This window comes from Haliotis rufescens, unplaced genomic scaffold (assembly GCF_023055435.1).
Source record: "Haliotis rufescens isolate VD_foot unplaced genomic scaffold, xgHalRufe1.0.p SCAF_196, whole genome shotgun sequence".
Classification (NCBI taxonomy): Eukaryota; Metazoa; Mollusca; class Gastropoda; order Lepetellida; family Haliotidae; genus Haliotis; species Haliotis rufescens.
Genome location: NW_025963886.1, coordinates 13,203 through 85,291, shown reverse-complemented (window position 1 = coordinate 85,291; position 72,089 = coordinate 13,203). Strand labels below are relative to the sequence as shown.

Genomic DNA, 72,089 nt, shown 5'->3' with positions numbered 1-72,089 from the left:
TTCAAATCGCTGCGAGAATTTTTAATTTTTGGTGTCATTGGAGTACTAGGTGTTAGACTTATAGTCTTTTTACAGCATTTTTGACCAAAAAGGTCATATCATGGTAGGAGTCTCAGACTTGGCTGGTCGACTCCTCAGGTCATTTGGGACATACTGAACTGAACATTTTTCACTTTGGAGCCAATGTTGAGATCGTCTTTGATCGCCCATAGCTCCACTCCCAGGGGTGAGCGGGGGTCAAGGACGGTGAAAACGTGACCTCCAGGTCAAGGTCTACCCGCATGCAAAGTTTCAAATCGCTGCGAGAATTTTTAATTTTTGGTGTCATTGGAGTACTAGGTGTTAGACTTATAGTCTTTTTACAGCATTTTTGACCAAAAAGGTCATATCATGGTAGGAGTCTCAGACTTGGCTGGTCGACTCCTCAGGTCATTTGGGACATACTGAACTGAACATTTTTCACTTTGGAGCCAATGTTGAGATCGTCTTTGATCGCCCATAGCTCCACTCCCAGGGGTGAGCGGGGGTCAAGGACGGTGAAAACGTGACCTCCAGGTCAAGGTCTACCCGCATGCAAAGTTTCAAATCGCTGCGAGAATTTTTAATTTTTGGTGTCATTGGAGTACTAGGTGTTAGACTTATAGTCTTTTTACAGCATTTTTGACCAAAAAGGTCATATCATGGTAGGAGTCTCAGACTTGGCTGGTCGACTCCTCAGGTCATTTGGGACATACTGAACTGAACATTTTTCACTTTGGAGCCAATGTTGAGATCGTCTTTGATCGCCCATAGCTCCACTCCCAGGGGTGAGCGGGGGTCAAGGACGGTGAAAACGTGACCTCCAGGTCAAGGTCTACCCGCATGCAAAGTTTCAAATCGCTGCGAGAATTTTTAATTTTTGGTGTCATTGGAGTACTAGGTGTTAGACTTATAGTCTTTTTACAGCATTTTTGACCAAAAAGGTCATATCATGGTAGGAGTCTCAGACTTGGCTGGTCGACTCCTCAGGTCATTTGGGACATACTGAACTGAACATTTTTCACTTTGGAGCCAATGTTGAGATCGTCTTTGATCGCCCATAGCTCCACTCCCAGGGGTGAGCGGGGGTCAAGGACGGTGAAAACGTGACCTCCAGGTCAAGGTCTACCCGCATGCAAAGTTTCAAATCGCTGCGAGAATTTTTAATTTTTGGTGTCATTGGAGTACTAGGTGTTAGACTTATAGTCTTTTTACAGCATTTTTGACCAAAAAGGTCATATCATGGTAGGAGTCTCAGACTTGGCTGGTCGACTCCTCAGGTCATTTGGGACATACTGAACTGAACATTTTTCACTTTGGAGCCAATGTTGAGATCGTCTTTGATCGCCCATAGCTCCACTCCCAGGGGTGAGCGGGGGTCAAGGACGGTGAAAACGTGACCTCCAGGTCAAGGTCTACCCGCATGCAAAGTTTCAAATCGCTGCGAGAATTTTTAATTTTTGGTGTCATTGGAGTACTAGGTGTTAGACTTATAGTCTTTTTACAGCATTTTTGACCAAAAAGGTCATATCATGGTAGGAGTCTCAGACTTGGCTGGTCGACTCCTCAGGTCATTTGGGACATACTGAACTGAACATTTTTCACTTTGGAGCCAATGTTGAGATCGTCTTTGATCGCCCATAGCTCCACTCCCAGGGGTGAGCGGGGGTCAAGGACGGTGAAAACGTGACCTCCAGGTCAAGGTCTACCCGCATGCAAAGTTTCAAATCGCTGCGAGAATTTTTAATTTTTGGTGTCATTGGAGTACTAGGTGTTAGACTTATAGTCTTTTTACAGCATTTTTGACCAAAAAGGTCATATCATGGTAGGAGTCTCAGACTTGGCTGGTCGACTCCTCAGGTCATTTGGGACATACTGAACTGAACATTTTTCACTTTGGAGCCAATGTTGAGATCGTCTTTGATCGCCCATAGCTCCACTCCCAGGGGTGAGCGGGGGTCAAGGACGGTGAAAACGTGACCTCCAGGTCAAGGTCTACCCGCATGCAAAGTTTCAAATCGCTGCGAGAATTTTTAATTTTTGGTGTCATTGGAGTACTAGGTGTTAGACTTATAGTCTTTTTACAGCATTTTTGACCAAAAAGGTCATATCATGGTAGGAGTCTCAGACTTGGCTGGTCGACTCCTCAGGTCATTTGGGACATACTGAACTGAACATTTTTCACTTTGGAGCCAATGTTGAGATCGTCTTTGATCGCCCATAGCTCCACTCCCAGGGGTGAGCGGGGGTCAAGGACGGTGAAAACGTGACCTCCAGGTCAAGGTCTACCCGCATGCAAAGTTTCAAATCGCTGCGAGAATTTTTAATTTTTGGTGTCATTGGAGTACTAGGTGTTAGACTTATAGTCTTTTTACAGCATTTTTGACCAAAAAGGTCATATCATGGTAGGAGTCTCAGACTTGGCTGGTCGACTCCTCAGGTCATTTGGGACATACTGAACTGAACATTTTTCACTTTGGAGCCAATGTTGAGATCGTCTTTGATCGCCCATAGCTCCACTCCCAGGGGTGAGCGGGGGTCAAGGACGGTGAAAACGTGACCTCCAGGTCAAGGTCTACCCGCATGCAAAGTTTCAAATCGCTGCGAGAATTTTTAATTTTTGGTGTCATTGGAGTACTAGGTGTTAGACTTATAGTCTTTTTACAGCATTTTTGACCAAAAAGGTCATATCATGGTAGGAGTCTCAGACTTGGCTGGTCGACTCCTCAGGTCATTTGGGACATACTGAACTGAACATTTTTCACTTTGGAGCCAATGTTGAGATCGTCTTTGATCGCCCATAGCTCCACTCCCAGGGGTGAGCGGGGGTCAAGGACGGTGAAAACGTGACCTCCAGGTCAAGGTCTACCCGCATGCAAAGTTTCAAATCGCTGCGAGAATTTTTAATTTTTGGTGTCATTGGAGTACTAGGTGTTAGACTTATAGTCTTTTTACAGCATTTTTGACCAAAAAGGTCATATCATGGTAGGAGTCTCAGACTTGGCTGGTCGACTCCTCAGGTCATTTGGGACATACTGAACTGAACATTTTTCACTTTGGAGCCAATGTTGAGATCGTCTTTGATCGCCCATAGCTCCACTCCCAGGGGTGAGCGGGGGTCAAGGACGGTGAAAACGTGACCTCCAGGTCAAGGTCTACCCGCATGCAAAGTTTCAAATCGCTGCGAGAATTTTTAATTTTTGGTGTCATTGGAGTACTAGGTGTTAGACTTATAGTCTTTTTACAGCATTTTTGACCAAAAAGGTCATATCATGGTAGGAGTCTCAGACTTGGCTGGTCGACTCCTCAGGTCATTTGGGACATACTGAACTGAACATTTTTCACTTTGGAGCCAATGTTGAGATCGTCTTTGATCGCCCATAGCTCCACTCCCAGGGGTGAGCGGGGGTCAAGGACGGTGAAAACGTGACCTCCAGGTCAAGGTCTACCCGCATGCAAAGTTTCAAATCGCTGCGAGAATTTTTAATTTTTGGTGTCATTGGAGTACTAGGTGTTAGACTTATAGTCTTTTTACAGCATTTTTGACCAAAAAGGTCATATCATGGTAGGAGTCTCAGACTTGGCTGGTCGACTCCTCAGGTCATTTGGGACATACTGAACTGAACATTTTTCACTTTGGAGCCAATGTTGAGATCGTCTTTGATCGCCCATAGCTCCACTCCCAGGGGTGAGCGGGGGTCAAGGACGGTGAAAACGTGACCTCCAGGTCAAGGTCTACCCGCATGCAAAGTTTCAAATCGCTGCGAGAATTTTTAATTTTTGGTGTCATTGGAGTACTAGGTGTTAGACTTATAGTCTTTTTACAGCATTTTTGACCAAAAAGGTCATATCATGGTAGGAGTCTCAGACTTGGCTGGTCGACTCCTCAGGTCATTTGGGACATACTGAACTGAACATTTTTCACTTTGGAGCCAATGTTGAGATCGTCTTTGATCGCCCATAGCTCCACTCCCAGGGGTGAGCGGGGGTCAAGGACGGTGAAAACGTGACCTCCAGGTCAAGGTCTACCCGCATGCAAAGTTTCAAATCGCTGCGAGAATTTTTAATTTTTGGTGTCATTGGAGTACTAGGTGTTAGACTTATAGTCTTTTTACAGCATTTTTGACCAAAAAGGTCATATCATGGTAGGAGTCTCAGACTTGGCTGGTCGACTCCTCAGGTCATTTGGGACATACTGAACTGAACATTTTTCACTTTGGAGCCAATGTTGAGATCGTCTTTGATCGCCCATAGCTCCACTCCCAGGGGTGAGCGGGGGTCAAGGACGGTGAAAACGTGACCTCCAGGTCAAGGTCTACCCGCATGCAAAGTTTCAAATCGCTGCGAGAATTTTTAATTTTTGGTGTCATTGGAGTACTAGGTGTTAGACTTATAGTCTTTTTACAGCATTTTTGACCAAAAAGGTCATATCATGGTAGGAGTCTCAGACTTGGCTGGTCGACTCCTCAGGTCATTTGGGACATACTGAACTGAACATTTTTCACTTTGGAGCCAATGTTGAGATCGTCTTTGATCGCCCATAGCTCCACTCCCAGGGGTGAGCGGGGGTCAAGGACGGTGAAAACGTGACCTCCAGGTCAAGGTCTACCCGCATGCAAAGTTTCAAATCGCTGCGAGAATTTTTAATTTTTGGTGTCATTGGAGTACTAGGTGTTAGACTTATAGTCTTTTTACAGCATTTTTGACCAAAAAGGTCATATCATGGTAGGAGTCTCAGACTTGGCTGGTCGACTCCTCAGGTCATTTGGGACATACTGAACTGAACATTTTTCACTTTGGAGCCAATGTTGAGATCGTCTTTGATCGCCCATAGCTCCACTCCCAGGGGTGAGCGGGGGTCAAGGACGGTGAAAACGTGACCTCCAGGTCAAGGTCTACCCGCATGCAAAGTTTCAAATCGCTGCGAGAATTTTTAATTTTTGGTGTCATTGGAGTACTAGGTGTTAGACTTATAGTCTTTTTACAGCATTTTTGACCAAAAAGGTCATATCATGGTAGGAGTCTCAGACTTGGCTGGTCGACTCCTCAGGTCATTTGGGACATACTGAACTGAACATTTTTCACTTTGGAGCCAATGTTGAGATCGTCTTTGATCGCCCATAGCTCCACTCCCAGGGGTGAGCGGGGGTCAAGGACGGTGAAAACGTGACCTCCAGGTCAAGGTCTACCCGCATGCAAAGTTTCAAATCGCTGCGAGAATTTTTAATTTTTGGTGTCATTGGAGTACTAGGTGTTAGACTTATAGTCTTTTTACAGCATTTTTGACCAAAAAGGTCATATCATGGTAGGAGTCTCAGACTTGGCTGGTCGACTCCTCAGGTCATTTGGGACATACTGAACTGAACATTTTTCACTTTGGAGCCAATGTTGAGATCGTCTTTGATCGCCCATAGCTCCACTCCCAGGGGTGAGCGGGGGTCAAGGACGGTGAAAACGTGACCTCCAGGTCAAGGTCTACCCGCATGCAAAGTTTCAAATCGCTGCGAGAATTTTTAATTTTTGGTGTCATTGGAGTACTAGGTGTTAGACTTATAGTCTTTTTACAGCATTTTTGACCAAAAAGGTCATATCATGGTAGGAGTCTCAGACTTGGCTGGTCGACTCCTCAGGTCATTTGGGACATACTGAACTGAACATTTTTCACTTTGGAGCCAATGTTGAGATCGTCTTTGATCGCCCATAGCTCCACTCCCAGGGGTGAGCGGGGGTCAAGGACGGTGAAAACGTGACCTCCAGGTCAAGGTCTACCCGCATGCAAAGTTTCAAATCGCTGCGAGAATTTTTAATTTTTGGTGTCATTGGAGTACTAGGTGTTAGACTTATAGTCTTTTTACAGCATTTTTGACCAAAAAGGTCATATCATGGTAGGAGTCTCAGACTTGGCTGGTCGACTCCTCAGGTCATTTGGGACATACTGAACTGAACATTTTTCACTTTGGAGCCAATGTTGAGATCGTCTTTGATCGCCCATAGCTCCACTCCCAGGGGTGAGCGGGGGTCAAGGACGGTGAGAAACGTGACCTCCAGGTCAAGGTCTACCCGCATGCAAAGTTTCAAATCGCTGCGAGAATTTTTAATTTTTGGTGTCATTGGAGTACTAGGTGTTAGACTTATAGTCTTTTTACAGCATTTTTGACCAAAAAGGTCATATCATGGTAGGAGTCTCAGACTTGGCTGGTCGACTCCTCAGGTCATTTGGGACATACTGAACTGAACATTTTTCACTTTGGAGCCAATGTTGAGATCGTCTTTGATCGCCCATAGCTCCACTCCCAGGGGTGAGCGGGGGTCAAGGACGGTGAAAACGTGACCTCCAGGTCAAGGTCTACCCGCATGCAAAGTTTCAAATCGCTGCGAGAATTTTTAATTTTTGGTGTCATTGGAGTACTAGGTGTTAGACTTATAGTCTTTTTACAGCATTTTTGACCAAAAAGGTCATATCATGGTAGGAGTCTCAGACTTGGCTGGTCGACTCCTCAGGTCATTTGGGACATACTGAACTGAACATTTTTCACTTTGGAGCCAATGTTGAGATCGTCTTTGATCGCCCATAGCTCCACTCCCAGGGGTGAGCGGGGGTCAAGGACGGTGAAAACGTGACCTCCAGGTCAAGGTCTACCCGCATGCAAAGTTTCAAATCGCTGCGAGAATTTTTAATTTTTGGTGTCATTGGAGTACTAGGTGTTAGACTTATAGTCTTTTTACAGCATTTTTGACCAAAAAGGTCATATCATGGTAGGAGTCTCAGACTTGGCTGGTCGACTCCTCAGGTCATTTGGGACATACTGAACTGAACATTTTTCACTTTGGAGCCAATGTTGAGATCGTCTTTGATCGCCCATAGCTCCACTCCCAGGGGTGAGCGGGGGTCAAGGACGGTGAAAACGTGACCTCCAGGTCAAGGTCTACCCGCATGCAAAGTTTCAAATCGCTGCGAGAATTTTTAATTTTTGGTGTCATTGGAGTACTAGGTGTTAGACTTATAGTCTTTTTACAGCATTTTTGACCAAAAAGGTCATATCATGGTAGGAGTCTCAGACTTGGCTGGTCGACTCCTCAGGTCATTTGGGACATACTGAACTGAACATTTTTCACTTTGGAGCCAATGTTGAGATCGTCTTTGATCGCCCATAGCTCCACTCCCAGGGGTGAGCGGGGGTCAAGGACGGTGAAAACGTGACCTCCAGGTCAAGGTCTACCCGCATGCAAAGTTTCAAATCGCTGCGAGAATTTTTAATTTTTGGTGTCATTGGAGTACTAGGTGTTAGACTTATAGTCTTTTTACAGCATTTTTGACCAAAAAGGTCATATCATGGTAGGAGTCTCAGACTTGGCTGGTCGACTCCTCAGGTCATTTGGGACATACTGAACTGAACATTTTTCACTTTGGAGCCAATGTTGAGATCGTCTTTGATCGCCCATAGCTCCACTCCCAGGGGTGAGCGGGGGTCAAGGACGGTGAAAACGTGACCTCCAGGTCAAGGTCTACCCGCATGCAAAGTTTCAAATCGCTGCGAGAATTTTTAATTTTTGGTGTCATTGGAGTACTAGGTGTTAGACTTATAGTCTTTTTACAGCATTTTTGACCAAAAAGGTCATATCATGGTAGGAGTCTCAGACTTGGCTGGTCGACTCCTCAGGTCATTTGGGACATACTGAACTGAACATTTTTCACTTTGGAGCCAATGTTGAGATCGTCTTTGATCGCCCATAGCTCCACTCCCAGGGGTGAGCGGGGGTCAAGGACGGTGAAAACGTGACCTCCAGGTCAAGGTCTACCCGCATGCAAAGTTTCAAATCGCTGCGAGAATTTTTAATTTTTGGTGTCATTGGAGTACTAGGTGTTAGACTTATAGTCTTTTTACAGCATTTTTGACCAAAAAGGTCATATCATGGTAGGAGTCTCAGACTTGGCTGGTCGACTCCTCAGGTCATTTGGGACATACTGAACTGAACATTTTTCACTTTGGAGCCAATGTTGAGATCGTCTTTGATCGCCCATAGCTCCACTCCCAGGGGTGAGCGGGGGTCAAGGACGGTGAAAACGTGACCTCCAGGTCAAGGTCTACCCGCATGCAAAGTTTCAAATCGCTGCGAGAATTTTTAATTTTTGGTGTCATTGGAGTACTAGGTGTTAGACTTATAGTCTTTTTACAGCATTTTTGACCAAAAAGGTCATATCATGGTAGGAGTCTCAGACTTGGCTGGTCGACTCCTCAGGTCATTTGGGACATACTGAACTGAACATTTTTCACTTTGGAGCCAATGTTGAGATCGTCTTTGATCGCCCATAGCTCCACTCCCAGGGGTGAGCGGGGGTCAAGGACGGTGAAAACGTGACCTCCAGGTCAAGGTCTACCCGCATGCAAAGTTTCAAATCGCTGCGAGAATTTTTAATTTTTGGTGTCATTGGAGTACTAGGTGTTAGACTTATAGTCTTTTTACAGCATTTTTGACCAAAAAGGTCATATCATGGTAGGAGTCTCAGACTTGGCTGGTCGACTCCTCAGGTCATTTGGGACATACTGAACTGAACATTTTTCACTTTGGAGCCAATGTTGAGATCGTCTTTGATCGCCCATAGCTCCACTCCCAGGGGTGAGCGGGGGTCAAGGACGGTGAAAACGTGACCTCCAGGTCAAGGTCTACCCGCATGCAAAGTTTCAAATCGCTGCGAGAATTTTTAATTTTTGGTGTCATTGGAGTACTAGGTGTTAGACTTATAGTCTTTTTACAGCATTTTTGACCAAAAAGGTCATATCATGGTAGGAGTCTCAGACTTGGCTGGTCGACTCCTCAGGTCATTTGGGACATACTGAACTGAACATTTTTCACTTTGGAGCCAATGTTGAGATCGTCTTTGATCGCCCATAGCTCCACTCCCAGGGGTGAGCGGGGGTCAAGGACGGTGAAAACGTGACCTCCAGGTCAAGGTCTACCCGCATGCAAAGTTTCAAATCGCTGCGAGAATTTTTAATTTTTGGTGTCATTGGAGTACTAGGTGTTAGACTTATAGTCTTTTTACAGCATTTTTGACCAAAAAGGTCATATCATGGTAGGAGTCTCAGACTTGGCTGGTCGACTCCTCAGGTCATTTGGGACATACTGAACTGAACATTTTTCACTTTGGAGCCAATGTTGAGATCGTCTTTGATCGCCCATAGCTCCACTCCCAGGGGTGAGCGGGGGTCAAGGACGGTGAAAACGTGACCTCCAGGTCAAGGTCTACCCGCATGCAAAGTTTCAAATCGCTGCGAGAATTTTTAATTTTTGGTGTCATTGGAGTACTAGGTGTTAGACTTATAGTCTTTTTACAGCATTTTTGACCAAAAAGGTCATATCATGGTAGGAGTCTCAGACTTGGCTGGTCGACTCCTCAGGTCATTTGGGACATACTGAACTGAACATTTTTCACTTTGGAGCCAATGTTGAGATCGTCTTTGATCGCCCATAGCTCCACTCCCAGGGGTGAGCGGGGGTCAAGGACGGTGAAAACGTGACCTCCAGGTCAAGGTCTACCCGCATGCAAAGTTTCAAATCGCTGCGAGAATTTTTAATTTTTGGTGTCATTGGAGTACTAGGTGTTAGACTTATAGTCTTTTTACAGCATTTTTGACCAAAAAGGTCATATCATGGTAGGAGTCTCAGACTTGGCTGGTCGACTCCTCAGGTCATTTGGGACATACTGAACTGAACATTTTTCACTTTGGAGCCAATGTTGAGATCGTCTTTGATCGCCCATAGCTCCACTCCCAGGGGTGAGCGGGGGTCAAGGACGGTGAAAACGTGACCTCCAGGTCAAGGTCTACCCGCATGCAAAGTTTCAAATCGCTGCGAGAATTTTTAATTTTTGGTGTCATTGGAGTACTAGGTGTTAGACTTATAGTCTTTTTACAGCATTTTTGACCAAAAAGGTCATATCATGGTAGGAGTCTCAGACTTGGCTGGTCGACTCCTCAGGTCATTTGGGACATACTGAACTGAACATTTTTCACTTTGGAGCCAATGTTGAGATCGTCTTTGATCGCCCATAGCTCCACTCCCAGGGGTGAGCGGGGGTCAAGGACGGTGAAAACGTGACCTCCAGGTCAAGGTCTACCCGCATGCAAAGTTTCAAATCGCTGCGAGAATTTTTAATTTTTGGTGTCATTGGAGTACTAGGTGTTAGACTTATAGTCTTTTTACAGCATTTTTGACCAAAAAGGTCATATCATGGTAGGAGTCTCAGACTTGGCTGGTCGACTCCTCAGGTCATTTGGGACATACTGAACTGAACATTTTTCACTTTGGAGCCAATGTTGAGATCGTCTTTGATCGCCCATAGCTCCACTCCCAGGGGTGAGCGGGGGTCAAGGACGGTGAAAACGTGACCTCCAGGTCAAGGTCTACCCGCATGCAAAGTTTCAAATCGCTGCGAGAATTTTTAATTTTTGGTGTCATTGGAGTACTAGGTGTTAGACTTATAGTCTTTTTACAGCATTTTTGACCAAAAAGGTCATATCATGGTAGGAGTCTCAGACTTGGCTGGTCGACTCCTCAGGTCATTTGGGACATACTGAACTGAACATTTTTCACTTTGGAGCCAATGTTGAGATCGTCTTTGATCGCCCATAGCTCCACTCCCAGGGGTGAGCGGGGGTCAAGGACGGTGAAAACGTGACCTCCAGGTCAAGGTCTACCCGCATGCAAAGTTTCAAATCGCTGCGAGAATTTTTAATTTTTGGTGTCATTGGAGTACTAGGTGTTAGACTTATAGTCTTTTTACAGCATTTTTGACCAAAAAGGTCATATCATGGTAGGAGTCTCAGACTTGGCTGGTCGACTCCTCAGGTCATTTGGGACATACTGAACTGAACATTTTTCACTTTGGAGCCAATGTTGAGATCGTCTTTGATCGCCCATAGCTCCACTCCCAGGGGTGAGCGGGGGTCAAGGACGGTGAAAACGTGACCTCCAGGTCAAGGTCTACCCGCATGCAAAGTTTCAAATCGCTGCGAGAATTTTTAATTTTTGGTGTCATTGGAGTACTAGGTGTTAGACTTATAGTCTTTTTACAGCATTTTTGACCAAAAAGGTCATATCATGGTAGGAGTCTCAGACTTGGCTGGTCGACTCCTCAGGTCATTTGGGACATACTGAACTGAACATTTTTCACTTTGGAGCCAATGTTGAGATCGTCTTTGATCGCCCATAGCTCCACTCCCAGGGGTGAGCGGGGGTCAAGGACGGTGAAAACGTGACCTCCAGGTCAAGGTCTACCCGCATGCAAAGTTTCAAATCGCTGCGAGAATTTTTAATTTTTGGTGTCATTGGAGTACTAGGTGTTAGACTTATAGTCTTTTTACAGCATTTTTGACCAAAAAGGTCATATCATGGTAGGAGTCTCAGACTTGGCTGGTCGACTCCTCAGGTCATTTGGGACATACTGAACTGAACATTTTTCACTTTGGAGCCAATGTTGAGATCGTCTTTGATCGCCCATAGCTCCACTCCCAGGGGTGAGCGGGGGTCAAGGACGGTGAAAACGTGACCTCCAGGTCAAGGTCTACCCGCATGCAAAGTTTCAAATCGCTGCGAGAATTTTTAATTTTTGGTGTCATTGGAGTACTAGGTGTTAGACTTATAGTCTTTTTACAGCATTTTTGACCAAAAAGGTCATATCATGGTAGGAGTCTCAGACTTGGCTGGTCGACTCCTCAGGTCATTTGGGACATACTGAACTGAACATTTTTCACTTTGGAGCCAATGTTGAGATCGTCTTTGATCGCCCATAGCTCCACTCCCAGGGGTGAGCGGGGGTCAAGGACGGTGAAAACGTGACCTCCAGGTCAAGGTCTACCCGCATGCAAAGTTTCAAATCGCTGCGAGAATTTTTAATTTTTGGTGTCATTGGAGTACTAGGTGTTAGACTTATAGTCTTTTTACAGCATTTTTGACCAAAAAGGTCATATCATGGTAGGAGTCTCAGACTTGGCTGGTCGACTCCTCAGGTCATTTGGGACATACTGAACTGAACATTTTTCACTTTGGAGCCAATGTTGAGATCGTCTTTGATCGCCCATAGCTCCACTCCCAGGGGTGAGCGGGGGTCAAGGACGGTGAAAACGTGACCTCCAGGTCAAGGTCTACCCGCATGCAAAGTTTCAAATCGCTGCGAGAATTTTTAATTTTTGGTGTCATTGGAGTACTAGGTGTTAGACTTATAGTCTTTTTACAGCATTTTTGACCAAAAAGGTCATATCATGGTAGGAGTCTCAGACTTGGCTGGTCGACTCCTCAGGTCATTTGGGACATACTGAACTGAACATTTTTCACTTTGGAGCCAATGTTGAGATCGTCTTTGATCGCCCATAGCTCCACTCCCAGGGGTGAGCGGGGGTCAAGGACGGTGAAAACGTGACCTCCAGGTCAAGGTCTACCCGCATGCAAAGTTTCAAATCGCTGCGAGAATTTTTAATTTTTGGTGTCATTGGAGTACTAGGTGTTAGACTTATAGTCTTTTTACAGCATTTTTGACCAAAAAGGTCATATCATGGTAGGAGTCTCAGACTTGGCTGGTCGACTCCTCAGGTCATTTGGGACATACTGAACTGAACATTTTTCACTTTGGAGCCAATGTTGAGATCGTCTTTGATCGCCCATAGCTCCACTCCCAGGGGTGAGCGGGGGTCAAGGACGGTGAAAACGTGACCTCCAGGTCAAGGTCTACCCGCATGCAAAGTTTCAAATCGCTGCGAGAATTTTTAATTTTTGGTGTCATTGGAGTACTAGGTGTTAGACTTATAGTCTTTTTACAGCATTTTTGACCAAAAAGGTCATATCATGGTAGGAGTCTCAGACTTGGCTGGTCGACTCCTCAGGTCATTTGGGACATACTGAACTGAACATTTTTCACTTTGGAGCCAATGTTGAGATCGTCTTTGATCGCCCATAGCTCCACTCCCAGGGGTGAGCGGGGGTCAAGGACGGTGAAAACGTGACCTCCAGGTCAAGGTCTACCCGCATGCAAAGTTTCAAATCGCTGCGAGAATTTTTAATTTTTGGTGTCATTGGAGTACTAGGTGTTAGACTTATAGTCTTTTTACAGCATTTTTGACCAAAAAGGTCATATCATGGTAGGAGTCTCAGACTTGGCTGGTCGACTCCTCAGGTCATTTGGGACATACTGAACTGAACATTTTTCACTTTGGAGCCAATGTTGAGATCGTCTTTGATCGCCCATAGCTCCACTCCCAGGGGTGAGCGGGGGTCAAGGACGGTGAAAACGTGACCTCCAGGTCAAGGTCTACCCGCATGCAAAGTTTCAAATCGCTGCGAGAATTTTTAATTTTTGGTGTCATTGGAGTACTAGGTGTTAGACTTATAGTCTTTTTACAGCATTTTTGACCAAAAAGGTCATATCATGGTAGGAGTCTCAGACTTGGCTGGTCGACTCCTCAGGTCATTTGGGACATACTGAACTGAACATTTTTCACTTTGGAGCCAATGTTGAGATCGTCTTTGATCGCCCATAGCTCCACTCCCAGGGGTGAGCGGGGGTCAAGGACGGTGAAAACGTGACCTCCAGGTCAAGGTCTACCCGCATGCAAAGTTTCAAATCGCTGCGAGAATTTTTAATTTTTGGTGTCATTGGAGTACTAGGTGTTAGACTTATAGTCTTTTTACAGCATTTTTGACCAAAAAGGTCATATCATGGTAGGAGTCTCAGACTTGGCTGGTCGACTCCTCAGGTCATTTGGGACATACTGAACTGAACATTTTTCACTTTGGAGCCAATGTTGAGATCGTCTTTGATCGCCCATAGCTCCACTCCCAGGGGTGAGCGGGGGTCAAGGACGGTGAAAACGTGACCTCCAGGTCAAGGTCTACCCGCATGCAAAGTTTCAAATCGCTGCGAGAATTTTTAATTTTTGGTGTCATTGGAGTACTAGGTGTTAGACTTATAGTCTTTTTACAGCATTTTTGACCAAAAAGGTCATATCATGGTAGGAGTCTCAGACTTGGCTGGTCGACTCCTCAGGTCATTTGGGACATACTGAACTGAACATTTTTCACTTTGGAGCCAATGTTGAGATCGTCTTTGATCGCCCATAGCTCCACTCCCAGGGGTGAGCGGGGGTCAAGGACGGTGAAAACGTGACCTCCAGGTCAAGGTCTACCCGCATGCAAAGTTTCAAATCGCTGCGAGAATTTTTAATTTTTGGTGTCATTGGAGTACTAGGTGTTAGACTTATAGTCTTTTTACAGCATTTTTGACCAAAAAGGTCATATCATGGTAGGAGTCTCAGACTTGGCTGGTCGACTCCTCAGGTCATTTGGGACATACTGAACTGAACATTTTTCACTTTGGAGCCAATGTTGAGATCGTCTTTGATCGCCCATAGCTCCACTCCCAGGGGTGAGCGGGGGTCAAGGACGGTGAAAACGTGACCTCCAGGTCAAGGTCTACCCGCATGCAAAGTTTCAAATCGCTGCGAGAATTTTTAATTTTTGGTGTCATTGGAGTACTAGGTGTTAGACTTATAGTCTTTTTACAGCATTTTTGACCAAAAAGGTCATATCATGGTAGGAGTCTCAGACTTGGCTGGTCGACTCCTCAGGTCATTTGGGACATACTGAACTGAACATTTTTCACTTTGGAGCCAATGTTGAGATCGTCTTTGATCGCCCATAGCTCCACTCCCAGGGGTGAGCGGGGGTCAAGGACGGTGAAAACGTGACCTCCAGGTCAAGGTCTACCCGCATGCAAAGTTTCAAATCGCTGCGAGAATTTTTAATTTTTGGTGTCATTGGAGTACTAGGTGTTAGACTTATAGTCTTTTTACAGCATTTTTGACCAAAAAGGTCATATCATGGTAGGAGTCTCAGACTTGGCTGGTCGACTCCTCAGGTCATTTGGGACATACTGAACTGAACATTTTTCACTTTGGAGCCAATGTTGAGATCGTCTTTGATCGCCCATAGCTCCACTCCCAGGGGTGAGCGGGGGTCAAGGACGGTGAAAACGTGACCTCCAGGTCAAGGTCTACCCGCATGCAAAGTTTCAAATCGCTGCGAGAATTTTTAATTTTTGGTGTCATTGGAGTACTAGGTGTTAGACTTATAGTCTTTTTACAGCATTTTTGACCAAAAAGGTCATATCATGGTAGGAGTCTCAGACTTGGCTGGTCGACTCCTCAGGTCATTTGGGACATACTGAACTGAACATTTTTCACTTTGGAGCCAATGTTGAGATCGTCTTTGATCGCCCATAGCTCCACTCCCAGGGGTGAGCGGGGGTCAAGGACGGTGAAAACGTGACCTCCAGGTCAAGGTCTACCCGCATGCAAAGTTTCAAATCGCTGCGAGAATTTTTAATTTTTGGTGTCATTGGAGTACTAGGTGTTAGACTTATAGTCTTTTTACAGCATTTTTGACCAAAAAGGTCATATCATGGTAGGAGTCTCAGACTTGGCTGGTCGACTCCTCAGGTCATTTGGGACATACTGAACTGAACATTTTTCACTTTGGAGCCAATGTTGAGATCGTCTTTGATCGCCCATAGCTCCACTCCCAGGGGTGAGCGGGGGTCAAGGACGGTGAAAACGTGACCTCCAGGTCAAGGTCTACCCGCATGCAAAGTTTCAAATCGCTGCGAGAATTTTTAATTTTTGGTGTCATTGGAGTACTAGGTGTTAGACTTATAGTCTTTTTACAGCATTTTTGACCAAAAAGGTCATATCATGGTAGGAGTCTCAGACTTGGCTGGTCGACTCCTCAGGTCATTTGGGACATACTGAACTGAACATTTTTCACTTTGGAGCCAATGTTGAGATCGTCTTTGATCGCCCATAGCTCCACTCCCAGGGGTGAGCGGGGGTCAAGGACGGTGAAAACGTGACCTCCAGGTCAAGGTCTACCCGCATGCAAAGTTTCAAATCGCTGCGAGAATTTTTAATTTTTGGTGTCATTGGAGTACTAGGTGTTAGACTTATAGTCTTTTTACAGCATTTTTGACCAAAAAGGTCATATCATGGTAGGAGTCTCAGACTTGGCTGGTCGACTCCTCAGGTCATTTGGGACATACTGAACTGAACATTTTTCACTTTGGAGCCAATGTTGAGATCGTCTTTGATCGCCCATAGCTCCACTCCCAGGGGTGAGCGGGGGTCAAGGACGGTGAAAACGTGACCTCCAGGTCAAGGTCTACCCGCATGCAAAGTTTCAAATCGCTGCGAGAATTTTTAATTTTTGGTGTCATTGGAGTACTAGGTGTTAGACTTATAGTCTTTTTACAGCATTTTTGACCAAAAAGGTCATATCATGGTAGGAGTCTCAGACTTGGCTGGTCGACTCCTCAGGTCATTTGGGACATACTGAACTGAACATTTTTCACTTTGGAGCCAATGTTGAGATCGTCTTTGATCGCCCATAGCTCCACTCCCAGGGGTGAGCGGGGGTCAAGGACGGTGAAAACGTGACCTCCAGGTCAAGGTCTACCCGCATGCAAAGTTTCAAATCGCTGCGAGAATTTTTAATTTTTGGTGTCATTGGAGTACTAGGTGTTAGACTTATAGTCTTTTTACAGCATTTTTGACCAAAAAGGTCATATCATGGTAGGAGTCTCAGACTTGGCTGGTCGACTCCTCAGGTCATTTGGGACATACTGAACTGAACATTTTTCACTTTGGAGCCAATGTTGAGATCGTCTTTGATCGCCCATAGCTCCACTCCCAGGGGTGAGCGGGGGTCAAGGACGGTGAAAACGTGACCTCCAGGTCAAGGTCTACCCGCATGCAAAGTTTCAAATCGCTGCGAGAATTTTTAATTTTTGGTGTCATTGGAGTACTAGGTGTTAGACTTATAGTCTTTTTACAGCATTTTTGACCAAAAAGGTCATATCATGGTAGGAGTCTCAGACTTGGCTGGTCGACTCCTCAGGTCATTTGGGACATACTGAACTGAACATTTTTCACTTTGGAGCCAATGTTGAGATCGTCTTTGATCGCCCATAGCTCCACTCCCAGGGGTGAGCGGGGGTCAAGGACGGTGAAAACGTGACCTCCAGGTCAAGGTCTACCCGCATGCAAAGTTTCAAATCGCTGCGAGAATTTTTAATTTTTGGTGTCATTGGAGTACTAGGTGTTAGACTTATAGTCTTTTTACAGCATTTTTGACCAAAAAGGTCATATCATGGTAGGAGTCTCAGACTTGGCTGGTCGACTCCTCAGGTCATTTGGGACATACTGAACTGAACATTTTTCACTTTGGAGCCAATGTTGAGATCGTCTTTGATCGCCCATAGCTCCACTCCCAGGGGTGAGCGGGGGTCAAGGACGGTGAAAACGTGACCTCCAGGTCAAGGTCTACCCGCATGCAAAGTTTCAAATCGCTGCGAGAATTTTTAATTTTTGGTGTCATTGGAGTACTAGGTGTTAGACTTATAGTCTTTTTACAGCATTTTTGACCAAAAAGGTCATATCATGGTAGGAGTCTCAGACTTGGCTGGTCGACTCCTCAGGTCATTTGGGACATACTGAACTGAACATTTTTCACTTTGGAGCCAATGTTGAGATCGTCTTTGATCGCCCATAGCTCCACTCCCAGGGGTGAGCGGGGGTCAAGGACGGTGAAAACGTGACCTCCAGGTCAAGGTCTACCCGCATGCAAAGTTTCAAATCGCTGCGAGAATTTTTAATTTTTGGTGTCATTGGAGTACTAGGTGTTAGACTTATAGTCTTTTTACAGCATTTTTGACCAAAAAGGTCATATCATGGTAGGAGTCTCAGACTTGGCTGGTCGACTCCTCAGGTCATTTGGGACATACTGAACTGAACATTTTTCACTTTGGAGCCAATGTTGAGATCGTCTTTGATCGCCCATAGCTCCACTCCCAGGGGTGAGCGGGGGTCAAGGACGGTGAAAACGTGACCTCCAGGTCAAGGTCTACCCGCATGCAAAGTTTCAAATCGCTGCGAGAATTTTTAATTTTTGGTGTCATTGGAGTACTAGGTGTTAGACTTATAGTCTTTTTACAGCATTTTTGACCAAAAAGGTCATATCATGGTAGGAGTCTCAGACTTGGCTGGTCGACTCCTCAGGTCATTTGGGACATACTGAACTGAACATTTTTCACTTTGGAGCCAATGTTGAGATCGTCTTTGATCGCCCATAGCTCCACTCCCAGGGGTGAGCGGGGGTCAAGGACGGTGAAAACGTGACCTCCAGGTCAAGGTCTACCCGCATGCAAAGTTTCAAATCGCTGCGAGAATTTTTAATTTTTGGTGTCATTGGAGTACTAGGTGTTAGACTTATAGTCTTTTTACAGCATTTTTGACCAAAAAGGTCATATCATGGTAGGAGTCTCAGACTTGGCTGGTCGACTCCTCAGGTCATTTGGGACATACTGAACTGAACATTTTTCACTTTGGAGCCAATGTTGAGATCGTCTTTGATCGCCCATAGCTCCACTCCCAGGGGTGAGCGGGGGTCAAGGACGGTGAAAACGTGACCTCCAGGTCAAGGTCTACCCGCATGCAAAGTTTCAAATCGCTGCGAGAATTTTTAATTTTTGGTGTCATTGGAGTACTAGGTGTTAGACTTATAGTCTTTTTACAGCATTTTTGACCAAAAAGGTCATATCATGGTAGGAGTCTCAGACTTGGCTGGTCGACTCCTCAGGTCATTTGGGACATACTGAACTGAACATTTTTCACTTTGGAGCCAATGTTGAGATCGTCTTTGATCGCCCATAGCTCCACTCCCAGGGGTGAGCGGGGGTCAAGGACGGTGAAAACGTGACCTCCAGGTCAAGGTCTACCCGCATGCAAAGTTTCAAATCGCTGCGAGAATTTTTAATTTTTGGTGTCATTGGAGTACTAGGTGTTAGACTTATAGTCTTTTTACAGCATTTTTGACCAAAAAGGTCATATCATGGTAGGAGTCTCAGACTTGGCTGGTCGACTCCTCAGGTCATTTGGGACATACTGAACTGAACATTTTTCACTTTGGAGCCAATGTTGAGATCGTCTTTGATCGCCCATAGCTCCACTCCCAGGGGTGAGCGGGGGTCAAGGACGGTGAAAACGTGACCTCCAGGTCAAGGTCTACCCGCATGCAAAGTTTCAAATCGCTGCGAGAATTTTTAATTTTTGGTGTCATTGGAGTACTAGGTGTTAGACTTATAGTCTTTTTACAGCATTTTTGACCAAAAAGGTCATATCATGGTAGGAGTCTCAGACTTGGCTGGTCGACTCCTCAGGTCATTTGGGACATACTGAACTGAACATTTTTCACTTTGGAGCCAATGTTGAGATCGTCTTTGATCGCCCATAGCTCCACTCCCAGGGGTGAGCGGGGGTCAAGGACGGTGAAAACGTGACCTCCAGGTCAAGGTCTACCCGCATGCAAAGTTTCAAATCGCTGCGAGAATTTTTAATTTTTGGTGTCATTGGAGTACTAGGTGTTAGACTTATAGTCTTTTTACAGCATTTTTGACCAAAAAGGTCATATCATGGTAGGAGTCTCAGACTTGGCTGGTCGACTCCTCAGGTCATTTGGGACATACTGAACTGAACATTTTTCACTTTGGAGCCAATGTTGAGATCGTCTTTGATCGCCCATAGCTCCACTCCCAGGGGTGAGCGGGGGTCAAGGACGGTGAAAACGTGACCTCCAGGTCAAGGTCTACCCGCATGCAAAGTTTCAAATCGCTGCGAGAATTTTTAATTTTTGGTGTCATTGGAGTACTAGGTGTTAGACTTATAGTCTTTTTACAGCATTTTTGACCAAAAAGGTCATATCATGGTAGGAGTCTCAGACTTGGCTGGTCGACTCCTCAGGTCATTTGGGACATACTGAACTGAACATTTTTCACTTTGGAGCCAATGTTGAGATCGTCTTTGATCGCCCATAGCTCCACTCCCAGGGGTGAGCGGGGGTCAAGGACGGTGAAAACGTGACCTCCAGGTCAAGGTCTACCCGCATGCAAAGTTTCAAATCGCTGCGAGAATTTTTAATTTTTGGTGTCATTGGAGTACTAGGTGTTAGACTTATAGTCTTTTTACAGCATTTTTGACCAAAAAGGTCATATCATGGTAGGAGTCTCAGACTTGGCTGGTCGACTCCTCAGGTCATTTGGGACATACTGAACTGAACATTTTTCACTTTGGAGCCAATGTTGAGATCGTCTTTGATCGCCCATAGCTCCACTCCCAGGGGTGAGCGGGGGTCAAGGACGGTGAAAACGTGACCTCCAGGTCAAGGTCTACCCGCATGCAAAGTTTCAAATCGCTGCGAGAATTTTTAATTTTTGGTGTCATTGGAGTACTAGGTGTTAGACTTATAGTCTTTTTACAGCATTTTTGACCAAAAAGGTCATATCATGGTAGGAGTCTCAGACTTGGCTGGTCGACTCCTCAGGTCATTTGGGACATACTGAACTGAACATTTTTCACTTTGGAGCCAATGTTGAGATCGTCTTTGATCGCCCATAGCTCCACTCCCAGGGGTGAGCGGGGGTCAAGGACGGTGAAAACGTGACCTCCAGGTCAAGGTCTACCCGCATGCAAAGTTTCAAATCGCTGCGAGAATTTTTAATTTTTGGTGTCATTGGAGTACTAGGTGTTAGACTTATAGTCTTTTTACAGCATTTTTGACCAAAAAGGTCATATCATGGTAGGAGTCTCAGACTTGGCTGGTCGACTCCTCAGGTCATTTGGGACATACTGAACTGAACATTTTTCACTTTGGAGCCAATGTTGAGATCGTCTTTGATCGCCCATAGCTCCACTCCCAGGGGTGAGCGGGGGTCAAGGACGGTGAAAACGTGACCTCCAGGTCAAGGTCTACCCGCATGCAAAGTTTCAAATCGCTGCGAGAATTTTTAATTTTTGGTGTCATTGGAGTACTAGGTGTTAGACTTATAGTCTTTTTACAGCATTTTTGACCAAAAAGGTCATATCATGGTAGGAGTCTCAGACTTGGCTGGTCGACTCCTCAGGTCATTTGGGACATACTGAACTGAACATTTTTCACTTTGGAGCCAATGTTGAGATCGTCTTTGATCGCCCATAGCTCCACTCCCAGGGGTGAGCGGGGGTCAAGGACGGTGAAAACGTGACCTCCAGGTCAAGGTCTACCCGCATGCAAAGTTTCAAATCGCTGCGAGAATTTTTAATTTTTGGTGTCATTGGAGTACTAGGTGTTAGACTTATAGTCTTTTTACAGCATTTTTGACCAAAAAGGTCATATCATGGTAGGAGTCTCAGACTTGGCTGGTCGACTCCTCAGGTCATTTGGGACATACTGAACTGAACATTTTTCACTTTGGAGCCAATGTTGAGATCGTCTTTGATCGCCCATAGCTCCACTCCCAGGGGTGAGCGGGGGTCAAGGACGGTGAAAACGTGACCTCCAGGTCAAGGTCTACCCGCATGCAAAGTTTCAAATCGCTGCGAGAATTTTTAATTTTTGGTGTCATTGGAGTACTAGGTGTTAGACTTATAGTCTTTTTACAGCATTTTTGACCAAAAAGGTCATATCATGGTAGGAGTCTCAGACTTGGCTGGTCGACTCCTCAGGTCATTTGGGACATACTGAACTGAACATTTTTCACTTTGGAGCCAATGTTGAGATCGTCTTTGATCGCCCATAGCTCCACTCCCAGGGGTGAGCGGGGGTCAAGGACGGTGAAAACGTGACCTCCAGGTCAAGGTCTACCCGCATGCAAAGTTTCAAATCGCTGCGAGAATTTTTAATTTTTGGTGTCATTGGAGTACTAGGTGTTAGACTTATAGTCTTTTTACAGCATTTTTGACCAAAAAGGTCATATCATGGTAGGAGTCTCAGACTTGGCTGGTCGACTCCTCAGGTCATTTGGGACATACTGAACTGAACATTTTTCACTTTGGAGCCAATGTTGAGATCGTCTTTGATCGCCCATAGCTCCACTCCCAGGGGTGAGCGGGGGTCAAGGACGGTGAAAACGTGACCTCCAGGTCAAGGTCTACCCGCATGCAAAGTTTCAAATCGCTGCGAGAATTTTTAATTTTTGGTGTCATTGGAGTACTAGGTGTTAGACTTATAGTCTTTTTACAGCATTTTTGACCAAAAAGGTCATATCATGGTAGGAGTCTCAGACTTGGCTGGTCGACTCCTCAGGTCATTTGGGACATACTGAACTGAACATTTTTCACTTTGGAGCCAATGTTGAGATCGTCTTTGATCGCCCATAGCTCCACTCCCAGGGGTGAGCGGGGGTCAAGGACGGTGAAAACGTGACCTCCAGGTCAAGGTCTACCCGCATGCAAAGTTTCAAATCGCTGCGAGAATTTTTAATTTTTGGTGTCATTGGAGTACTAGGTGTTAGACTTATAGTCTTTTTACAGCATTTTTGACCAAAAAGGTCATATCATGGTAGGAGTCTCAGACTTGGCTGGTCGACTCCTCAGGTCATTTGGGACATACTGAACTGAACATTTTTCACTTTGGAGCCAATGTTGAGATCGTCTTTGATCGCCCATAGCTCCACTCCCAGGGGTGAGCGGGGGTCAAGGACGGTGAAAACGTGACCTCCAGGTCAAGGTCTACCCGCATGCAAAGTTTCAAATCGCTGCGAGAATTTTTAATTTTTGGTGTCATTGGAGTACTAGGTGTTAGACGTATAGTCTTTTTACAGCATTTTTGACCAAAAAGGTCATATCATGGTAGGAGTCTCAGACTTGGCTGGTCGACTCCTCAGGTCATTTGGGACATACTGAACTGAACATTTTTCACTTTGGAGCCAATGTTGAGATCGTCTTTGATCGCCCATAGCTCCACTCCCAGGGGTGAGCGGGGGTCAAGGACGGTGAAAACGTGACCTCCAGGTCAAGGTCTACCCGCATGCAAAGTTTCAAATCGCTGCGAGAATTTTTAATTTTTGGTGTCATTGGAGTACTAGGTGTTAGACTTATAGTCTTTTTACAGCATTTTTGACCAAAAAGGTCATATCATGGTAGGAGTCTCAGACTTGGCTGGTCGACTCCTCAGGTCATTTGGGACATACTGAACTGAACATTTTTCACTTTGGAGCCAATGTTGAGATCGTCTTTGATCGCCCATAGCTCCACTCCCAGGGGTGAGCGGGGGTCAAGGACGGTGAAAACGTGACCTCCAGGTCAAGGTCTACCCGCATGCAAAGTTTCAAATCGCTGCGAGAATTTTTAATTTTTGGTGTCATTGGAGTACTAGGTGTTAGACTTATAGTCTTTTTACAGCATTTTTGACCAAAAAGGTCATATCATGGTAGGAGTCTCAGACTTGGCTGGTCGACTCCTCAGGTCATTTGGGACATACTGAACTGAACATTTTTCACTTTGGAGCCAATGTTGAGATCGTCTTTGATCGCCCATAGCTCCACTCCCAGGGGTGAGCGGGGGTCAAGGACGGTGAAAACGTGACCTCCAGGTCAAGGTCTACCCGCATGCAAAGTTTCAAATCGCTGCGAGAATTTTTAATTTTTGGTGTCATTGGAGTACTAGGTGTTAGACTTATAGTCTTTTTACAGCATTTTTGACCAAAAAGGTCATATCATGGTAGGAGTCTCAGACTTGGCTGGTCGACTCCTCAGGTCATTTGGGACATACTGAACTGAACATTTTTCACTTTGGAGCCAATGTTGAGATCGTCTTTGATCGCCCATAGCTCCACTCCCAGGGGTGAGCGGGGGTCAAGGACGGTGAAAACGTGACCTCCAGGTCAAGGTCTACCCGCATGCAAAGTTTCAAATCGCTGCGAGAATTTTTAATTTTTGGTGTCATTGGAGTACTAGGTGTTAGACTTATAGTCTTTTTACAGCATTTTTGACCAAAAAGGTCATATCATGGTAGGAGTCTCAGACTTGGCTGGTCGACTCCTCAGGTCATTTGGGACATACTGAACTGAACATTTTTCACTTTGGAGCCAATGTTGAGATCGTCTTTGATCGCCCATAGCTCCACTCCCAGGGGTGAGCGGGGGTCAAGGACGGTGAAAACGTGACCTCCAGGTCAAGGTCTACCCGCATGCAAAGTTTCAAATCGCTGCGAGAATTTTTAATTTTTGGTGTCATTGGAGTACTAGGTGTTAGACTTATAGTCTTTTTACAGCATTTTTGACCAAAAAGGTCATATCATGGTAGGAGTCTCAGACTTGGCTGGTCGACTCCTCAGGTCATTTGGGACATACTGAACTGAACATTTTTCACTTTGGAGCCAATGTTGAGATCGTCTTTGATCGCCCATAGCTCCACTCCCAGGGGTGAGCGGGGGTCAAGGACGGTGAAAACGTGACCTCCAGGTCAAGGTCTACCCGCATGCAAAGTTTCAAATCGCTGCGAGAATTTTTAATTTTTGGTGTCATTGGAGTACTAGGTGTTAGACTTATAGTCTTTTTACAGCATTTTTGACCAAAAAGGTCATATCATGGTAGGAGTCTCAGACTTGGCTGGTCGACTCCTCAGGTCATTTGGGACATACTGAACCGAACATTTTTCACTTTGGAGCCAATGTTGAGATCGTCTTTGATCGGCCATAGCTCCACTCCCAGGGATGAGCGGGGGTCAAGGACGGTGAAAACGTGACCTCCAGGTCAAGGTCTACCCGCATGCAAAGTTTCAATGCGCTGTGAGAATTTTGAATTTTTGGTGTCATTGGAGTGCTAGGTGTTAGACTTATAGCCTTTTTACAGCATTTTTGACCAAAAAGGTCATATCATGGTAGGAGTCTCAGACTTGGCTGGTCGACTCCTCAGGTCATTTGGGACATACTGAACCGAACATTTTTCACTTTGGAGCCAATGTTGAGATCGTCTTTGATCGCCCATAGCTCCACTTCCAGGGGTGAGCGGGGGTCAAGGACGGTGAAAACGTGACCTCCAGGTTAAGGTCTACCCGCATGCAAAGTTTCAATGCGCTGTGAGAATTTTGAATTTTTGGTGTCATTGGAGTGCTAGGTGTTAGACTTATAGCCTTTTTACAGCATTTTTGACCAAAAAGGTCATATCATGGTAGGAGTCTCAGACTTGGCTGGTCGACTCCTCAGGTCATTTGGGACATACTGAACCGAACATTTTTCACTTTGGAGCCAATGTTGAGATCGTCTTTGATCGCCCATAGCTCCACTCACAGGGGTGAGCGGGGGTCAAGGACGGTGAAAACGTGACCTCCAGGTCAAGGTCTACCCGCATGCAAAGTTTCAATGCGCTGCGATAATTTTGAAGTTTGGGCCGACGTGGCTTGCTCAAAATCGAAAAACGAGCGGCTACGGGCCGCTCAGATGACCTAAAGCATCGTTTGGCAAGGTCTGAGACCCATCCGAAAATATTTTTGGGGGGGGTCGGAAAATGCGTAAAAAGTGCTGCTAACAGCTTCAGTAGCAGAGCCATTAGTGATGTCATTTGATTGTGACGTCATGGTAACCAGTGACGTCATAATGGTCTGCAAAGCATTGTGATGTAATTTCATTGCAGCGATATCTACAGTGTAGATATCGTTTGTTCTCATCCAAGCGATATCCCCTGTGGGAGTCACTTAAATTACATTAGTTACTATCCATAAAAAGTGTCATGTACTCAGGATAACCATGACAACAGTTGAATTCGTGATCATCTATATCTCGGCTATACCGATGTCCTGTAAATGTACGATATGCTTAATGTAATTTATGTGTGAAATATGCAAATTAAAGGCAAAAGAAAAGAGTTAACATTGTGGTCTAAAACTTCGCCACTATGGGGAACCGAGATGTGTCCACGTACGTTTGTTCATGTCTGGTGAGAACAAATGACGCCATGTGTGGTAGTATTTGTTGTTGTATTTTTTTGTATTTTTGTTGTTTTTTTCTTTTCTTTTTTTTTCTGTTTTGTTTTGTTTTGATTTTTTTTGTTTTTGTTTTTGTTTTGTTTTTTGGGGGGAGTATTTAACGCCGCATTCAGCAATATTCTAGCTGTATGGCGGCGGTCTGTGCAAAAATCGTGTCTGGACCAAACAATCCACTGATTGACAATATGAGCATCGATCTACACAATTTAGATACGATTACATGCATAAACCAAGTCGACGACGAACCTGACGACGCAATCCCGTGTACGCAATCCCGTTAGTCGCCTCTTACGACAAGCATTGGTTGGTGTAGACCTGTTTTAACCCGAATCTTCACGGATAAGTATGATAGTAAATACCGCCATGTTTAAATAACATGGCGTGTACGATCTAATTCTTACCTTGAAGTAGCGTAAAATAAAGTTTACGAAAAAAATAAATTATAATATATCGAATCATTGCCTTTTCCGACCCCTGTATATGTGTATCCCCGTTGAGACGTACGCCAGCCAGGGCAGCCAGAGCGGCGGGATTGTTGTATCCATTCTTACTGGAGCTGTATGTACATTCGCTACCAAAAAACTCCAGCAACACAAGCTTGTATACGCTTTGATATCATGAGATATCAAAAGCCTAAACAATATTCTGAACGTGATGTTTACACAATTATGTTTTTTTGTATATTGGTAAAGCGAGATGATTGCTATGTATTGTTATATCACTGTTCTGCATGTCCAAAATGCAGTGGTCTGTAAATAATCGAGTCTGGACCAGACAGTCCAGTGATTGGCATCATGAGCATCGATCTACGCAAATGGGATACGATGACATGCATCGACCAAGTCACCGGGCCTGACCACCCAGTCCGTTAGTCGCCTCTTACAAGCACAGTTGCCTTTCACGGCAATTATTGGTTGCTAAAGACCTTTTCCAAACCCAGGTCTTCATGGGTTAAACAAATAGTTAAAAACTGTATTAATTAATTTCCTGAAGTTTCATGACTCAAACGAACTGAATACGTTATCATATAACGGTAAATGTGCCATTTCTCCTCGTACATCAATGAACAACAGCCGTGGTTACTTCTCGTTCAGTTAAGGAGACACTCAAACGCTTTGGTTTCAAAGACAACGCTACAATGAGCCTTTTGGTCTACTCTAATACCCGCTGTTTTGTGCGTGTTTTCATCATATGTCAAGTGGCTGTATCGTAACATCGGACGTTAGACAGTATCTGTAGATTCAGTATAAAATGTTGAGACTGTTCCAACCTGGTTAACTATGTACGCAACATATATTCATGTGTCAAGAATACTCTGCTTGGTTACGATCACGGAGCATGACCGGAGCCAGTGCTGGTGTTGAGTGAGGCACATCTCGGCTGCACGAGAAGGGCTGTGATAGTGTGTGCGCTATGGAGGACATCGGGGAATCAGAGTAGAACTAGGACACGAGCCTCTAGGGGCGCAACTAGCTTTATTTTAAGTGTAAGCAAAACCAATTTTGCAATTGCACAAATAAGATGCTCTTAAACCCTATTTCCTGCATTTTGAGACCGTTTATGCTACATTGTATTTGTAAGAAATATTGGTAATTTATTTATTACATTTTTTTATTAGGCTAGTAATATTAACACATTTCACCAAGACATATGTTTTTACTGTTTTTAATGTTCATTCTCAGTATATAATGGTTACTTTTTTATCATATTTTAACGCGAGCCTATAATTGACACAGCAAAAAAAGTGTAGGTTTCCGGTTTCCGGAAACCTTCCGGAAACCTTCCGGATACCTTCCCATTTTGGATCCGGCCCGGATACCTTCCGGAAACCTTCCGGAAACCTTCCAAAAAAAATGTCAAAATTTGGGGGGTGCATTTTGTTCACTTAAGTGTGAAACACATAAAAAAGTTATCTTGAAAATACCAAGAGATTTGAAGGTTGCTGAAGGCATCTGGAAGGTTTCCGGAAGGTTTCCGGAAGGTTTCCGGAAGGTATCCGGATGCAAATTTTCTTCATGGTTTGGGCATATCATACAACTGCAGTAATTTTCAGCACATGCTATCTCCTCATGTTATAGAAATCTTTGGGCATGCTGTCTTTTTGAAGTTTTTCACAACTTTCTTTTGTTATGATCTTTATATGTTGACATAATTGCAATAGGCAATGCGAGTTCTATTATGGAGCTTAACAGTATTCTTAACTTTTATGTTCATACATACAATTTGTACTTAGGAAGAACATTGACAGCCATCATACCACCATATGCTCACTTTGGCCTTTGGTCCTAGTGAGATCATAAAACAGAATTCATCAGTGATTATTTTCCCATATAGGTGCATAACAGTCATGGCATAAATAGTGTATAAACTAAATAAACTTCATCACAGAGACAAAAGCTGTTATTTTCGACAGACACAGCAATAAAAACTGTTCAAAGTGCAGTATTAGTTGCAGAAAACATTAAGAGCATTGACATATTGAATATATGCCCAGCAGCTTTATTCTGGCGTATCAGGTAATCTGAATCTCAACATCTATGACTGATGCTAATGAAACAAAACAAAAAAATTCTAAGATAAAAAATACATTTATTGATCGACAACAAATAAGCATAATGTTTCATATTTACATATCACAGACCACAAGAAGAGGCACATAGAGTAATTACTCAACATCATTCTCTAACAGATATACATGTGTCAGTGTCCATGTAAATCACCCAGACTAGTCACACTGCTGTGGCATTATTCATTCAGATTTGTACAGTGTCGGTGTAAACCACCCAGACTAGTCACACTGCTGTGGCATTATTCATTCAGATTTGTACAGTGTCGGTGTAAACCACCCAGACTAGTCACACTGCTGTGGCATTATTCATTCAGGTTTGTACAGTGTCAGTGTAAACCACCCAGACTAGTCACACTGACGTGGCATTATTCATTCAGATTTGTACAGTGTCGGTGTAAACCACCCAGACTAGTCACACTGACGTGGCATTATTCATTCAGATTTGTACAGTGTAGGTGTAAACCACCCAGACTAGTCACACTGACGTGGCATTATTCATTCAGATTTGTACAGTGTCGGTGTAAACCACCCAGACTAGTCACACTGCTGTGGCATTATTCATTCAGGTTTGTACAGTGTCGGTGTAAACCTCCCAGACTAGTCACACTGACGTGGCATTATTCATTCAGGTTTGTACAGTGTCGGTGTAAACCACCCAGACTAGTCACACTGACGTGGCATTATTCATTCAGATTTGTACAGTGTCAGTGTAAACCACCCAGACTAGTCACACTGCTGTGGCATTATTCATTCAGATTTGTACAGTGTCGGTGTAAACCACCCAGACTAGTCACACTGCTGTGGCATTATTCATTCAGGTTTGTACAGTGTCGGTGTAAACCACCCAGACTAGTCACACTGACGTGGCATTATTCATTCAGGTTTGTACAGTGTCGGTGTAAACCACCCAGACTAGTCACACTGACATGGCATTTTTTATTCAGATTTGTAGAGTGTCGGTGTAAACCACCAAGACTAGTCACACTGATGTGGATATTTGGGAGGCATGCATCTACAAGTAGAATGATTTGGGCACTGGACAAGTAACAATGAATCTCTGACAATTCTGCACTTCCATATGCCAAGCACATTTACCCTGAATGCGTTGCACAGGCAGAAATGAGGCAGGCCCATCGTTCTGACATTTGGCTGACCAAACAGTGACTGGGTTTAGATAGCCTAAGTCATTTGCAGAAACTTTGAACCATTCAACAAATGCAAACACATGTTGAACTGTCTGACCTGGATGTAATTCAAGGTTGTGAAGTATGAAGTACTTCACCCTTGCTGGGCGAGGAGACAATACATTTGACAAACATGAGTGACTGTCTGCCCATGACGCATAGATGAGGCTGTTCCGAAGAGAACGGTTGTTCGTCTCACAGCCAAGAGATTCATTGTTCCAAGACAATGATGTGCGTCTGCTGTACATACATGACAGCATGCCCAAATGAACGGATTTGCTGTACATGAAAGAATACACCTTGCATAAATTGTCAAGATGCTCTTTGCCAAGATTATGGAATGAAGTGTTTCGATCTTTGAGAGTGATAAGTGACATGTCACTCCAAACACTGGAGGAAACTTCACGTACTGACATTGTTGATGCTAATGTAACCTCTGGTGATGAGACTAAGACTTCAGCTTTTGATGAAACATCCAAAAGTTTCTCTAACAGGGGTGAAAATTCTGGATCAACATCAACATGTGAGACAGAATACATGAGAAACTTTCTCATCAGCTGGTCCTCTACACACCTTTTGTTTGTTGAGAAGTCAGATAGTATTCCATTGTATCGCTCAAAGCTAAATAGCCAGAAACCATAAATACTACCAAAGCTACGAACAGACTCTTCCAAATGGCAGTGTAAATGCATGTTGGGTGTCAGAAAATGAGCACCATACAGCTCTGACACTTGGTTGCAGAATTTTACCATAAGCCTTCCAGCAATACCTATATTGATATTGCTAATGCAAGGTTGACAGTAGTGTCTGCATGCCAGAACAAATGTCTGCCATGCGCGAAGATGGTTCACTGGCAAGAGGCCCTTCAGACAAATGAGGGAATATACAAGTACCCAATTCTTCCATTCCTTTGCAGTCATTTGTCCATAGTTTGTAGCTATGTTAGTGGGAATACGACCGACCTCTGAGGTTACATTGATTGACTGAATTTTGGAGCTTATCTCTGAGAGATTCCCTGAAGATAAGATCTCTTTCTCGACCCAGTGACCAAACAATTTCTTGGCTGTCCCAAGAAAGAGATTGTGCATTGGGTCAATTGCGCTCATTCTGGAGGGTTCAAAGTAAGGCAACTCCAGAAGGGCTGTGTAACGATAGCCAGAAAACTTCTCAACCTGCTTCTTCTTTGTGAGACAAGTAGCAGCACTGGCCTTACTTGCACACCGAAGATGATCTTCCCTGTTGCGGCTTGGCCACTGGACAAGATTTGGGAGCCCACAGTCACGAATGCCATTTGACCAAAGAGGCTTTGTACAGTGAGAACAGCCTTGAGTGGCACCATGACCCATGAAACCACAAAGTTTCCTGGCAGCTGGAATATCAGCTGATGCACACATCAAAGCCATTTTCACTGACACAGATGCTGACGAGCCTTGAACTTCCATCAACACGCCATTCCACAGTGCTTTTAACTCTGTGACTAATGGTGTAAGGAAGGAGTTTAAACTCTCTGGTTCCTTCGAGAGAGCTGGGATAATACCAACAAGCAAGCAGTTCTCTCGTTTAAACCTTTCATCACGTGGGAGGTTCATGAGGACCATGTACAGTGCACCTACTGATATGTCGCTCCGACGATCAAAAGGTTGAAACCAATCAACATTTAACATTCCCCCAAAGTGATGTGGTTGAGAGAGAAAGTCAGTGCCACCATGCTCATAAAAGCTCTTCCAAATTTCCCCATCATACACATCACCAAATAAATTGGAAGGAACATTCCTGTGACGCCACATGTTACACTTGTCCAAAAACTTGGGCCGCAAGAGAAAACGCTGCAAAGTTTCAATGATGCCACTGTAGCAGAAGACCTTTAAAGGGGAAAAATGTATTTTCCCACCCTTAAGACATACTTCCTTAACAAGGGTAGCATTGCAATGAACTTTGCCTTGTTTTCTACCCGATTTGCCAGCTGCACGACAACTATACACCATGTTTGTGCACTTCATAGCAACCTCAGTGCCATCAACAACATGAATGACACTGGTATATGCATAAAGTGCACAACAGTTAGGGCAGACGATATACTTTGTGAAATTATCACATTGTATGTTGAGAAGCTTTTTGGCCATGTACAGACTAGTTGGGAATATCTTTGCAACTGACGACAATAATTTAGGAATCGTTGCCATCAGAGCCAAAATTTGCCCAATCAGGATCAGAACCTTAACAATGCCAGCATTGCTAATATTGTGTGTCAACTGAATTGAAAAAACTGATGTCACAATCCATTTAACAATGTCTTGTGCCTTCTGTGGAATGCTCTGCTCTGTTGGGTGGTCCCTTGTATGGTCTTCATTTTGAAATCCACATTCCTGAAACAATTTATTACATATTGTAAAACTGGTGATTCACAAATGATTCAACACGACAATAATTTAATGGGCAAGAACTTTCCTACTGAAGACAAAATGCTGTAGTGTCGAGGGTAGAACTGTTTAAAGAACCCATAAAGTACTGTTTCTATTTTCTTTCTAAAGCTCATATGAACATGATAGATTGTACAACCGATAGAATTTATTGCCCAGGATAAATTACCATGAAGCATTTCCAAGAAATAAATATGAATACATAATCAATATCTCTTAGTGACTCATTATTGAACAATATCCATAGCTTTGATATTGTTGAAATAACTTGCATGATTTATTTTGTGAACACACCCCACCTCTAACACACCCCACCTCTAACACATTACTTGTTGCACAACATTTATTAGAGCATTCTGACCAAATTATAGAGACACCTAGTATATTGTAGGGAGTCATAACACACTAAAAGTATAAAACTCTTGATAAATGAATTGGACAGGTTCTTTGCACCAATATCCTTGACACTTCAGGCTGTTTTCTCAAAAAGTAACGTTATTAAAATTAAAACAAAACACTTGTGGGTTGGTCTAATTGATTTCAGAAACAAAAAGTCACACAGGCCATCTGAAACCATGTGTTACACTAGCTACGTGAACAAACTTTGGTTGCAGCTTGTGATGCTGGATAGGAACAATGTTCTTTTGACAATCTGCTATATGGGAATGTTATTATCATTATCATTCCTCGAGTTGACATGCTTAAATACATTTTGCGATTCAACAAAGATATCAAACATTGAATCAACTAGGAAAGTGTTTACTAGTACTTGTGAAAACAGAGGCAGTCCTCTCATCAATATTTATAGATGAACCCCGAAATCCTTTCCATTCCGCTTAACATTAGTGTGATACCATTTGGTTTGGTGAAAAGTATGAGAACTACACCCTCATACCAGTTTTTAAGTACCTGCCCTCTATGCAACATAAAGGGGAACAATGATAATTCAACTGTAATGACATCACTTCATGTACATGTTCTACAAATGGCAGAGACAAACAAGCAGAAAATACAACAAAATTGTTTACTTACAAAGCTTTCATTGTCTCCAGTGTGGACAAAACTTTCATCAACTGGCAACGGTATGGCCTCTGCAAAGAAAATTCCATTCTAGTTCAGTACAAACATACATTACGAAAAATTACATAATCAAGAATATTGTCTATTTTGAAATATTTATCCTACATTTCATTTTGCACATTGCTCTTACTAACGAAGACGTAACTGGAAATGAATGACAATCTAGTAGTGTCTTCAGTACTCTTTTGCCCTACATGAAACCATGACCTTATTTGTTAATTTCTTCAATAGCCACAGATCAAAGGGAGCAAGTAGACACCCTTAACAAATAATGCAAAGGGTATGAGGGGCTGTTGTAGAGTACTGTTTTATGTCCCTTTCAGCAAACAGTTATATACGTGTCATGGCGGGAGGACACCCCAAATGGGCTTTACACATTGTACCCATGTGAACAGCAGCGAATGAGTATGGTTTTACACAGCTTTAAGCAATATTCCAGCAACATCACGACAGGGGACAACAAAGATGGGCTTCAGGGAATGGAACCTTGGTCTTCGGTGTTACAAGAGAACTCTTTAACCATTTGAATACCCTACTGCCCCCATGTGAAAAGAAAAATACCTTAACCACTAGGTGCCCCAAAGCAAGTTGAGATAATTCAATGATGTCGTATGTAAGTACATGAATATCAATACACATCAAAACAAACATAATACATCTAAAAGACTTAGTAATGAGCAAATATAATCCCTGTTATAGTTGTGAGTGAGTATGGTTTTACGCCACATTTAGCAATACCCCAGCAATTTCACGGCTTGGGACACCAGAAATGGGCTTCACATCGTACCCATGTCGGGAATTGAACCCGAGTCTTCGGCGTGACGAGCAAACATTTTAACCACCAAGCTACCCGACCGCCCCGAGCTTAGAGGAAGCAAGGCCAGCCTCACAGTTTACATGAAACTATCTCTTTCATCACAATTCAATTTTCTCAATCATCAAGATGTACAATCATCAAGTCATATGAAACGTATCAATATACACACAATAAAATAGCAATGTTTAAGATTTCAAACATCATCAATATTCAGTTTATCACAAGTCATTACAATGTTGATGACTGATGCCATATTTAAAGTCAGATATACATTTGATAAACATTCAACTCATTGTTGTTATTAAAAGGTCTCCCATTTACAAATGTAGTTCAAAATAGTTCATAGTATAGACTGATGTGCATTGAGAAAATCAACTGTTTACTGCAGCCCGAAAAAAGGGAAGGATGCAAAAAAAACACAAACAAAAATGATGTTTAGAAGAACAGTATAACAAACATAACAAACATAAACATACCAGTAAATGATAAGTCTCTGTCACTTTGGCCCATTGTTGCTTCACTTGTTTTCCCTTCCTTGTCGCTGAATCCCTCCTTTTGAACAAAGAAAAACACATGATTACAGAAGTATTTGAAATGACAGACTGTGGGATTTGGTTCTTTTTTATTTTTCTTTAATGCTGCACATATTAATATTCCAACTATGTATATGGATGGCGTTGGGATGTAAATGATCAAGTCTGGGCCAGACAATACAGTGATTGATAGGTACGATAGCAGGCTATGACCTGTGTCTGACCAATCCATTTGATTGCCTCTTAAGACCAGCATAGTTTGCTGGGAGCCAATTCTAACCCATGAGGTTAGCATGGGTTAGACCTAACAATCAAAACTCAATACATTACTGATTACTTGTATATATAAAATAGTATTCATTTTTCCTGGGTACTACATATGTCATATTATACTTTAAAATGGTGTAAAAATTTGGCTGCATAATTGGCAAGTATGCCATGTTTATTATAAATTTTACAACGTGAGATATTTGAGATTTATCATAAAATGGGTAGGTTTCTATTAAAGCCAATGGATAAAAATGATATCCGTTGGGGTCATATGCTGATAGAGATACAAATATCAAAGGTCAAGAAAGGATTATCTTTATCATGATACATCATCCAAACTGCGTTTACAAAACTTGCATAAAACAGAATTCTGAAATCAGTTTGGCAAGCATCAGCAAAATGCATTGAATGTTTAGTAGTTTGTGGTATCTTTTTTGTTGTATGTGGCTTTGCAATTGAAACATGTAAATATAAAACGTTAATGCCAGAAAATACCAGTCTCGATTATCAAACGAAACAGACACAACTTATCTAAAACAGCAATGAAAATTCTGTGAACAGATCACTGAAAATCAGTGATTACACCAAGTATTCAGGAAAGGGCTAAGCATACCCTGTAAACAAACCAGACCATCAAGTCATGGACCAGAAAATCTTATGAAATGATAACACATTTACTGATTTTGTTAAAACTAAAAATGATATATTTTGAATTAGGTCAGCATAAATATCTATTAAATAAGTTTTACATATTTTACCTTGCTATCGATGTTGATTGTGTCTGCAAAGGCATCAGCGTTGCAAGGTTTTTCTGTCAAGGGAATCCAGGGGCTGTCTGGTGGAAGTTCTGAAAATCAAGAAATAATTTCCTTATAAGCAGTTCGTGCAACAAATCTTATGAGACACGTATTACACAAAAAACTGGCCCATATAAATTTTAACTTAAAAAGTATGTATTGTATTATATCAGTATTATTATACTTTTTTAAGTATCTTACATAATGATATCACTAAAAAGATCAGTGACTTACAAGTTCATGCACTTCATAAATGTATCATAACTGTCATACTTTTAAGGCAAATCAATAACCTGAATTGGATGTGAAAAAAGCTGACAAAAAATCAGTAACTAATAATAAGAAGGAAATAAGCATCTATGTAATACTAGGTGAAAATGTACAAGCATCACCTCATTTGGGCAATAAAAATCAATCAGGTGTAACTAATGAACAATAACATGGAATTTAGCCAGGTGTCTTTATGACTGCTCATGACTGCTTTATGACTGATCTCGTTAGAGCAGAGCCTACCAAGCAAACAAGCAAACTTGGACAATAAACACATCTTAACAGACAACTTTATCAGCTTATATACAGTTAATCATTATATTTAATTGATGTCGTTAAGAGTGGAGCCAGACAGATGAAACGAGCAGACTTAGACAATACACACGTCACTGTTGAATGTGCAGTACCCACCAAAAATGAAATAACCCATAGTTAGTAAAGCTCAAGGATGTCTATTTTGTAAACTTAGTAAAATGCATTTGGCCCTAAATGACACATTCAATTCCACTTTGAAACAAATGTGTATTTTCTATTATTCAAGTAAGAGATATATAGTTACATTAAAAACTATAGGGGTAAGGACTTAAGGACATGCACATAAACCTGATACAATTAATCATGAAATGTAAACATTGATCCATTATCTGCCAAATTCCCTTACCAAAGGGAACAGAGGCTGACACCAAATTAAAACAGATTGGTTCAAACATTTTTATTTCAAAAGAAATCTGGATTGGTAAACAAGCAAAACTTATCTTCCACTTAGCAGCTATAAATCCCTACACTTCTAATTGCATTTTAGTATTGAACATTTTCTCTAAATGCCTGATTTATTCATGAGTTTGAACACGAAAAAGACCTCAAGTACTTCTCACAAACAGCCTGTCTTAAACAACCTTTCACATGACAGCATGTGACATAAACGTATTTGTGAAAATACAGTCGAGGTTATTAAAACACTGAGCTCATCCAACTCTACAACCAGAAAAAAATAATCTGAAAAGCATTATTTTCACCAAATGTAAACTTATATATTCACAACACATTGTGTGATAGACACTGATTCATTGAGTAAGCCTAATATATCTATCTGAAAACCGGTGAAATAAACAGATGAACTTCCTTAACTTAAACTAACTTAGAGGGGCAATGGGTAGTCTAGGGGTTAAAAAATTTGCTCGTCACCCCAAAGACGAGGCTCCACATGAATCCAATGTCTAAAACCATCCTCAATCACCAACCCACTCATTAGTCTCGCCAAGTGTAGTTATGTGTAATCTTACTGTACTGGTTACATGCAACATGTTCATTTATAACCTATATATAAGTATATTTATTATGTATTTAGTGATAAAATATTTATCTGAAAATCTAAAATAGGTATTAACATGTAATTTCATTCAATGAAATAATACCTGCTCTCAGAACTACTTTTAGTATGCCTCACTATGGCGTTCTGGCTATAAACCATCAAAATTACTAATAAAGAACAAAATAAATAGAACATTTGTCTTTTCTTGTCAAATATTGTGCATCTCATCTTGTGACCTTAACATTTGATGTGTTCTCAAGTGGCGCAAATCAGGTCAGTTGAAGAGATGACTATCAATAAACATTGATTGATATTAAAATATGAAAAGCGAAATATGCTCTACATAGAATCTTTCCTCTTGTAACCAGGTCACAGTATCTGATTTTGTTTGATTGTTATTTAACATCGCACTCAGCAATATTTCAGCTATATGTAGACAGGCTGCAAGTGTAAATAAGCAAGTCTGGGCCAGACAATTCATTCATAGACATCATGACCATGGCTCTACGCAGTTGGGATAGAATGGCGCGCATCAACCAAGTCGGCAAGCCTGCCCATTTGATCCCTTTAGTCACCTCCAGCATGGGTTGGTGAAGATAAATTCTAATTTGAATCTTCACTGATTAACCTCGGTGTTGTAGCAAAATTAAACGAAATACTAATACGGAATGGGACATTAAGGCCTCAAAGACAAACCGATCTAGTGCAAACAAAAAATACTTTCACAGTATAGTGTGAACAACTACAATACTTTTTCTAGTAGTTTTTAGAAGATTGACATGGTATTTAAAATGATGATTCTAAAACTGTTTATTTTTAAGGATAATAACTAGGTCTAATAGATGAAGTGTCACGTGAGGATTTCTGGTTAGAATTGCTTGTTCGTAAGAGGTGACTAACTGGATCAGGTGGTCAGGCCTGATGACTTGGTTTGACATCCTTAGAAAAGTGGAGTAAATATAAGAAAAGCTTACCATCATTTACTGTATCCTTCCGGATATCTAGTCTTGAACACGCTGTCCCGGATGGTTGCTGTTGGCGAAGAAGAAAAGATTCATGATAAGATATGAACTAAAAAAAAATAAAATTCAAGCACACATGAAACTCTCTTTCAAAAGAATAGGGCAAGAATGTAATGAAAAGACAGTGTGACCATAGCTAAGCGGATATAGCAAATGTGTAAAGTTGTTACACTTGAAGGCAAAATATAATACCTTGTGTGTCTCTTTTTCCTGTTCGACGCTGTCATTAGCCTTCCTTTTCTTGGAAATATCATCTTTCTCCACATCTGAAAAATTGAGCATAGGTTAGAAAGCATGAAATTGTGCATGTACATAAACATAGATCTATATGTAAGTGAAGTAGATCTAGTTGAGACATTTAAGGTGAAGTTGTCATTAATTCAAAGGTGAAAACAATCCCAGCCAGGTGATGGTTGTTAAGATGGTGTTAACCAAGTTAAACTAAGCATTACCAAAATAACATATCATTTACCTGATGCAAGAATCCGTCGCTTCCGCGCCTCATAGTCTGGTAACTTGCTTTGCCAATCTAGCCTGCTGTGGGAATATTTCGTACGACGGGAGACAAATGTATCACAATGTGTACATAAAACTTTATCAACAGACATTACTGCAGAATTGATGCCTCAAAAACACAACGATCTGTACCAATAAGCAAAACAAGCTTCGAAATACGTGTTGTTCTCAATACAGCCGGATGTGCAATGAGTGTTTACGTTTTTTCCGGAAGTACTCGGATACTAAAAAACCGATATATTCTATAAGAACAATACACTAAAACGCATGTGTATTAACCTTATACATTTTATAATGTTTAAACACCGTACTGTTTAAGTATTTAAAAAAATAAATGCTTTATTGTAAGGTGTTCGGTGTGTTCCGTAACATCGTTGTTACACTCGTGTGTTTCCGGACATAATCGGAAAATGATTTCAATTGAATGATTACGAGTTATTTGTAAACTTTAGAATGTAATATCTTGTAATAAAGTCAACATATGTATTGCAATGGTATATCTCGTATACGAAGCAAAACATAGTTGAAATAAATAAATAAAATAAGTGGAACACATTTTACCCATAATCCATCACGAAGGCGCCATTTTGAAACATGGATGTAAATGGACTCAGCTGTCATCATGGCTTATCATTCAATTTCAATCGTCAGCCAAGTATTAATCACGTCATCTTCGATAATCGCCAACATGGATACACCTCCTTCTACACCGTCATCGTCGCAAACTTCATATCCAACTGTCATGGGACGACTTGACGGAATTCAGAGAAGTTTAGATTCCCTCGAAAGACGATTTCCGAAAGACCCGGCCAGCTTTTCTTCAACGCCAGTGGGCAGAAAGACCAATTTGCGGAAATGTCAGGTAAAATATCTGTTCAGTTGTTCAATTTCCTAATCGTGCAAAGGCTTCTGTAACATCTGTCTAAGAAAACTATTAAGAAATTGATTATGGCCTAACTATCTGACTAGGTTTTATGCAATGTTTACAAACACAAGGATTACTTAATCTGTTATATCTCTCCAATTTCGACAGCTATAAATTGTCCTGGCAGAACACATAATGCATCAGCAATGTTTTATTAATGTTATCTAAGATGCATGTTCTTCCTTCTAATTACCAATCTTTACTTTTTAGCTACATTGTGAAGGTTTATTTATAAAAAGTAATAATGTTATTGTAAACTGGTATAGTCAAAATTGTGATTTCGAAATTACATTTGATTTATTTGATTTGATGGACAGGATCATGTGGTCAGGTTCACTGGCTTGGTTAATCATATCACAATTGATGCGCATGATGTCAGTCACTGGATTGTCTGATCAAGACTTGATTATTTACAAACTCTCATACAACCGGTAATGTAATGATATGAGAATATCACTATTGTTATCTTTGTTTCAGAGTGTGATACGGAGGGTTATGAAGATCCTCCAGACTGAGAAGGACTCACCTCTTGTAGTTGAGTATCTTGAGTGAGTATATTCTGTATATGCAATAATTTGAATTTATTGAAACTGAATTTTCTACAAAAATATCACACACAATTATCAGAGTTTATAACAGTGGGGCTCACAAATGAGTTCTTTATCATTAGTCAGTTGCAAATCAGTACATGTCTACCAAATTGATTGTTTAGAAATGATGTTTATGGTTGTTTTATGAATAATGTCTTACGTAAATTATGGATATGTACAAGTTCTCTGGAATGTATCTTCAAAGTAAACGAAAACACTGGATCCTATATGTAACTGTGATGTGATTTCAGCTACAACAGTGATTCGGTCACTGTTGCGAGAGATCGGGTGATTGGAGAGGTCCTGAAAAATCACTCAGAGAAGGAATGGGCCAACATGGACACTTTGCGAGGTATGGTATTGGGAGTACACTATATCAAAAGCACATACACTAATCAGAATCCTGTGAATGTTAAGTACTAAGGAAACAGGCCATGGGTCTGATACCAATAGACAAGATTTTTTTGTTTGTTTGTTGTTTAACGCTGCACTCAGCAATATGCCAGCTATATGACGGCAGTCTGTAAATAATCAAGTCTGGACCAGACAATCCAGTGATTAATATAATGAGCATCGATCCACGCAATTGGGATCCATGACATGCATCAACCAAGTCAGCGAGCCTGACCAACCGTCCCCGTTAGTCGCCTTTTATGACAGGCAATAGACACAATTTATTAATACATACATGTCCATATTACTTGTACTTAAACAAGAACTTAAGACATACATAATCTGCAAAACAAGACCTGCAGTAAAAATGTTCAGTCACACATTTGAAAGTGTTCATTCAGATGTGTATACTAATTATCAAATTCATTAAATAATCTTGTGGAAATTACTGCAATGTGAATGTTACTTATACTTGTAGCAGCCTTCAAGAACATATGGATCAACAAGAAAGACGACTACACCCGCAGCATCACCGGAAAGAAAGCAGACCACAGACGAGCAGCCAGGAGGAACAAGAGAAGAACAGCAGTAAGTGATAATTTGCCATGTAAATATCAGTAGGTTTCTTTTGCTATTTGTAATGCAGGATAAGTATACAAATGTAAACAAATAGTTAGATTTTACTAAGTTTCTTTGTTGGAACATAAATCATTCTTCCCTATTAAGATTAGATAAGAATCTAAGAATGTTTCGTATAAATTATTGATAACTGCAACTGCAAGCAGAAAGAACATAAATCAATACTGGCTGATTTACCTTACAGCTGTTTACCTTACATTACAGAAACAGTAATTCATAAGTGAAATAATTAAGTCGTTGCATACCAATGGCAACAATCAATTTTCATTAATTCTGCAGAAACTGAAGTCCCGCCAGAACTCACTGGACCAGTGCCCCAAGCCAGCAGCCTGGAAGGAACGCGTACAAGAAGTCCTCACCCGGGAGTGTACCTCTCCAGATGTAAGCGACGATGACCAGCCTGGGATGAGATGGGTTCACGAAATACAGTGGGAGTCCACACAGATGGTGGACATAAAGAAGTATTTAGACGAACGGACCGAGGCTGCTCTGAAGCATGTGAGGAGACCACCCAAGGCCAAGCTGGAGTACGACCCGACGAGGAGCTGTGAGGAGTCCATGCCGAAGAAGTTGCCGTCATGGGCCATTCGATCCACGCATGTGAGAGATGGTAAATGTCAAATGCTCTTTTTTAGACTTGTCTGTAGTTTATGAATGTGGGACAAAAACGTAAATTTTAAAATTCACATTTGGATTAACAAAACGGTGACCTTTCATTTTGTGACCAGCCATTTTGATATTCTTGGGGTGGAGCTGGGATTTTGTGTGATAACCAGTTATTTTTTAATTAACACTATAAGCCTGCATATCTCTTTTAGAAAATCTGTCAGCAACAATGTAAATTGTGTTGCAGAACATTCCCCTTTTTTAACAGTCTGTAGCTTAATTAGTTTTTCCATAAAATCCGACACCCCTAACATGCGTTTGATCGATAGTTTTCTTGGTAAATGAAAGCCCATATGTAATTATGCATCTGTTGATGATTGAGACCATGGGTTGAAATGTGGCTTTTACTCAGATTTCGGCAGTATTGCAGATATCTTGAGAGGGGTACATCAGTAACAGATCTCTTGCATTGTACTTATGTGAGCAAAGCTTAATCACATTAGACATGGTTCTGTCTTCTTTGCCTCGGAGTATCAAAATGAGCATTCAATGTGGAGGTTTTGTTATTTCCAGCCTTGCTTGAGTCCAGCCCCAGTCAGCCTACACCAAACAGGACAAGCGAACAGTAGGTTGTCAGTATAGAGATCAGGTAATTAGTATTTTCAGGGTTTTATCTTGGTTTGAGGTGGGTCTTTGTTAAGGGTATACATGGCAAAAGTACGGATATATTCCGAAAATTGAATCAAAATATTATTAATTCAAATTGTTGTACACGTTAGTCTTGCTCGGAATGTTACAAATATTTAACACCAAAATGCAATCATTTTGTTCTTGCAAAAAGTTGCCAGCCACAGGCACTTACTCGTTAGTTCCTGAGATAAACCCTGATTATATTTATTTAGCACTATTTGCATTATCATTTGTGGACTAACACACCTTTTTAGCATCATTTGTTCTCACATCTCAATTGTCATGTTGATAATGTATTGCCAACTGCAGTCTACAGTAAGAACACTAATGGGGATTCCGTGTAAGAATATAGATCCCCTGCAAGTTGGCAGCACCCCATGGTTGCTGTAGGAGGTAATTAATTGGGTGGTCTTTGGTGTCGGTGACTTAATTACATGTCATTACATGTGCCATGGATTGATGCTCATGATGTCAATCATTTGATTGTCTGGTCTAGACTTGATTTCTTTACAAAACGCCATCATGTTTTGTAATTGAATGTTGCTAACACCCAGCTAACACCCAGCTAACGCCACACCCAGCATGATGTCATCATGAGCATTGATCTACGCAATTGGTATACAACATGCATCAACCAAGTCAGCTTGTCTGACCACCCCATCCCTTAAGTCGCCTCTTGCGACAAGCATAGTCGCCTAAACTACAGCAAAAACATGTTTATTCATCATTAGAAACTAGTTACGAGTAACCATGACACAGATTGAGATATGTTAAGGTGGGGCTTCACTGTATTGGGCTAGATGTAAACTTGTAATATTATGAAGCAAATGAAATAACACTGCATTGTTGAGATCATTTCATATTTCCTCCTACTTTGAGTGAGTATGGTTTTAGGGCGCCTTTAGCAGTATTTCATCATCGGAAAATGCACTTCACACTTTGAACCCATGTGGGGAATCGTACCCATGGCTTTGGTGCGACAGGCCAACGCATTAACTGCTTTGCTCTTTCATTGACAACTTATGTAGCCGTTACAAGACAGGAAAGTTTCTATTGAGTAAACAGAAAGAAATTGTTACCTTCAAATAAAATTATTTGTGCTACAAATTCAGATTTTCTGTCTGAGAAATTGTTGAAATGCCTCCATTAAATGGTTTTCAAGATTTAATCAGACAAAAAATCAGAAAGATTGTCATTTATTGTATCATTATGTTTGTTATCATTGATTATGATAATACATAATGATATTTCAAATGTCATCCTACCCGATTCCATATTGGATTTCAGTCAAGTGTAGGCCCTCATTATCACCGTAGGGTGTGAGCCCCAACATGAGATAAGGGTGTGTGACGAGGCCACACATTAACCACTAGACTACCCCACCGCCAAATCTTACTTTGACAACTTGTCAACTGATGTAGTTTCAAAACAGGAACAGTTTCTATTGAGTATACTCAGAGAAATCCTTACCTCAGATGAGATTACTTTGTGATACAAATTAAGACTAAAGATTTTTTGTCTGTTGAAATACCTTTTTCAAGTTTGAATCACAGACAAAAAATCTGATACATTTATTGTATCATTGTTCATTTATGTTTGTTATCAATGATTTTGCTAATACATAATGATATTTGGTAGGATTGTGGGTTCGAATCCTGGTTCTAGGTTTGTCAGCACCATACCCGTGCTCGTGGGTTTCACCGAAGTGGTAAACGTCTGAGACCTGCATCACTTCGAGCTTTCCTCCCACATAAGCTGATACGTCACGATATTACTGGAATACTATTAAAAGCGGCATTAAACCCAACTCACTCCCAGTATTTGTCTGATCAAGGATAAGTTATTTTCAGGTCACTGTAATGTAACTGGTATATTGCTTAGTGTTTTTTTCTTATTTTGCATTCTCTCTCTCTCTCTCACTCTCACACTATTTTGTTTGATACTAACTAGTATTCTTCATAATGCACATTAGAATAGCATTTGATTTGCATTTTAATTTATTTATCCAATTTTATCAATTAAGTCTCAGGGATTCAAGGTTTGCATAGGTCTTCAGTACCTTATGTTTGCCTATAATGCTTCTAAATGGATTGGGTGGTCAATAGCAATGATTTTGTAGATGGTGTGACAATGTACCATGGTGGTGTACGACATTACATCTATCACTGGTTTCTCTGGTTTAGACTCACTACTGTACAGGTCACTGCCATGTAGCTGGAATATTGCTGAGTGTCATTGAGCATTCACTCACTCATTTTCCTTTCGTACTCATAAGTATTTCTCACATTGCACACTAGAATAGCATTTGCATTATTTGTTGAGTTGTTTAATTTTAATGTGTCCTTGCACATTATATCACTGGATTGTCTGGCTTTGCTTCGATTATTTACATACCAACATAATTTAGCTGGAATATTGCTGAGCTGATTTACAAAAACTGACAAATCAAACCTTCATGAGAACACAATTTGTCATCTTCCTAGAGAAGCCATTGTGTATAGTTGATTATGAATAGTACTTATTTATTTATTATCCTATTTATTTCATGCATATAACCAACCAATTTCTTTTCAGTACATTAGTGCAATAACTGTCTATGTGGATGTCTTTTTCTTGTGAAGTGTGAGTGAATGTGCTTGAGTGCTCTTTATGTTGTGAACATGATAACTATGATCAACTACTGTGTTTATATAGTATGGCATTATTTATTCAATTTCACCCAGACCAATCTAATAACTTTTAACATTGTCGTAAGAGGCGACTAACAAGATCAGGTGGTCAGGCTCGCTGACCTGGTTGATGCCAATTGCATTGATCGATGCTCATGATGTCAATCACTGGATTGTCTGGTCCAGACTCGGTTATTTACAGACCGCCGTGCTATAGCTGGAATAGTGCTGGGTGCGGGGTAAGAAATTACAAATAGGTTGTGAGTATGTGAACTTGTGCGTGCTTGTTATTTATTGTGTCAGTTAATGGAAGTCATAGTTCACCATGGCTATTTGTCACTATCATGTGAATACTGTTAAATCTGTGATATGTACATACAAAATATAATTACTAATAAATGAAATATATATCTTAAGCATTGTTTGTTTGTTGTCCCTTTTTATCATGTAGTATATTTTGTTTTCTACCATCATTACTGAATGTTCAAGTGAGTTAAGGTATGACATGTGGTTTGTCAACTTGTAAAATTGATAAAAGTTGTATTAAACACATTGTATTCAAAGAACCACAAGAACTGATACGTTGGAAGGCACAGCAGTACAAACTTGTGAATGAATACTCAGGTGTCGTTTTAGTTTCATGATTATTTTTCATGAAATCATTCACACTGGCTCAATACATTAATGCCATACTAAGTCAAACAAATCATTTTACTGCCTTTTGGTATAAAAATAATATCTCACAACCACACTTACCTTGGATGATGATTAATATTCCTTTACTTCCTGGCTGTACTCTATCTATGTGTATTTCATATATTTGATACAGTCATTTCTGCATCTAGCACTGCTTTGCCAACTTAACTGGCACTAGACTACCCTGGGTACACAGATGTTAGAATGTTGTAATAAGCATCAACCTCAATGGAAATAAGTGCTTACTTAAACTACATAAATATTACATACAATCCAGCAGTTCTCCCAGATAAATATGTTAAGCAGCTTAAGTCTATTGAGGTTGTGTAAACATCACACTTCCGGAGAATGTTTTTGGAGAACATGTTAGTATTGCTGTCAAAACAATTACCTGTTGCAAGCTTGGCATCAACGGTTTGGGTGATATTTAAGTGACTGTCATCTTTGAGACCAGTCAGTTCCACAATATTCTACTTTCTTCCAGATATATTCACCATTTTCCCACTAACTTTGAAATATGAATAAGATAAATGTGTACGTCATGGGACACAGTTTTGTCAAGAGGCTAAGCACTCATGCTCATGGGGATTTAGATCTCAATGGGGTCACAGCACATTTTCGAGGGATAGGTGGTGCTGATGTAGCCAGGATGATGGAAGAGGTGAGGCAACTCCCTCAAGGATTCTGTGGGATAATTTTCATGCAGATCGGTAAGTAAAATATGTATTGGCTTTTGTAAGTGATTTTGTTATTAGATTTAGCTTAAGACCCCTAGTCATAATACCGGCCATTCACCCATGGTCAGAAAACTAATATTGGACTTAATTAAATTTAATCATAAATATCAAATTATTTAGGGTAACTGTTTGCTTATTTTGTTTATTTTGAAGGCTTATAACACCCAACTCCATTGTCCAATCTTTTACAACTATTGTATTTTTCAGGCGAGAATGACATCAGTTCTGCAAGAGGCGCTGGGGAAATTGTAAACGCGATGGAAAGACTTGCTTCCCATGTCAGTGCTGCAATGCCAACATCACATCTGATTCTTGGATCTCTATTTGACAGACTCAAGCCAAGGGGCATGAGCAGAAATGCTTATAGTAAGAAAATGAGGACAATTAACAAGACTCTCCAGGAACAGTTGGGTGACAACCCTCATGTCACCATATGGGACCACAGCCGCCAGTTTAACATGCGGGATTCCTTGTTTCTGCCTGATGGTGTCCACTTAGTGAATAAAGGGAACTCTAAATTTTACCATTCAATAAGGAAGGCAATTGTATGCAACATGCCCCATTGATTGACAGAAGATTGACTTAAGGCTGTAAAAATAAATAAAAGATTTGAATGTAAGCACATGAAATTTTGAGCATCATTTTTGTCTTTATTTACCAGGATGACCAGTTATCTATGGGGTGAAAAAAGGATCACTGAACAACAAATTTGGTTATAAATACCAGTTCTTTTGGGTCAGTCCAATGACAATAAGTGAATGGCAGTTGATTCTGGTTGAAATCTTTATAATTATTCAGGTTGTAACATTTTGTGTTACAGTGACAATGACACGGTTAAGAAGTTCCTGGTGCCTGAAGGGCACTTGATTTTTGTAGTTATGCCTTTGTATTTATCTAATCCATGTCAGATTCCAATTTATCTTCTAATTGAGGCTTTAGTAGGTTCAACCAATATCCTTATTAAACAGTCAACTTAGCTGAAGTAATGATTCATTACATACAAGCAGGATCCCTTCGAGTTGGGGTCACTCAAACCATTAAGTCTCCTATTGCAAGTACTTTCCCGAGGACTTGTTTATGTCCATAAAATTCACAGTTTATATCATTAAACAATAATGCCCACTGAGTTTAAGCTATCTAAAAGGCAGAGGGGGGAAGTTTTTTTGTTTTAGTGTTTACTCCTTATGAAGTTACACTATATGTACTGATTTAATCTCAAACATTACTGAGGATATTGAGGAATGTGATGACTCAGAAAATCACTGCAGTTGAATGATATCCCACACTGACACATTTATTGTTAAAAAATACATGAAGAAAATTTGCATCCGGATACCTTCCGGAAACCTTCCGGAAACCTTCCAAATGCCTTCAGCAACCTTCAAATCTCTTGGTATTTTCAAGATAACTTTTTTATATGTTTCACACTTAAGTGAACAAAATGCACCCCCCAAATTTTGACATTATTTTTGGAAGGTTTCCGGAAGGTTTCCGGAAGGTATCCGGGCCGGATCCAAAATGGGAAGGTATCCGGAAGGTTTCCGGAAGGTTTCCGGAATCCGGAAACCTACACTTTTTTTGCTGTGTGAGAGAGCATGGTTTGCTTAATTCACAAAGCATGTATATTTTGTAAAACACTAGTGAGTATAGATATACAATGGTTTCTAGTAGACTACTTATTGGCTATTAGTTTGTCAAAAATCCACATGGGGACTCAATAATGATCTAAAATAGCCTTTCCATCCTGTTGACAGTCTATATTAACAACTGCGTCACATCAACAAAGCGGCATCTCTCTCACAACTTGATAAAAAAAACAAAAAACATCTACCATTAAAATCCTAGAGTGCTGAAGTTCCGATTTCCAAGTTTGACAATAAATATCATGTTCAACCATGTGGAGTTAATAAGTATTGGAGAAAACACGCTCACGAGGTTTTGGTAGACAGAGCATGCCCTGGGGAGAGGGAAAAACCAAGGGGGGAAATGTTTTTCCATGCTTATAAACCGAAAAAAGAAACTTAAAACAACATTTATCAACATTTTTATGTTTCGAACATACTTTCCATGAACCTTAGGAAACGCGCGTATAATATCTGTTGCTGGCGTACGGATCTTGAAAAGGACATTCTAAAAACCAGTGAGGCTTATCAACACCACTGTAGCCTCGTGGTACACTCACAGGGCTACAGATATATAGGTTGCGAGTTCGATCCTCGGGAACATAAAGAAAACATTTGTCATTAATTTTACATTTCATTACATGTTACAATCTGAACGGAAGTTATATTAATAAATTACCCAGGACATTATATAAAATCCCTGGGACATTACAATGTCCCTGTTTATGAGATTTAACCCGACTGGAAAGTAAAACCTCACAATGGGTTTTAATGCCTATAGAAAGAAGACTCTTACTTAATAGCGATCCCAATATAATTTACAGCCAAGATGGTAAATGGAGGTTTACTGAGTGTGTTGTGAGGTGGATGGGCACTCATCAAGGGTGAACACTGAATTTCTTATCTGAATCCATGTCCATACCCACAAGCATGGTGTAGTCTGGACCAAAACATATGCATAGTAAATTAATGGGTTTTTATAAATTTTATTATGGCTGTTGATATTGATATTGATACGTTGCACTAAGAGCACTGACATAACTGGACCGTGGACTATTCATTATGATGCATATATGGTTTCATCAATCGTTACCTGTCAGAGGATGCGGATAATGCTACTATTTGTCTGGGTACTTGCATCACTTCTGGGTCTCCTCCCACATCAATCTGACACAAGGGTGATATAACTGGAATTCTGTTCAAAGGGGGGTTAAACCCAACTCACTCACTCACTCACTCACTCACTGATACCCTTTCTTACACCCACAGCTGAGGCTATGGAAAATGCTGCTGATGCAGTGGCAGTGACCATTTCTTGTATTTTACCTTTTAAGTATAATTCATGTACATAATTAAATGCAGTTGTAGTCATTCTATCTTATTGCTCAGCCTACTGTTAACACTAAACCATCAGTCACATCACTCTTACTAAGCATGCTTAGTGCATGGTTTGTTTGTGAATGTCACACCCTGTGAACTAAGTTCAACTAACACAATAGCCCCAGCCCTCTCCCTACTCAAGCCTTTTGTCTATATGGCCAGCTTGGGTACTCAGCCATGCTGTGTGCTGGACACCTAAGGACTGTGGTCACTCCACATATACCTCTCCACGGATAAAGATATATATATATATTCACGTGTTTTTTTCACAAGGATCGTTATTGGGGAACCTTAGATCAAATTCCAAGGTTAGTATTGTATTATTGAATTGAGGATTTTATTCATTGAATTGTATTTGCAATATTGTAGATATTGTTTGTATTTGGAGCATATGTGTGTTTAGACACGAATACACGGAATGTAGATTCGTAATTTTATTGAGTTTAACAACCAAATAAGTATTCTACATTCATTAAAACATATATAAGCATTAAACTAAAAAGTAAGATTAGTAGTTTTAGAAATTATAGAGCTTACTTGTGATAAAAGAGGTAAGGCTAAGCAAGCATGCATGGTATGAATATATGAATGAATGAAAGTAAGCATGAATGAATGAAAGTATGCATATATGAATGAATGAAAGTAAGCATAAATGAATGAATGAAGGTAAACATAAATGAATGAATGCATGAGGCATTTTATAATATTTCTTTCATGTTCAGCTACATGTATATATGATAGAAAGTATTTGTTCTTATTGGCACGTCTGCATGTACTGTATATATTATTATTTCCTCTGCAGACGAGTTTTGCACTACTGTGCAGAAACTTAGCGGGGCATCGTCCCCAGGTGTGATATCAACCCAGGCCCACACACCTGGTAGGTTTACTTGTTGTTTACATGTTGTCGTTTACATGTCATTATCTAGTGTATGTATTTGATCATATATCAAGACAGAATACGTTTCTAATTAACATGTACATAAATATATTCTACCCAGTACATTTACAACAATACTCTGTACTGTATCTCATCATACTAGTATGCATATGAATTGTATGTACATATATGTGTTTATGATATGTATATTGTTTTATATGTGCTATATTGTATACCTGATTGTTTCAGGGTGGTTTTTCTTTAAAATCACATTCGAATTTCTGCAAATAAATATTGGCCATTGATGAAACACCGTAGTGTCTGTGGTCTGTGGGCAGTCCTGCTACAATGCTGTCATCAATTATTGTGAATATTTAATTTATTTTCAGTCCCTTAAAGAAATGCTGAGTACTTGTCAGCATATCAATGGACCTACCCATTATAGGAGGAAAAAAACCCATACTGCTTACAGTAACATAATCCTCATATGTCTGTTGCTGCAAATACTCCCCCTACAACAGGGGGCACGGGTGGCCCAGTCGTCTAAGGCGCCGCGATTCGCTGTGCAGAGTTGCGTCCCTTGGGCACGCCAGTAACCTATGATTGTGGGTTCGAATCCCGGTTCGCCCCGATTATGTTTCTAGATTTGTCAGCACCATACCCGTGCTCGTGGGTTTCACTGAAGTGGTAAACGTCTGAGACCTGCATCACTTCGGGCTTTCCTCCCACATTAAGCTGACACGCCATGATATAACTGGAATACTGTTAAAAGCGGCGTTAAACCCAACTCACTCACTCCTCCTACAACACAATAACAGCTGTAACAATGGTGAATGGTGCCTATGGTAGTGTGTGGCATACTATGAAATATACTGACACACGTATGTCTAATGTCTATATACAACACTGACACACATCTCATGTCCATGTGCGATACTGACACACATCTCAGACCATGTCTTGCCTATCTTTCTTTCTCTTAATGGGTGGTAGGGTAACCTAGTGGTTGAAGCATTCGCTCGTCACCCGCTTGTTTGTGTCCACTCCCTGATATTGCTGGAATATCACTAACAGGGGTGGAAAACAATATTCACTCACTCTCTCCTTTTGTAACAACATGATATTACTCACTCACTCATGCAGTCTCCCAGCGTTATACAAGCAGTAGTATAGACGATGGCGGTACGGCCTCACCCCACCCTGGACTTGGTCCAGCTCCTGACGATGGTTCCATGGAGGTCTTAAGTTTTATCAATTATGTGATGTCCATTACTGGATCATCATGTTTGGCTTGTAAAATGTAGCAATGTAGTAGTTTTACTTAACAGGAGCTGGACCTGGTCCGGGGAGGGGAAGGCCATTCTCCCATCATCTGCACTATTCAAGTAATGTTTGGGTTCAGAGAGTTACAAACTACAAAACCTCTCCCTGATCATACCGGTGATCAAAAGAGGCTAGACATGAACATAACTGCCATTCATGTTTGAGACACACTTTATTGGTTCTACACTAATGTGGGTGAAATCATAAAAAACTGTAACATAACGAAGTTAACACACTTACATGAAGATTTGGCAACACTTTAATTTGTTGGTTTACAGATCTCCCACTTCATGTAACAATAGTAACACAATTAAACATCTCCAGGCCAAAGTCAGAAGCCACAAACCGAAAACATAATATAAGTACACTTGTATCGTCATTTACCGGTCTTTCTTTTGTCATGAATAATGTATATAATCTTTGGCCACTGATAACACCAGATAAAAAGAAGAAACTTCCTGACAAAAGTTAAATGCATGTTTACATGACCTGCAAACATAGACACATCCTGCAGCCTAAGTCAAATTATCATCATTTTCTGTCTACTTCACCAACTCACCCAAATGATGTCATGACAAATATCATAATCTTGTTTGTATTCCCATTTCTCAGTTAGTCAGACATCTGTTAGCCATCAAATAAAAACAAGCCTTGTCACAGTCTGAGGGTCACCAAGCATCTTGGCACCCCACCACTGTCCATGCAGGACCTTCATGGGGTGAGCTTCATGGGGTGGGTCTCCGGTAACAGGTGCCCCCAACACCACAGGTGTTTCCACAGAGATGGGAGACACTGCACCTAAACTGAATTGGCTGGTAGCTATCATGTAGACTATCTCGTGAACATGAACAGCTCTCCATTTGCCATTTGCGGTTAATTGAACATTAACCTGGCCATATTTGACACCCCCGTAACTACTCTGATAGCCTGTCCACAGACAACACTGACCAATGCCACTCACAGCACCATCTTCTGTACTTTTGAAGTGTTTTATTGTCCATCCTGAATGGAATTGAACACTTTGTTGAACACAGGATACACAGGATACATTGTACATGCAAATCAGAAACTGCACTGGTGATCCTACTGCTTCATGACCAACAGTTAATATGAAATGTCAATGCCAGAGAATAGCCAGTCTTGAATATTCCCTGAAACAGATTCCATTGAGCAAAAAAGGCAAAATAGTAGTGAAAATTATATAAATCTATAGAAACTAATGAACAATAAATATGCTTTCATGACTTGGAACTACAAATAGTTAAAATTCTAAATAGGATGAACAGATATCATAAATGTCATTACATTCCTTATATGATAGAAACTTCTTATCTGCCTTGACCAAGTTTATAATTTGGGGACACCCTAATCCAATATTTACAGAAACAAATAATTTTAATGTACGAGTAGTCTAATGTTTCACATTATAAAAAGTATCAGTTAATTATAATATTTTAAAATATTTTAAAGTCCACAAGTGTCCTTGGTTAAGTGACCGACTCCATGGTCTAGCGTTTACCCATGGTCTAGCGTTCACACAGTGAGTGGAAGGTCCGGGGTTCAATCCCCGTCCGCAGCATACCAAACGATGTTAAACAATGGTACTTGTTGTTACCCTGTCTTAAGGGGCTAAAACAAAGACATGGTTTATGGCAGAACACAGATGTGAGTTTTGTTCTCTCATCTTTACATTGTCTTTATGTACAAATGATCTAAACAGAAATATTTCATTTAAGTAATTATTATGATGCAACTTTGAATTTGAATATTTGTATACTTTGAATGGTTCAGGTTTGTGTTGAAAACTGAGCAAGTGTTTTGTTCCTTTTTGTAGTTTTCTGAACCTCCTCATCATCAACGTAGGTATTTGATAACGCTAACAGTAACTCTTCAAGGATGAGAATTAGAAAACATGAATAAACTGACGGTGAGAGATTCACACTGTGTTTCTTGGCGCTACATTTAATATTAGTGTTGTAAAAAACTGCTTCAGTTAAAAAAATACTGCATATTCTGGCTTGATTTTTTCATGAAACACTATAAATGACCAACTTTTCCAAAACACATTACTTTCTCTCAAAAAATGTTACACATATAAGGATGTGTAGATTGAAATAGGTGCACCTGGGGACACAAGTTTCCTTATTCATGTGGCTTTAAGAGATTTTACATATGAAAAAATATTCACCCTACCTGAGCCCCCTTGCTACAGAAGTAAAAACTAATGGGCAGGAAAAGTGGGAGTTACAATTTGAAAACTGAAATTGGAACAATATCTGTAATAAAATATTTGGTACAAAACAGGATGTAAAACAGTGTTGATTTCAATACAAACTTACCCACGGAATTCTCACTCCTAATTCTGTTCTGTGTGTACTTAATTAAAATGATGAGTGCTCCTTCTGTCACAATGAAAAGGAAACAATTACCCACAAGTAGCAGCTTTCATTTTAGTTTTCTACTTAAGAATGTAATATTTGAGACCATGTACTTTCCTGCACTGCAATATTATATACAATATGCATACTTAATATATGCAGTATGTTTGTATTACTAGAGTGAATGTGTGAGTAAGAAGTATGTTATTTTCCATATAAATCTAAGATGTACTGATAAGTTGTGCTACATGTCATGTCTTTCTGCTGCCCTGGGTGGAAGCCCATTTTATGTAACAGGTACTTCATTTCAGAAACAATAAAAAACAAAAAAAATGATTATTTGTAGTAAAATTGGGAATAATTGTACTACAAAATCACAAACTGACACTGGAAAGATTAAATCTGGATGCTCTAAGAACCATATCAGTGTTCCCATTTACCGGTAATTACCAGTTTTTTACAGGTCAAATTCGGCTTGGACCGGTAATTCATGTGACTGCCAGTCCCTGTTGAGCAGCAAATATAGTTAGTACCTTATAAAAATCTTTGTTGTTGAACAAAACATAAGCAATATTTAAATTTTTCCAAACAAAGTCAGCTTGTCTGTTACCATCAGGGTTTCCCCTTGTCAACTATTAGTGGAAGGAAATAACATTTTGCCTTTCTTCAAGGTTAAATATGTGTAGCGACTTTGTCTCGAAATATTCAAAAAAGAGAGAGAAAAGTGTGACTGAACTTTGTATGAATGACTTGTAGATCTAAGTATGTTACTGCAGAGATGACATCATTGTATTGAACATGTTGAGGGAATTAAAACCAGGTAAAGTTTGTACATTTCTTATTGATTTAAAGTTGGGACTAACAAAAATTAGGGGGTAATTGTAATTTTTGGAGTTGACAGTCCACCAGCACTGGCAGTTTCAAAATCAAGCGGGAACACTGCATGTTGTGCAACAAAGGGCATAAGCACTTAAAAACTGTATACAGAAACAAATGTGAAAGCATTGTTACTTAGACGCAAAAATCAATCTTTAGCTTTATTCTACAAAATGGTAAATAACTAAGCACCAGCTTATCTCTGCAACCGTATCCCAGACCAAGCTAACACTCGTAGTGATTACAAACTTTCAGATGTAAGATTCTACAAAATCCTTAACACCTAACTCTACAAAATTAGAGTATAATCTATACGAAGAAATTAAATCTACTGGCTCATATTCAAATTCTCGAAGTGTATTATTATGCACTTACAATTACAAACATTTTTTATTATACAAATTTTGGAATCAGTTTCAGTCAAAATATCGCCTGCCGCCTCACTCAGATCCAGTGACCTAAACGGACATCAATTCGAGGAATCATAACTGACAGTCCAGTTTTCTCCTTAAGTCACTACCATGAAGACCTGCTACACTACTTCTTTTTCGTTACAATTCTGATCAAATTAGGAGCAATTTATTATATTACATATAGGATATGATGTTAATACAGTACTTTACGGATGTGAAGGCCTATCATCTGAAGCAAATCTGTCCATACTTTCATCACAAATTCTGGTAGATTTAAACTTAAATAATACAAATATGTGTCCCTTGTGGACATTATGTAGTACTTAATATTACGTACAATTCCATCGTTCTGACTATCCAAACCAAACACTGCTGATCATGCTAGCTAACTGTTTGTTTGTTTGTTGTTTAATGCCACACTCAGCAATATTCCGGCTATAAGACGGCGGTCAGTAAATAATCAAGTCTTGACCAGACAATCCAGTGATTAATATCATGAGCATCGATCCACCCAATTGGGATCGATGACATGCATCAACCAAGTCAGCGAGCCTGACCACCTGATCCCGTTAGTTGCCTTTTACGACAAGCATAGACATCATAATGAGGATGTGTAATAACCTTGGTGTGTGGAATAAGCCTTTGGATCAACGTTATTTGAACAGATCATTGTGTCATCCTATACCACTCAAAAAGGGTTAAAAGCCACCCAATTCTTTTAAATTACTATCATCAATGTGTCATGGCATAACATGATCAACATATTAATCACTGGATTGTCTGGTCCAGACTTGATTATTTACAGACCACCGTCATATAGCTGGAATATTGCTGAGTGCGGCATTAAACAAAAAAAATATCCATCCAACATCCATCCTAATTATGAAGGCATTGTTGTACACCGCAAGGGCATGCTTAATCCTGGTACTCACAATGAAGGCTTTGGTGTATTAATCGCAAGGGCTAACACACTGCCTCTCTTATAATAACACATCCAAGTCCTCGAGATGAAGGCATTTTCATACATCGCAAGGACACATACTCAGGTCCACGCTTATCACACATCCAGGTCTTCGTAATGAAGGCATCGCTATACATCTTGAGGGCATACACACTCCAGTCCTCGCTAATCACACATCCAGGTAATATGAAAAACATCAGGTGGTTATTCACACTTTTTCAGTATAGAAGAGGAATATGTACTCACTAAGTTTCACCTTCACAGGTTTATGGTTTCAAAGTTGTTTTTAAATCAAATAACAATTGACAAACAATCCATGACATTGGTTCACTTGGGCCAAAAGGTCAAAGTGAGCATAGAAGTCATCTTATGGAAAAGGTTTTCCTTACAAAATCCGTTTTTAACACTATTTTCCTTAAAAAACTTGTTTTTAATATCAATATGCTAAATCATATTCAATATCCCAATCTCATATTTGATAATTGATTGTGATTGATTGTCAAAATCCAAAAGTCCAGAGAGGTAAGCTTGAAGCAATGCAGGACGTTTACCACTTTGGTGAAACCCATGTATGGTGCTGACAAACATAGAAACATAATCGGGGTGAACCGAGAGTTGAACCCATCAAATTGTTAGTGTTACTATTACATATTATACATATACCAACTATGTATTCATGAGAAAAGAGGAAGACTGGTCTGTCTCTGGTAACTTGTCTCCACTTTTGTAATTGTCGTAAATTAATGATGCATGCCCCCAAAATATATAATGCAGCATCTTGATAAATTTGTTTTATTTCAAATGAAAATCCTTAAACAAGTTCTAAAAATATATAAAAATTGGAGTTTCTCCATTATGACAAAAAGCAAAACGTTGTCCCTTTAGGCCAGCTAACCATTCCTGAATTACCTCAATGGCAGGGATGGAACACTATTTGAAAAACATTATCACGCGATGCCTACAGTGACACATGCCTACAGGGAATAATAGCTACAGAGTATGTTGACTAGTCAGGTCTTCTAATGCCTACAGTGACACATGCCTACAGGGAATAATAGCTACAGAGTATGTTGACTAGTCAGGTCTTCTAATGCCCACAGTGACACATGCCTACAGGGAATAATAGCTACAGAGTATGTTGACTAGTCAGGTCTTCTAATGCCTACAGTGACACATGCCTACAGGGAATAATAGCTACAGAGTATGTTGACTAGTTAGGTCTTCTAATGCCTACAGTGACACATGCCTACAGGGAATAATAGCTACAGAGTATGTTGACTAGTTAGGTCTTCTAATGCCTACAGTGACACATGCCTACAGGGAATAATAGCTACAGAGTATGTTGACTAGTTAGGTCTTCTAATGCCTACAGTGACACATGCCTACAGGGAATAATAGCTACAGAGTATATTGACTAGTTAGGTCTTCTAATGCCTACAGTGACACATGCCTACAGGGAATAATAGCTACAGAGTATATTGACTAGTTAGGTCTTCTAACGCCTACAGTGACACATGCCTACAGGGAATAATAGGGAACATCTTCTACATATCATCATCATCATCATCATCATCATCATCATCCAACTCAACACTACGATCAACCAACAATAAAGTCTACCTGACCACCACACAGCTCAGCCAGATCCACCACCGACAAATCCACCCAACTCACACAACCTAAAACAAACAGAAATAACATGAGATCATATATATCACCTACGGAACTGCATAAAAACAGCCAAAAAAGTATGCACCAAAAAAACACCCCAAGCAAATTTAGAATATAAAATTTAATATGCCAACTTTTGCGGCCGAGGCTTCAAATCACCAAACCAATCAGCACTCCATAACGTACTAAGAGCCCCCACCATTGATGGTTTAAACATAAATTTGCAGCCCCCACAAGGCAAACACAAATACAAAGAGTCATTTACCTGGACACAAGACATGGAAGAATAGATACAATTAGCAAACCAATACCCAACACAACCAAAAATACTAGAATACATAACAGTAAAGAGGAAACAACCCATCACAGGCAGAACATCCACCTAAACAATTTTCATAACATTCAAAGCCATATCACTCCCCACTCACATCACCTTCTGCGCAATAAATGATAAAGTCCACCCCATCAGAAAAAAAACAATCCAATGTGACCAGTGCCAATCTTTTGATGCACTCTACTACATGCAAAAATGACCCACTATGTCCAAAATGTGACTCTGAAAACCATCTAATTCAGGAGTGCACGTGGGCTCCTTTCTGTAGGAACTGTAATGCCGAAGGACATATAGCAAACCAAACCAATCAAACAACATATTTTTAAACTTGATAAAAACATAAAACAGTCACATGACCAAAACCAGCAATCATACAACAACACCACATTACCACAGACGAGGAATTCCTACCACTGTCAGACCAGACTCTAGACTCTACAGTTAGTTCCTTCCAACCCCGCCCCCCTACTCCCCCAAACAACCAGAAACCACAATCTCAAAGACAAAAACCTAAACCAAAACAGATACTCGCAACTTCTCAACCCACCTCCAAACACACAGAAACCATAGTAGACACATCCCCTACCCCCTACCCCCTACCCCCCACCCCCCACCAAACCTAATACACATACACATACACATACACAACCTATCCTACCCTACCCCTTAAACCACACCAACTCCCAACCCCGGCCCCTACTACAGGCAATACCCAGGCCCAAACCAAAATTTAAATCCGCCGTCCCCATACCACTACCACCCAACCATCCACCACCCAACCATCCACCATCACAACCCCCAATCCCGTCAGCATGCCCAACCACTCCAACACCCATACAACCACACCACCACCCACATTACTCAGCAAAATAACAGAAAAGCAAAAAAAAAATCAAAATTTAAAAACAGCACCTTCAGCAACCATAACTCAACAAAAATATAACAACATAACAAACTTATTAAGTTCATAGCAGCTGCCCTTCTTTTTATATTGTAAAAAATACAATAGCCTTGCTCACAAGTTAAACTCTACCAAAAATCTTATGCCAGTTTCCTAACTGCCACCCACAGTTGAAAAATAAACTAAAGTCATATCACTAAACTAAAATTAACTCAAAGTTATACCCATCACCATGTCATTCATAACTATCTCTTTGACAGCAAATCTTTACAAAAACAAGCTGGGAAGTTTATAACGTCACATGGGGCAGTGATCACTGGTCCTTAAAATCATACATAATATAATAAACAAATCCCTTTCAACTAACGATCAAACTTCAGGAAACACCCAGCAAACAAATTTCAATTTAAAACAAACAAACTGGCCGCTGTTCATCAAACTCTGCCATCAATCTGACACATCACATGATCACGAATACAAAACACGGACACAGACACTTTTAATACAAAAGTATACGCCGATGCATCACAAGACACAAACTGGCCATCACATACCACACATACGCTGATGCATCACAAGACACAGCATCACAAGACACAAACTGGCCATCACATACCCACAAATACGCCGATGCATCACAAGACACAAACTGGCCATCACATACCCACTCATACACCGATGCATCACAAGACACAAACTGGCCATCACATACCCACGCATACACCGATGCATCACAAGACACAAACTGGCCATCACATACCCACGCATACACCGATGCATCACAAGACACAAACAACAACACCAGCATAGGTATCCATGTAGACCAACCCCACAATTACCACTAAATATCATCACAAAAATTCAAATACAGCAGAATTACTGACCATATCAGCAGCACTCCACCAAGCGAAAAACCTGAACAAAACCCACTTTCTTATAATTATGTAAAAATGGTTATGAAAAAATTGGTTTTGGAACAAACATAATTAAATGGGTTAATATCTTAACTAAGAATGCATCTTGTGTAATACAAAATCGACATCTCTCCACCTTTTTCAGAACCAAAGAGGATGCCGGCAAAGGAATAACAATAAATGATATGGAGTATAAATTAGGTCAATATGCAGATGATACACAGTTATTTTTAGATGGATCTGAAGAGCTGCAATTGATACTTTGAATAAATTGTATAGAATATCCGGTCTTAAGGTAAATATTGACAAACCTAAAGCTACATGGATAGGTTCAGTTGCAGGAAGCAGCATCACAAACTAGAAGACATGAAGACATAATATCAGACTGGCATCAGGGAAACTTGGAAGTCTTGGGAATAATATTTAATCCCACATTACTTGATCCATGGGTAATAAATACAAGAAAAAGACTCGAACATATGAATAGATTACTGGGAAGCTGAAAAAAAAGACATCTACCATTAACAGGTTAAATCACAGTTTTTAAGACTCTGGCTTGTTCAACATTTGTTCATATATTTTCAGCACTTCCAAACCCACCTGATAATTTTATTGGAAAATTTAATAAACTATTTTATACATTCATTTGGAATAACAAACCAGACAAAATAAAAATATCTACTTTGATAAGGAAATATGAAGGAGGTGGTCTGAGAATGATAGATACCAGCCATTTTATTGATTCATTGAAATTATCATTTTTAAGGACAAGTTTACAAAAACCTACTTCATCAACATTAAAGAACTTCCAATCAAAACAGATATTCCTTTTGGGAGCAAATATTGATAAGTGTATAACTTCGAAAAATCCCTTTTGGGGGGACATGTTGAATATTTGGGGTAATTACTACAGAAAACAAAGTTGACAAACAAAGTATTGACAAAATTTTATCAGAACCATTATGGTTCAATCACCAATATAAAAATAATTTAATTCTAAAACATTGGTGTAATAAGGGTATTCATAGTTTAAAAGATTTATGTAGCAACAACAGATTTTGAACATTTGAAGAATTACAAAACCAATTTCAAATTAAAGGTACTTTACTTGACTACAACAGAGCAATGCTAAATATTCCTAAATCATGGGAAAAAGCAATAAATGGCAGATCTTCTATCACAGCTAACTTATACATAAATAACATTTTGAGAGACATGTTGATACGAAAGGGCTCCAGAATATTTTATGATGAACTTATAGCTATAAACTAACTTTTCTCTGATGTGTGATAAATGGGTGTGATAAACGCTTTCTTTATTTGTAGATTGTATACCAATGATGTTAAACTAATAGATTTCCAGTACAGATTCATAAATTGAGCTTTATATACCAAAAAGGAATTATGGAAAATGAAGTTAATAGATGATGATATATGCTCATTTTATGTCTCTGAATCTGAAAACTTCTACCATGTGTATGTAGAATGTGTTTTTGTAAAGGAATTTTGGTTAGAAATTGAAATGTACCTTAACTCGAAACTTGCTTATGATATTCATATTACCATTCTGGATAAGTTATTTTGCTACAACCACATAATTCTTCTTGCAAAAAATGCATTCACCAGTCAAGCACTAAGAAAACTCCATTATGCTTTCCTTTTTTCATAAAATGTTGAAAGATGTATGTAAAATAGAAAAATTCATGAAAAATAGTAGTATTAAGAGATTCGACAGAAAATGGATGGAATTATCAGCCTACTTATTATAATTTCTCAGTCAATCAATAGATGTACTTACCCATATCTGATCATGTTTTAAGATTCTATGAATAGCTACATGTATATATATACCTCATGTACCAATGTTACATATATGTCTACTGAATTGAAATAAAAATATTTTAAAAAAACAACAATCTGACTGAAAGACTCTTTAAGCTCCATAAAAAAATTCAAAATAAATACTTAAAAACTTGACTAGACTTAAAAACAACATGATTAAACTAACTTCAGAATTTAGATCAGATAAATCAGTTGATCTATCATAGATACCTAGCCACTCAAACATACCAGGTAATGACTCCGCTGACACAGCAGCCAAATAAGCAATGATAAATCCATCCCCCAAATTAATCTTTTCCACCTCTCTAAGCCGAAGCATTAAAAATCTAAATTTTCAATCACTTATTAAAAATTATAACTCCAAATGGAGAAAATCCCTTTTCACCAAACCTCTAATACCTGTTAGTATTAGAGATATGGTTAGAACAAACACATACACCACTATCAACAATCAGTCAAACTTGTTGCCTTGGAAACAGAAACTTTTTCTTTTTAAATTCAAAAATAGCAAAAAGCACCACTTCAGCCCTTGATTAATACATGTACCAGGTCTACATGAACAGTCTTTCACAGTTTTAAGGTTGTGCTCTGGAAACGACACCTATCCCTACCTTTTGACACTAACTCAAAATTGTTTCCATGGAAATCAAGAAAATGAAAAATGCCCCAAATCTGTAAAATAGCAAAGGGCACCTCTTTGGAATCTGTTTGATATATCTGCCAAGTTTTGTTAAAAGATTTTGAATGGTTTTCCAGTTACGCTCTGGAAATGAAATGATTACTGATGGACATACGGACAGACAGACAGACAGACAGACAGACTAGGCGTCGACCATATCGCCGCATCATATGCCAGGGGATAACAAGAGGTACAGATCGTGTTGTTTTAGTTTCGTTTCTCTTCACTTGCATCTCCAGTATTTTGATGGCAATTTAGAGTCAAGTTTGAGATATTTCATGAGAAATAAGAATTTCATTTTCTTTACTCAAAATGGAAAAGGAAATGTATAGTTATAAAATGCTTATCATGGAATCTTTAAACTATGACAAATCCAAATAAAGTTGAATACTTCACGTGGCAGAAAGGCGGTAGGCAAGTCCTCCTCCATGGCTTCAGATACAGACTCAACAACCAGCGACTGACTTGTGTACACTGGAAATATGTACAGAACCCAGGATTAGTCAGCACCGCAGTGTCAACTCAATGCAGTTTATTCTGCAACCATAACATCGACAGAAAAACCGGAAGGTCCGGTTCAACCAAAAGTTGGAATAAACAAAAGCGAACGCGGATGCGTGTAATGGCTCAGGGAGGCTGCCTGGGCAAGTGTACCCCAGTGGGTCGGTACCAAGTTAGCTCAGATGGTTCATGGTGCCCGTCCCCAATCCCTTAAGAGGACTTACACTGAGATGGATCAGAGGTTGCGGACAAGTTCATAGCAGGATTAAGACTCCCCTTGAATTTCTTAGTGCTGCTGGACAACCAAATAACTGTGCTGACATGTGACTTTAAAGATAGGTATTAAAGTGACAATACAGTGAGACATATTTTATATAATATATATCTACATTTTTAACTTGTAATGATAACCTAACACTAAGAACCATAACAATTTGGAACGTGAACACACAATGATATTTAGAATGTAACAAATGTTATATTTGGGATCACACTTTCTAAGCCTCGGTGGCTGAGTGGGTTAGATCGCTGAGTTTGTGAGCTTGCGATTAGGTGCCTCACTCTATTTGTCAACATAATTATGATCTCTAGAGGGGCATTACTGCCATCAATCATCTAAACTGTGACTATACTTTCAGTGCATATCTTTATTTATTATGATTATTTATTCTGAACTTTATTTTGTCATGGTCACTGGACAAATGCCTTATGGGTGACCTCTATTGTGCTGACCTGTCTTGTGTGAGAGGTTAACATGCAGATTATATACAGATGATCTGAAAACCTTTAATTTTACTCTATTTATTATGCCTGTTTGGCATTATTTTTTTTTAACATTTGAAAATCTATACTGCATTCACATTTCATACAACACAAGTGCATTTGTTGGCTGTTTTCCATCCACTATGTGGTTGCTCAAAGCACACTTATCAGCCGTTCAGTGGATCAGCTTGCACTTAACAATCATACCCAGCTCCCTAGGGAGTATACAACCCAAACTGCTTTGAGGCACTAGCAGGTTAACCGTCACATTGACATCTCATCCTACCGGGTACCCATTCACTGCTGGGTGAACAAAGGCACATTTCAAACAGTCACTTGCCCAAGGGGACACCACAAACGTTAAATGTGCTTCAGAGTGAGGCAGTACCAAAGTCCAAGAAAATCTCAGCAGCCAAGCTGCTGAACAAAGTCATCCAACTACTCCCCACAACCAGTGTAGCTTAACTTGACATGATTTGTGACCTGTGCACTGTGCACAGGACAACATGCCACCAGCTCATGCGTTCTGATACAGATATGATAAATGATCAATAATTCTTATATTAAAACAACTATCTTGACACCTTACTTTGCAGACTCTGAGTTTCTATCCAAATTGATCCTATGAAAGTGTTTGATGGGAGTAGGTATTGTACAGTATCAACAGAGAATCAGGGCATTTAATTGTAAGGTTCTTTGTACAAAGAGATTTAAACACAGTCTACATCTATATTATATTATCTAGTTCATCTGTACTTTCAGCACTAGGGGGATGTAGATGCCTAGTATAGGAAGTCCCAATTACAAGATTCATATTATTAACATCAAATTTAATGATATAATGTAATATATATTAGAAAAAACAGGTTACACTCTCATATTTTAAATGAAGAAATTACTACCAGGTTTCCGCAGTGCATTTACTCTAGATAGATCTACAAGGGTCGCAGGGGTTGCCATCTATATTAATGACAACTTATTTACTAAATGCATGGAGAAGTTATTAATAGGACTCAAGACATTTTGGATGAAAATCACTTGTAAGAAGGAACAACTGTTGATCTGTGATAGAGATGTTGTAACATACTTAAAGTGGTCAATACTGCGGCTTGATTGATATGTTAATAGGTATTGATTCAATATAGATTACCTTAGTATCTTTAAACCACTAGAATATTTGCAGGCAACTATTGGTCTTCATCAAATTATTATTGAACCCACAAGGATTACTAAGCACCCCTGAACATTTATTAGTATTTTACTCTTCAGGTGTTCTTGGGCCTGTGAGTGGCGACCATTGTCTCGTACATGGTAATCTGATTAACTCTAAACCCCCTGACCTGAGTTTTACAAGAAAGATGTATTATAAGTTTGCTTGACAAGGTTAAATTAATGAGGTATTTGTGTAAGTATAACTGTATGCTCACCCTACTGAAGGTGCCAGATACACCAACAATGTCCTTAGCCACAATTACCTTAAGTTACCCTGGTCAGTCAGTCAGTCAGTCAGTCAGTCAGTCAGTCAGTCAGTCAGTCAGTCAGTCAGTCAGTCAGTCAGTCAGTCAGTCAGTCAGTCAGTCAGTCAGTCAGTGGTTTAATGTGACTTTTGACAATACTGCATTAATATCATGGTGGAGGAAACCAGAAATGGGCTTCGCCACATTATACTCAATTGAACCCGTACCTGGCATGACAAGTGAACACTTTAACCCTGAGGCTACCAGGAGACACTGAGGCTGACTACTACTATTTTCATGAGGAAGACAACCACATCAGATTCAAGTTCAACTCATTACCTTTTCAGTGACATAAACTGTTTGACAAAACAAAGAGTGCACATGAAATCATATACCAAATGCAGCACCAGTTTATTGTAGTCCTCCACAGTTGCAGGGTTTTAATAAAAACCAAATAAAAAGGTACCCAGAAAGGCTTGCCTCATTCTCTGTGACTATCCAATCATCCCAGGGTGACTGCTGTATGTCAGGTCCATAGAACCCATGTAGTCAGCCAACTGTAGCCCGGTGGTCGGGATGTGTGAGCTGGCTCACTGTGTGTCACTCTACCCAGTACACAGTGCTGACCTATACTGCTGGATATACCTATTGGTAATTGCTCTATACTGCAAACCCCCTAGTTTATCCTTAGATTATCCAACAGGCTTGTCTTACCATACTAGCTGTGCCATAATGGATACAGTGAGCATCAACCCAATGTGCAAATCTGTCAGCATCCCAGCTAAGTGTATGATGCTACTCAGTTCAATAAACATGATAAAACAAAACATGAAAGATTCAAATCATATTTTGTATGCATTTATTCAAAATCCCACCTGTCCAAAACATACATTTACCCACAATTAAGATGTCACCATTATCATGTTCATGTCAATATGCACATCATTAGCCTCACGGTATCTCAACATGTCCACTGTATAAGCTATGAACTGCACCAAGTCATGGCAAGTAAAGAATATTAGTGACTGACTGACTGACTGACTGACTGACTGAGTCAGATTTGCCAAACTTTTGTCAATAAATTATAAACAAGTAATGCATGTCCAGTTTTGGTTTATCATAAGCATCTGCCCCTACCACCCTGTGTGAAGATGTGAAGCATTGTTGAAGCATTGTTGAAGCACCGCATAATGTCTCCTGAATTATCTGCTGTAAGGCAGGCAGGCAGGCAGGCAGGCAGGCAGGCAGGCAGGCAGGCAGGCAGGCAGGCAGGCAGGCAGGCAGACAGACAGACAGACAGATAGATATCACACACACACACACACACACACACACACACACACACACACACACACACACACACACACACACACACACACACACACACACACACACACACACACACACACACACACACACACACACACACACACACATTATGATCCGGGTTAGATTAGATCTTCAGCAACCCATGCTTGCTGCAAATGGTGGCTATGCTTGTCGTAAAAGGCAACTAATGGGATCTGGTGGTCAGCTTCGCTGACTTGGTTGCTGCATGTCATCGTATCCTAATTGTGTGGATCATGATGTCAATCACTAGATTGTCTTTTCCAAACTCGATTATTTACAGACCGCCGTCATATAGCTGCAATATTGCTGAGAGCGGCATTAAACAACAAACAAACAAACAAACAAACAAACAAACAAACAAACAAACAAACCAAACCACACCACACCACACCACACCACACCACACCACACCACACCACACCACACCACACCACACCACACCACACCAAACCAAACCAATGAAATCAGAATAGGGCTGTTAAGTCTTATGAACTGTGGAATAACTGAGTTAAAGCCTTGGCAGGTTTACTAACAGTGCAACATTGTTTCTACAGTGTAGAACATTTAAGAGTCTCCAAACAGTGAGTTGGTATGAACTTGTTTCTCTGTAGAACACTGTGCCAGTTAGCACCACTATGAGCAGTTCAACACAGGGTTGTTGTTGTTGTTCAATAGGTAGTTGACAATGGCCCCAAAGCCGCAGACGAGCTGCCTCCTTTAAATGATTGCCTCTTACAAGTAGCATAATATGACATTGACATTGAACAAGAGGACAAATGGCAGCGGTTGGTTCCATGATGGTGTGTTTGATATTTAAAAACAATCCACAACATTATTTTTGATTATTAGTGGTGAAATATTAATTTATTTTTTATCTCTTTGTAATGACGTGTCAATGTTGTTTTATTCCAGTGTGGACGACATTCTGAATAAATGTTTGTGACATGCCGACAGCACCGTTGTTTAATTGGGCGTGGCAGAAAGAGTGAACAGAAACTGAAGCTCTCTCGCGTGATGAAGTATTTTTGGACTTCTGTTGCTGCAAAGACAATTTACCTTTGCATGTGCTGCTCAATGCAACCTCAATATTACTTACCTACACTGTGTGAAAAGAACTCTTCATATTCCTCACTGGGATGATAAGCAATCGGCGACTTTAGGTGACAGGCGCAAGGGAGCAATGGCAATGGCTGCAAGGAAGTCGTACAATTGTGAATGGAAGGAAATGACCGCAAGAGGACGTTGGCAGCGTTAAGATGGTCCCCGAAAAGACAAATAAATATGTGTTAGGAAAAAATGCTAAGGACCCAGACCAATATAAATAGCACGTAAGCTATTAGCAAAGCTGTTTTGTGAAATGTCGTGAAAGGAATTCTCCCAGACGTGGCGTATTCGTGGGCCGTCGTTGATAAAAACTAGTTCCAAAAAAATTAAAACGATGGTTGCCAATTTTTGGATCGTCAGTAGTGTGTGGAACATTCTGTTGAACTATCCAGCGGTGGTTATTTGTCCAAACTGTCTATAGTCGCGACGCGGTGCTGTGCGAAAGTTTGCACTATTTTCTCTTTTCTGGGGACCATCACCAACATTCTCTTGACTTTTTGTTTGTTCCAATAATTGTTTCAAGGTGTATACTGAGGGCCATTTAAAGTGAAATACATTGTTTGTGTGAGACGGTGGTAAGACATAAGGGCGGGGACGAACTAAAGAGCAAGGTGTGAAAAAATCCATCAAGAAAGCAAACGTTTCATTTCTTGTTTTGTCTTCGAGTTTAGAACATTTGAAGTATGAAACACAAGGTCCAAAGTTCATCTGTTGCCGAAGTTATCAGGTCTTTCTTCTAATAAGGTATACCTCATACACGGGCGCAGCATAGCACGTGTGTTTGATTGGTGTAAATGCAGTTCGGACATAGACATACAGAAACACATACACATACATTTATTTCAGTAATGTAAAGTCTCAGGCCCATACTACAATTGAATTGTTTTTTCCCCAAGCATTCTGGTATACGAAGACTTGGTACAATATGTTTTACAAAGTTCAGGAATATTGTTCACAGATATACAGTATTCAGATATACGCATTGAAACTTTGCATGCGGGTAGACCTTGACCTGGAGGTCACGTTTTCACCGTCCTTGACCCCCGCTCACCCCTGGGAGTGGAGCTATGGGCGATCAAAGACGATCTCAACATTGGCTCCAAAGTGAAAAATGTTCAGTTCAGTATGTCCCAAATGACCTGAGGAGTCGACCAGCCAAGTCTGAGACTCCTACCATGATATGACCTTTTTGGTCAAAAATGCTGTAAAAAGACTATAAGTCTAACACCTAGTACTCCAATGACACCAAAAATTAAAAATTCTCGCAGCGATTTGAAACTTTGCATGCGGGTAGACCTTGACCTGGAGGTCACGTTTTCACCGTCCTTGACCCCCGCTCACCCCTGGGAGTGGAGCTATGGGCGATCAAAGACGATCTCAACATTGGCTCCAAAGTGAAAAATGTTCAGTTCAGTATGTCCCAAATGACCTGAGGAGTCGACCAGCCAAGTCTGAGACTCCTACCATGATATGACCTTTTTGGTCAAAAATGCTGTAAAAAGACTATAAGTCTAACACCTAGTACTCCAATGACACCAAAAATTAAAAATTCTCGCAGCGATTTGAAACTTTGCATGCGGGTAGACCTTGACCTGGAGGTCACGTTTTCACCGTCCTTGACCCCCGCTCACCCCTGGGAGTGGAGCTATGGGCGATCAAAGACGATCTCAACATTGGCTCCAAAGTGAAAAATGTTCAGTTCAGTATGTCCCAAATGACCTGAGGAGTCGACCAGCCAAGTCTGAGACTCCTACCATGATATGACCTTTTTGGTCAAAAATGCTGTAAAAAGACTATAAGTCTAACACCTAGTACTCCAATGACACCAAAAATTAAAAATTCTCGCAGCGATTTGAAACTTTGCATGCGGGTAGACCTTGACCTGGAGGTCACGTTTTCACCGTCCTTGACCCCCGCTCACCCCTGGGAGTGGAGCTATGGGCGATCAAAGACGATCTCAACATTGGCTCCAAAGTGAAAAATGTTCAGTTCAGTATGTCCCAAATGACCTGAGGAGTCGACCAGCCAAGTCTGAGACTCCTACCATGATATGACCTTTTTGGTCAAAAATGCTGTAAAAAGACTATAAGTCTAACACCTAGTACTCCAATGACACCAAAAATTAAAAATTCTCGCAGCGATTTGAAACTTTGCATGCGGGTAGACCTTGACCTGGAGGTCACGTTTTCACCGTCCTTGACCCCCGCTCACCCCTGGGAGTGGAGCTATGGGCGATCAAAGACGATCTCAACATTGGCTCCAAAGTGAAAAATGTTCAGTTCAGTATGTCCCAAATGACCTGAGGAGTCGACCAGCCAAGTCTGAGACTCCTACCATGATATGACCTTTTTGGTCAAAAATGCTGTAAAAAGACTATAAGTCTAACACCTAGTACTCCAATGACACCAAAAATTAAAAATTCTCGCAGCGATTTGAAACTTTGCATGCGGGTAGACCTTGACCTGGAGGTCACGTTTTCACCGTCCTTGACCCCCGCTCACCCCTGGGAGTGGAGCTATGGGCGATCAAAGACGATCTCAACATTGGCTCCAAAGTGAAAAATGTTCAGTTCAGTATGTCCCAAATGACCTGAGGAGTCGACCAGCCAAGTCTGAGACTCCTACCATGATATGACCTTTTTGGTCAAAAATGCTGTAAAAAGACTATAAGTCTAACACCTAGTACTCCAATGACACCAAAAATTAAAAATTCTCGCAGCGATTTGAAACTTTGCATGCGGGTAGACCTTGACCTGGAGGTCACGTTTTCACCGTCCTTGACCCCCGCTCACCCCTGGGAGTGGAGCTATGGGCGATCAAAGACGATCTCAACATTGGCTCCAAAGTGAAAAATGTTCAGTTCAGTATGTCCCAAATGACCTGAGGAGTCGACCAGCCAAGTCTGAGACTCCTACCATGATATGACCTTTTTGGTCAAAAATGCTGTAAAAAGACTATAAGTCTAACACCTAGTACTCCAATGACACCAAAAATTAAAAATTCTCGCAGCGATTTGAAACTTTGCATGCGGGTAGACCTTGACCTGGAGGTCACGTTTTCACCGTCCTTGACCCCCGCTCACCCCTGGGAGTGGAGCTATGGGCGATCAAAGACGATCTCAACATTGGCTCCAAAGTGAAAAATGTTCAGTTCAGTATGTCCCAAATGACCTGAGGAGTCGACCAGCCAAGTCTGAGACTCCTACCATGATATGACCTTTTTGGTCAAAAATGCTGTAAAAAGACTATAAGTCTAACACCTAGTACTCCAATGACACCAAAAATTAAAAATTCTCGCAGCGATTTGAAACTTTGCATGCGGGTAGACCTTGACCTGGAGGTCACGTTTTCACCGTCCTTGACCCCCGCTCACCCCTGGGAGTGGAGCTATGGGCGATCAAAGACGATCTCAACATTGGCTCCAAAGTGAAAAATGTTCAGTTCAGTATGTCCCAAATGACCTGAGGAGTCGACCAGCCAAGTCTGAGACTCCTACCATGATATGACCTTTTTGGTCAAAAATGCTGTAAAAAGACTATAAGTCTAACACCTAGTACTCCAATGACACCAAAAATTAAAAATTCTCGCAGCGATTTGAAACTTTGCATGCGGGTAGACCTTGACCTGGAGGTCACGTTTTCACCGTCCTTGACCCCCGCTCACCCCTGGGAGTGGAGCTATGGGCGATCAAAGACGATCTCAACATTGGCTCCAAAGTGAAAAATGTTCAGTTCAGTATGTCCCAAATGACCTGAGGAGTCGACCAGCCAAGTCTGAGACTCCTACCATGATATGACCTTTTTGGTCAAAAATGCTGTAAAAAGACTATAAGTCTAACACCTAGTACTCCAATGACACCAAAAATTAAAAATTCTCGCAGCGATTTGAAACTTTGCATGCGGGTAGACCTTGACCTGGAGGTCACGTTTTCACCGTCCTTGACCCCCGCTCACCCCTGGGAGTGGAGCTATGGGCGATCAAAGACGATCTCAACATTGGCTCCAAAGTGAAAAATGTTCAGTTCAGTATGTCCCAAATGACCTGAGGAGTCGACCAGCCAAGTCTGAGACTCCTACCATGATATGACCTTTTTGGTCAAAAATGCTGTAAAAAGACTATAAGTCTAACACCTAGTACTCCAATGACACCAA

General features: G+C 40.8%; 2 protein-coding genes and 1 long non-coding RNA gene across 3 annotated transcripts; 1 reads left to right on the top strand and 2 right to left on the bottom strand.

Moving 5' to 3' along the window:
- Positions 1 to 28,430: 28,430 nt before the first annotated feature.
- Positions 28,431 to 39,167, bottom strand: LOC125381851. Its single transcript, XM_048399165.1, has 7 exons — positions 38,605 to 39,167; positions 38,325 to 38,398; positions 38,085 to 38,142; positions 35,490 to 35,578; positions 34,405 to 34,480; positions 33,064 to 33,122; positions 28,431 to 31,977 (listed from the first exon to the last, which is right to left on the bottom strand). Exons 1-7 carry the CDS (start codon positions 38,738 to 38,740, stop codon positions 29,440 to 29,442), a joined length of 3,030 nt encoding a protein of 1,009 aa, XP_048255122.1. The 5' UTR covers positions 38,741 to 39,167; the 3' UTR covers positions 28,431 to 29,439.
- Positions 39,168 to 39,251: 84 nt separating this feature from the next.
- On the top strand, positions 39,252 to 45,576 carry LOC124143987. The gene is made up of 6 exons (XM_048399166.1): positions 39,252 to 39,510; positions 40,051 to 40,121; positions 40,415 to 40,515; positions 41,035 to 41,144; positions 41,475 to 41,805; positions 42,375 to 45,576. Exons 1-6 carry the CDS (start codon positions 39,253 to 39,255, stop codon positions 42,428 to 42,430), a joined length of 927 nt encoding a protein of 308 aa, XP_048255123.1. The 5' UTR covers position 39,252; the 3' UTR covers positions 42,431 to 45,576.
- Positions 45,577 to 51,951: 6,375 nt separating this feature from the next.
- Positions 51,952 to 68,210, bottom strand: LOC124143988. The gene is made up of 4 exons (XR_007222109.1): positions 67,933 to 68,210; positions 63,158 to 63,240; positions 58,047 to 58,105; positions 51,952 to 56,591 (listed from the first exon to the last, which is right to left on the bottom strand). It is a non-coding gene; the product is annotated as an uncharacterized LOC124143988 (long non-coding RNA).
- Between the last annotated feature and the right edge of the window lie 3,879 nt (positions 68,211 to 72,089).

Coding starts and splice junctions, on each gene's coding strand:
- LOC125381851 (XM_048399165.1), bottom strand. CDS start 38,740: ATGTCTGTTGATAAAGTTTTATGTACACATTGTGATACATTTGTCTCC. Junction 38,399..38,604: donor GCGACGGATTCTTGCATCAG/GTAAATGATATG, acceptor TCAATTTTTCAG/ATGTGGAGAAAGATGATATT. Junction 31,978..33,063: donor CTGGAGACAATGAAAGCTTT/GTAAGTAAACAA, acceptor AAATTGTTTCAG/GAATGTGGATTTCAAAATGA.
- LOC124143987 (XM_048399166.1), top strand. CDS start 39,253: ATGGACTCAGCTGTCATCATGGCTTATCATTCAATTTCAATCGTCAGC. Junction 40,516..41,034: donor CAACATGGACACTTTGCGAG/GTATGGTATTGG, acceptor TTATACTTGTAG/CAGCCTTCAAGAACATATGG. Junction 41,145..41,474: donor GGAACAAGAGAAGAACAGCA/GTAAGTGATAAT, acceptor TTAATTCTGCAG/AAACTGAAGTCCCGCCAGAA.